General features: G+C 43.8%; 3 protein-coding genes and 1 pseudogene across 6 annotated transcripts in view; 1 reads left to right on the top strand and 3 right to left on the bottom strand.

Moving 5' to 3' along the window:
* The window catches only part of LOC112250467 (breast cancer metastasis-suppressor 1-like protein-A), a 10,809-nt gene extending 5,033 nt beyond the window's left edge, over positions 1 to 5,776 (top strand). For all 4 annotated transcript variants that reach the window (XM_024420647.2, XM_024420646.2, XM_024420649.2 and 1 more), the window contains 3 exons: positions 1 to 14; positions 3,710 to 3,836; positions 4,029 to 5,776. The exon at positions 1 to 14 is cut by the window's left edge. In XM_024420647.2, the coding sequence (XP_024276415.1) occupies positions 1 to 14; positions 3,710 to 3,836; positions 4,029 to 4,146 (259 nt within the window). In that variant the 3' untranslated portion in view covers positions 4,147 to 5,776. The remainder of the gene's footprint in view (positions 15 to 3,709; positions 3,837 to 4,028) is intronic.
* A 29,458-nt stretch (positions 5,777 to 35,234) lies between these two features.
* LOC112250465 (calmodulin-1) lies at positions 35,235 to 51,485 on the bottom strand. Its single transcript, XM_024420643.2, has 6 exons — positions 51,337 to 51,485; positions 45,849 to 45,879; positions 44,936 to 45,079; positions 39,700 to 39,806; positions 39,008 to 39,143; positions 35,235 to 36,272 (listed from the first exon to the last, which is right to left on the bottom strand). Exons 1-6 carry the CDS (start codon positions 51,337 to 51,339, stop codon positions 36,244 to 36,246), a joined length of 450 nt encoding a protein of 149 aa, XP_024276411.1. The 5' UTR covers positions 51,340 to 51,485; the 3' UTR covers positions 35,235 to 36,243.
* Positions 51,486 to 53,903: 2,418 nt separating this feature from the next.
* LOC112251510 lies at positions 53,904 to 59,439 on the bottom strand (annotated as a pseudogene).
* A 9,824-nt stretch (positions 59,440 to 69,263) lies between these two features.
* Positions 69,264 to 72,089, bottom strand: part of LOC112250464 (potassium channel subfamily K member 13) — an 8,394-nt gene continuing 5,568 nt past the window's right edge. The window contains exon 4 of the mRNA XM_024420642.2: positions 69,264 to 72,089. This exon is cut by the window's right edge and continues 1,178 nt beyond it. The gene's annotated coding sequence lies outside the window, so the exon portion shown is untranslated.

Genomic DNA, 72,089 nt, shown 5'->3' with positions numbered 1-72,089 from the left:
GGTCAAGGTTGACGGTAAGAATCTCTCATATCATTGTGTCACTGTAAAGCCCAGGGGCCTCATTTATTACCGTTGCGTAATTTTCCCCTTACATTTCTGTGTGCGCCATTTCTGAAAAATCTGCCCACAAAGAAAAATATAGAGATTTATAAACTTGGCGCATGTTTCCCGTTATAAATCGGTCCTGTCGTAAAACTGTGCGCGAGCGAGAATTAAAACTCTGTCTGGAAAACACCTCCATTCACCTTGTATTGGTACGCCACATCATGCAAAATACGAATTGTTGCTCAATATTTTGTTTATCAATTGGTTATTGGGTTTATACAGTGCATTTGGAAAGTTTTCAGACCGCAATCATTTTTCCACATTTTGTTACGTTACAGCCTTATTCTGAAATTGATTCAATTGTTTTTTTCCCTCATCAATCTATAAACAATACTCCATAAGGACAAAGCAAAAACAGGTTTTTAGAAATGTTTGCAAATGTATTAAAAATAAATTAAAAACTATCACATTTATGTAAGTATTCAGAGCATTTACTCAGTACTTTGTTGAAGCACCTTTGGCAGCGATTACAGCCTCGAGTTTTCGGTATGATGCTACAAGCTTGGCACACCTGTATTTGGGGAGTTTCTCCCAATATTATCTGCAGATCCTCTCAAGCGGTGTCAGGTTGGATGGGGAGTGTCGCTGCACAGCTATTTTCAGGTCTCTCCAGAGATGTTAGATCGGGTTCAAGTCCGGGCTCTGGCCGGACCACTCAAGGACATTCAGAGACTTGTCCCAAAGCCACTCCTGTGTTCTTAGGGTCGTTGTCCTGTTGGAACGTGAGCCTTCACCCCAGTGTGAGATCCTGAGCACTCTCTCTGTACTTTGCTCTGTTCATCCTTCCCCCAATCCTGACTAGTCTTCCAGTCCCTGCTGCTGAAAAACATCCCGCAGCATGATTCTGCCACCACCATGCTTTACTGTAGGGATGGTGCTAGGTTTCCTCCAGATGTGACGCTTGGCTTTCAGGCAAAATAGTTTAATCATCAGACCAGCGTGTCTTGATTCTCATGATCTGAGAGTTCTTTAGGTGCCTTTTGGCAAAGTCCAAGCGGGCTCTCGTGCCTTTTACTGATTAGTGGCTTCCGTCTGGCCACGCTACCATAAAGGCCTGATTGCTGGATTTCTGCAGTCGACTCTAAGGACATAGGCAGGACAAGGCAGGAGTGGCTTCGGGCACAAGTCTCTGAATGTCCTTGAGTGGCCCGGCCAGAACCTGGACTTGAACCCGATCTAACTTCTCTGGAGAGACCTGAAAATAGTTGTGCAGTGACGCGCCTCATCCAACCTGACACCGCTTGAGAGGATTTGCAGAAAATATTGGGAGAAACTCCCCAAATACAGGTGTGCCAAGCTTGTAGCTTCATACCCAAGAATACTCGAGGATGTAATCACTGTCAAAGGTGCTTCAACAAAGTACTGAGTAAAGGGTCTGATTACTTATGTAAATGTGATATTTCAGTTCCGGAAAAAAATATTTAAAAAAACAGTTTTTGCTTTGTCATTATGGGGTACAATGCCCTCAAATAGGGAATGGATGATGCTTTTCCTATGGTTCATTTTCATGCCAGCCAGGTAGGCTATACTCCTGTTATAAAACAAAGTAATGTGCTTAATGTTAGGTAAGTTCGTAAATAATTATAGTAGGCCTAGCCTATAGAAAGCTGATGGGGCCCCCTCCTTTCTAATAAGAGGTCATCAAATTTGTTTTCTCATGCAATTGCTTAGCCTGATTCAGAGGGGTTGGGTTAAATTCGGAGGACACATTTCAGTTGAATACATTCTGTTAAAAGGGGGCTAGGTATCCGCCTTTCCGTTTAGAAATTGCGCACCATGAGCTCATGGGCACTCATGAAGTGTTTGATTTTCGATTATATTTGCATTGATGTCAGAGTGATTTAAAGGGACAATAGTGTTGAGTACCAGGCAGTTAGCACGTTTGGTAGGCCACTAATGACCATCGGCAGCATCAGAGCTCGGAGGAGCCTCATTTGGAATTTGACTGCCGTCGTGACTCGTGACCACCGGTGTGGCGGTAATGCGGTCACCGTAACAGTCCTAAGCCTACCCATACTGTCAAGTATTTTACATAAACCACCGGCCTATTTACACTGTTGGCCGGATGTTTTAGTCTTCAGCAGTGATTTATGCTGTGTCTGGAAAAGTACTGTCAGTTACTGAAAGAGAAAACAATGCTAAATTGTTGACCTGTCAGCAGAACGTTTTGAATTCAACAGTGTTCTGCATTGACTTTCCCCCCCCAACCTAAATATGATGGACTGCGTGTGAATTCTGAAACATTGTAGGGCAGACAAGAAAGAAAGTTACAGTTCTATTTCTTTTGTGTTTTTGTTCTACCTGACTACTAAAAAAACTTTAAAAAATTATAGTGCTACTGATATTCACTACTGTTTTGTTGGGAAAGAGCAAGAAAAGTATTTCACTGTACTTGTGCATGTGACAATAAAAACGTATCTTGATGCAGAGTCCTACTTCAATGTAAAAGATCAGCTGTTAAATGCAACTCTATACCGGTATTATTAACCACATTGCCTATGATATCGCAAGACTTGACGTAAACAGCCTATCTATTTACTATACTACTAGGGCCCATTTAAATGAGAGATGTGCACGGTCATTTCCTCTGTCTCCTTTGGGAAAATGAACCAGTCATGGCTAGAGAAGGTGAGGAATATATTCTGCAAGGGTTAGGAAAAAAAGTATGAAAAAGATTCCTGTCTAATTATTTTACTTTCTAAAAACAAAACGTTGATTTTCGCTCTTATCACTAGTGGCAAATGGTTTCATGCTTGTTTTTAGTTGTTCATGATTAAGCTTCTCAGATCACCCATTTGCACAAAATATACTTGCCAGCTTGCAGTACAATATTTCAACCACTAGCAGATGTGCGTACGCATGGTCTAAAATTTGCGAGGAGGTGAGCACATTCTCACGTCAAGTACATTTTGTATAAATGTCCATTTTTGCGTGAACTAGTGCGCACACATTTTGGGGTATATTTTGTGCCTACGCATGGTTTCTAAATGATCTATTAGTGTCTATCCCAGATGATATTAAGTGTCTCTAATATCTAAATACATAGGTTCAATTATATATACCTAGAGTGTACGAAATATTAAGAAACATTTCCTTTTGCCTCTCAGAACATCCTCAATTCGACAAGATGCCGAAAGCATTCAACGGGTTTGCTGGCCCATGTTGACTTCAATGCTTCCCACGTTTGAGTCAAGTGGACTGGATTTCCTTGGGGGGGACTGTTGAGTGTGAAACACCCAAACTGCCACCTAGTACCATACCTACCCTCTGAATGGCACACGTATACAATCCATCTCAATTGTTTCAAGGCTTAAACCTTCTTTAACCTGTCTCCTCCCCTTCATCTACACTGATTGAAGTGGATTTAACACGTGACATCAATAAGGGATCAAAGCTTCCACCTGGATTCACCTGTTCATTCTGTCATGGAAATACCAGGTTTCTTAATGTTTTGTACACTCAATGTAGACTGGTACAGTGCAACTGCGGTGCAGCTATTGATACATAGTAACGTTAGTAGTTTAAACTGTTGGACCTACCCTTGTGACCAATGTTTTGCTGTGTGTGTGTGTGTGTGTGTGTGTGTGTGTGTGTGTGTGTGTAGTCCCTGCCAAGGCTGACAGACACCACCATGTGGTGAGGTCTGAGGAGGGCAGACTGTTCTATGACAGCCAGTGGTATTGCAGAGGACAGGCCATATGCATCAACAGGAAGGACCAATACCCCACCAGGTGTGAGTCTGTATGAAATGTATGTTTTTAAACGGTGTGTGCGCTGATGTTGGAGTACTTGAGGAAAGTGCGTGCGTGTATGCCGCTGTCGTTCATAGACTAGATCCAAGTGTCGCTGTGTGGTGAGGCGTGTGTATATAATGTACGTTCCTCTATTTTATTATCCAATCCTCTTCCACCTCTCCTCCACAGCGCCATGATAACCACCATTAACCATGACGAGGTGTGGTTCAAACGGCAGGACGGCAGCAAGTCCAAGTTGTACATCTCTCAGCTGCAGAAAGGCAAATACACCATCAAACACTCCTAATGTCCCTCACGGCTTGCCGTACTTCCTCTCCCTGGATAACAAATAGTGAACTTCGGTGCCACGATCCCGTCCCTTACTTTCATTGCCGTAGGGGGAAACTACATTATGTCAATGGTCTGGAGAGCTGTAGGTCAGGGTGGATAGGGGTTGTACAAGGTTGGTGACGAACTACTGCTTTCTCTAAATATGTATGTATGTTACAAATATCTGCAAGGCGTCCAAGTGTCGTTCCTCCTGGAAGAGAAAGAGGCAAATGCTGCTAAGAAGGGATGAGTTGCTGTTGAGAGTAGTGGTGGTGTTGTAGCATGCCTTTTTAAACAAGATGCCTACAGTCCTGAACTAACTCAGTGCAGTGAAGCCTTAATTCCTACAGCCTGTGAGAACAGTACTAGGATCAAGTCAAAGCGGGTCATTTTTTTTGAGCGGGTGAGTAAATGGAAACCTACAGTGTACCATCCAGGTTAAGAATGAACTATTCGAATTTCCTAAACATTGAGATCGTATCTTTTACGCCGGCAGACTGGCACAGCCAGTAGTATGTTTGCCCTCTGTACAGAACCCTTGTTGATTATGATGAGGGCCAGAAGATCTCTGAGGCCTGGTTAGAGACTAGGGCTTGAGAACTTTGTTGGAAACATTGTCAGGAAAAACTCCTGGCCCTAATTCTGTGTCATGTCTTAACTTCACTGTGAACTCAGTAGCCATCTGCCTCTTGTAGTGTACTTTTGGAGAATCTCAATTGCGTATTCCTTGCGTCCTTTCGCCTCACCTCCCCCTCAAAACCGATTGGAGGAGAAAGCCAGAGGTCCCTCCCCTCTGACCTTATCCTCCAACGGGTGTTGAGGAGTCGTTGGGGTGAGTGGACACGAGGAGTACGCAATTGAGATTCCCCCTGTGTTTTTCTGTGTCATCTTCCCTCCCCTGTGAAGAACTCCCTGCGTCTCTATGTTCGAACGATGCTCTACCTTTTTCTCCTGTAGTGCGCACTTGTGCACTCCTCCCTACCCATGCCAGAGGGATCTGATGACATTGAGAAGGGTCAAAGTGTCTGGTTGTCGTACAATCCCGTCCATGCAATCCCATCCACTCTTTTGCACATTATTGGATAGAGGGGAAACTGTGTGTGTGTGTGTGTGTGTGTGTGTGTGTGTGTGTGTGTGTGTGTGTGTGTGTATAGTAACGTACTGCTGGTTCAACCTCTGTGGTCATGTGGTGCTTTACATTCACAGCAGCATCACATCTGTATAAAAGTATCAACTGCCAACAGTATTGCATTGAGAAGATTCTCAACATGTTATGAATTATGTAGATATGTTACAAGCTGTAATGTCGGGAGTATTTGCAGTGTTGTGGTTTTGTTGTATTTTTTTGCAGCTCACAAAGGTCTGTCATAATACGATTAGGTCAAATGTTACAGTGCCATGAATTGAAACGTAGTATTGCTTTTCGTCCTCGAGTTTTATTTGTCAAATATGGATTTTTTTTTGTTTGGGGGTGGGGGGTTGTAGTAAGTCATAATGCTCCGCCGCTACACTACGTTATCTTTTCATATCATGCGGGAGGGAAATATGAATACAACTCTTGTCATAGTGCCAATGCATGTACAGCAAATTAAATGTTTAATTTTGTAGTAAACATGTCACTTGCCTTCATTTGTAACGATTGAAGTCCCATGAGGCATTCATAAAACTATAACTATATTTATAGCCTTTGATTGAAGCGAAATATGCTGGATGGGATGTTAGGGCCTATCCTAATTCATTTTTATATTGTCTGTCAGAAATATATCATGTATAATGTGCTTGTTTGAAGTTGGTGCTCGGGTGGAGCAGTATCTTGATTTTCATACTGTTTCTGTAGGGAGTATACGATATTACCAGAAGTGCACACAAAAGATGCTATTTAAAAAATAATAAAAAACATTTACAAAAATTTGTTGGGGCTCACAACAATTTAGGCAACATGGGGATCTTGATCCAGGAGGGTATTGGTTGTTTCTGCTGTAACCAGGAAGCTTGATCTAGCCACTTAGCAAGTTAGCTAACCAAATGCAAATCTGGAGCCCTGAGCTGCATATCATTTATTTAGGAAATCTTAGATAGTTAACAAGCAGTGGCGTATCCCCCCGCAAGGTGATGGGGCCCCCAACCCCAATTATGTTTATCTATGGTATTGACAATCACACCGTCAATATAAATACCCCGGTATACGGTATATCGCCCAAGCCTAGTTGACAGCATGTCTAGCTATAACTAAATCAACTTCACATGTAATGGGCAGTCTGCTGTGCTCAGCATAAGCCAATCTGTATTGCTCTCAGTCCATTCTGAAATGAGAAGCGTTAATTACCACAGACAAATCACTAGATATAATCTTAACAGAGCCAGTCTGGCTGACAATGCTGTCAATTCCATGGTTTATGCAACCTAACCCTCTTCATTTGAAAATGACTTGCTTTGAAAATAGTGAGCGTGGCTCGTTTGATAAGGGCTTAAATCCGCTGTGCTGTTCAACCTTTTAGCCAGTGTTGTGTGCCACTCACTAGATTAACGCACTATATTGGGATCGATTCAGGATCCACTTAAATATTTCACTCATCCCCTTCTCCACTCTCTACTTATCTCCCATGCTGAGCAGAATCTAATACACTAATTTACAAAGTAGCCTACTGAATAGGAGTTGACCTTAGACACAGATCTAGGATCAGTTCTCCCTGCCCCCAATCCTACCCACAACCATTAGAGGTATGAAAGATATCTGACCCTGTATCAGTGGTGAGAGGTGATTTTACTCCCAAAAGCACATGCAATATATAGTGCAGTACTACCAAAATCTAATTTCTCACTGCAGAGCTCCCATCTGACCAGGTAGTGTCAGTAGAGCTCCACTGTAGCGATGTTGCAGCACTGCACTCGATTGGAGAGGAGAGGAAAGTGGTCCCTGTAATTGAGGCACCCTTCTGGAGAGAAGCTTCCCAGCTGATGATGGTTGGGAGGGAGGGAGGGACGCAGGCGGGCGTCTGCTGTGGAGGGACACTTTCATCACATCACAGCTCGCTGGCCATGTCTGCTGCTGCCAAAGAAAGAGAGAGAGAGAGAACAAGAGAAGGAGGGTAATACAAAGAGCTGGAGAGAGAGAACTCGAGAATGAGAGAGGAAAATCCCCATCACAGCGTCGCAGGCAGGACTGGGCCCCGGCTGTCTGTCTCTACGCAATCACATCTCTCTAGAGCCTTCTCTCTGAGCCGGAATCTGTTCAAACATGCATAACAAGAGGACATTCTCACTGTCTTTTGCTCCCCCTCTCATGTTCTCTCTCTCTCCCTCACTCATGTCAGAAGGTCTGCATGGCTGTATTAGCTGGGTTATTTGGAGCTTTGCATGACAATAGGTCCTGTGACTGCAGAGGTCTTGAGGTGTTGCTGGATGAGAGCGAGGCAGAGGCTAGTTTCGGTCCCATCCGTAGTTGATGAGCCACCAGACTGTGAGGGTCATTTGGATGTGTTTAAAGCAACATATGGGGCTGATTATACCGTAAAGTGTGACACTCCGCTAAATAACGTATAGTCCTCTATCCCTGTGGGTTGCATGCGTGTGACGATGTAATTTTAATTATTTTTTTTAAATTTTACCTTCTATTTAACTAGGCAAGTCAGTTAAGAACAAATTCTTATTTTCAATGACAGCCTAGGAACAGTGGGTTAACTGCCTGTTCAGGGGCAGAACGACAGATTTGTACCTTGTCAGCTCGGGGATTCGAACTTGCAACCTTTCGGTTACTAGTCCAACGCTCTAACCACTAGGGTAGCCTAGTGAGTGAATATGCACACTTAGGCTGGACAGGCAACTTCTCAGCAGCGGAAGCGGTCACCACGATGACTGCGCCCTCGAGGGCAATTTATTTTCAGCATGGCAAGAAAGGCATTCTCTCAGGTATCTGTCTCACTGTGTGAGATACAGAAACCAGGCATGCCTCGCCTGCCCAGTGCAGCCAAGTGTCACCATCACACTTCAGCTGTCACCTGGCTTGTGTGCACTAGGCCACACAACAGAAAACGTTTTAAAATGTTGTGCAACGGAAAACAAAAATGAGCGTTTCTTATTGGAGTCAGGTAGTCCCTCCCTGCTTCAGTCTGTTTTCTTACGTTTGGTGCCTAAAGAATACAACCCTGACTGTGCAAATAAGGTTCCTCGTCACTGTCTTTCCTTAGACTCGTATCTCATAAAAGAAGTGAAGCGCATGCTTGTACTGTAAGTCATTTTGGATAAAAGGAGTGTTCAAAGTGGCTTAATATAATGTCAAATGTATGATATGGAAAGCAGCAGCTGTAACTTCCCCATGAAGGTGGGCAGGGCTGTAGGGTGGCAGTGGTGTGGGCACAAGCACAGAGCTGGGCTGATATGGAAACGTAGTCAAATTTTCAGCTGGTGTTGATCTTCATTAGGAGAATGCAGAACACCATGCTGGAGTAGCCGGTGCTGGAGTAGTCGTGAATTCAACTGTTTTTGGCTTTTATTTACAGAAGTGTGTGCACGGCGGTGCATGCATACGTGTGTTTGTGTGCGCATGCATGCAAGTGCGTGTGTAGTACTGTCAGTGTGTGCAGACTGGTCACAGAGTAAATGTAAATCTGGGACACTCAAATTCGTAACATATACTAAATGGAGGATGGACATCCACAAATTAATACATACCGTACTAAACGTAACATATCATACCAAATGGAGAATCTCCGATTTCCGTACAAAATAATATGAAATGCTCTTCAGTCCAGGTTGGCGAGTGTATGTATTTTTGTGGCGGCGTATGTATCTGTATGTGCGCGCGTGTGCGTACTGGACACCGAAACTCAGACTCCTGGGGTGAGGAGAAAGCTCAGCCAGCCATTTGGCTCTGGTCCTAATTGGTTGAGTTGAAAGGATGCTGACAGTGCATCTCAGACAGGTAGCTACTTAACTGTGTGTGTGTGTGTGTGTGTTCCTCCACCCTCCACCCAGGAATCCCCTGCTGTCCTAATTTTCACCAAAGAACACAGCAGTAGCCCTTCCTGTCTTTTGAGCCTTTGAAGAGTACTACTTTGTTTTTTCTGAGCTTTCGCTACAGAAGAAAAGAGGAACAGGCTGGAGTGGAGCCAAGCCTAAGAAGATTTTTCTCAGCTCATCAGCCAGTTTGTTCTACTGCATGGTGACCCAGCCCAGCCTGGATATACACACACGCGCACACACACACACACACACACACACACCAATTATCTCGGTACTTCAGACAAATTGAGCCAGACATCCTGGGCATAGATAATCAAACTCCCACACGTACAGTTTGCACACTTGACTCTATGGGACAACACACACACTTGCTGGCCGTGGAGGGCAGAAGGGTGTGTCTAGTAGGAAGACTGCAATTTAAACCCAACATTATGTAAATGTTCAGGTGACATCCAAACATACAAACTAGGAGTTCCCCTTTGGTCAGTTCACCTGAAATAGACTGCATCATGTGTTCCACTTGTGGACTACGGAGTTTACATTCATCCGCAATATCGCCCAAGTCTATTTTGTGGCAATTTTGTTGTTGTTGACACACACATAAACAACTACTTAGAGATTAAAGCCCAGGCTCAGCCTCAGTTCAGTACCCCCAGAGAAGGTTTTAAAGTAGCCTGAGTAGACCCTGGTTACATATCTTTCTAGGAACCTTCCAGAAATGAGGGAGAGTAAAATAGTCTGACCTCAGAGCAAGCAACATTGAGAAGAAGTGAAATGTGGTTAATTCCTTCAACAGAGAGGCAGAGTTAAGAGGAGGGAGAGTTGTAGTCGGCGTGCCGAATGCCACTCTATTCCATAGTGCACTACCTTTGACCTGGGCCCATAGGACTATATAGGGAGTAGGGTGCCATTTGGAATGCAACTGTAGTGTTGAGTGTCCAGGGGTCTCAGAGCCTACTGTCAGGGGACGACTGCAGTGGAGGCATGGTTAACTAGCTTATACTCACTCCTCACGGCCTCTCAATATCCCTACTCTCTCTCTCTAACACTCACTTTCCCAGCACCCCTCCCCCTCAACAGTCCTGCAGCACACGTTCGCTTCATAATAGAACAGCTTTATGACACAAAACATGTGAGGTTGCCAACGGCCACAAGTGTAACTGATTTACACACGTCTTTATAGTAAGATCTGTTAGGTCTTACTCCTATAGGTCTCCGTCTTTTTAGGAATTCAAAAATCTGGCTTGATAAAGATCATTGAGGTTTGGGAAAAGAAGGAGAACTTGCACGCTTGTACATTTGACCCCTGTCCAGGCTATTCAGGGTTGTCTTCGCTTCTGCTTTTTAACGAGAAGCCGACGCGCAGATTGAGAGAAACAGTCTCTAAAAGTTCTTGTTTTGAGCTTTGTTCTCTGTAGGCTGGAGACGCTACTCCGCTGTGTGTGTGAATATTCCACCGCATGTGAAAGTGTGCTCTGTTTTACTGTTCCCCCCCTAGCTGCTTCCTTCTCCATTTATGACGTTCTGATGTCGATTCATTCTGTTTCATGTCCATATTATCATCCCTGAGTCACAGCCAATCTCTGATTGATGTTGTACAAATTTCCAATGAACAAGAGAAACCTTTCAGCTGTGCTACAGAGATCTCCAGGGCATTGCGGAGGAGTTACAGTGAACCTGTTCCACTTATCGGGAAGCTGGTTTAGTGCTTAACCCTTAACATTGGTTCATCTATCATGATAAGCCAACATTGCCTGCCACATACTGTATGAGACACACTGTGTATTGCCACCCAAGGAAGGAACCGGACATAAGAGGCAGACCTGGGTTAAAATACATTTTAGTATCTGATATTTAACAGCGTTTTTCCCCCCCGTGTATTTGATTAATTAACACAGCCCAAATCAAGTACTTTTAATGCTAATGACAATCAGTGTGACCCGAAATGAATGATCCCATTTGGGATTTATTTTCTTTGATAAGACATATATGCATGTCATCACACACATGTTGCACACGTGTACACAACCCCCCCCCCACACACACACACACGCACAATCACATTCATTGTGAATACTCTTATGCCCCCACCCCGAGCTCTTTAAAAAATAAAAAATAAGTTAACAGAATAGCTCACTCTGACCGACCAACCGACCGACCATTTCTCTCTTCTCTGTGCTGCTGTGCTGTTCATTCATTCATTCATATGGCTATGTCTTCCTACTGGGCTGTAACACAACACAGCTCTCACACCCCTTCAGCTTGACAGCCCTGCTTTCACCTCCAGGCTCTTTCAGCCATGCCTGGGCTCTCTGCATCTGAGATTTACCTTTACCTCTTTTGTAACAACGAAGAAGAGAGTGAGAGAGAGAAAAGAGGCACTTCTTTCCTTCTCCTTTCTTCTTCACTATCTTCGTTGAGCTTTAGTGTTGCCGCAGGATGTGTTTTAGCCTATAGACTGTGCACTGGAACATACTATATAAAGAGAGCACACACAGAGAGAGAGGGTGGGTGGGTGGGTGGGAGAGAGAGAGAGGGTGGGTGGGAGAGAGAGGGTGGGTAGAGAGAGAGAGGGTGGGTAGAGAGAGAGGGGGTAGAGAGAGGGGGAGAGAGGGAGGGAGAGAGAGAGGGGGGTAGAGAGAGGGGGTAGAGAGAGAGAGGGGATAGAGAGAGAGAGAGAGGGGGGAGAGGGAGGGAGAGAGAGAGAGGAGGGATAGGGTGGTGGGGATGTTTTGTAATAGTGGTTGGATAGAGGGAAGTAGTCCACTTGGCTTTACAGGGAGACATTGGGTTCCCTTTATTCTGTCAGAGACCTAATGCACAGGGCCACGGTGTTACAGTATGTCTGTGGTGAAAGGGCTTTTGTTGTGAAAGCGTTATCGCGAAATGGACAATGATGCAATGGATTTGGATCTATGGTTTGGGTACAGACAAAGGCAGACGGGCCACAGCCAGCAGACAGAACAACAACCACTAATGGAGTGAGTCCCTGAAGGTCTAATCATTTCCTGGTCAGACCAACCCAATGGGCTTTTATATTGAACCGCTAGTATTTTCCTTGCTTGTTCGAATTAACCAAGAATGAGTGAGCCTCATAGTAAATGTTGAAGCCTCACCGTTGCGCTTTGTTCGCTAGATAGACTGTGGTTGTCTAGAATCTGTCCCAATATCCATACTTGCACACAGTGTCTTTTTATACTATGTAGTATGACAAGACATTTTATGGACTTTAGGACACTGCTCTGTTTTACTGACCTAAGCCCTAGGTAGTGCCACTTGCAGGACTGGGCGTGATGCCCAAAGGCCTTTCTCTGCTCCCTCCATGGTCTGTTCCCCTCTCCCCAACCCCCTCCCGGCCAGGCCTTCCTGGTGGTGCTCCAGCAGGACTGAACTCTGACCCCAGGCAACTGGCCATAAACCTCCATTATTAAAGAGGTACCGCTGATAAACACTCTGTCCTCATGTGGGATCCAGTGTCTCGTTAATACACTGGGGTTAAGGAGTTATTACCTCCATGACTTCAGCTCAGCCGCAGTCTGTCAACCAGCCAGCACAGTTTGGAATCAGAATACCTGGGTTGAAGTACTATTTGAAATCATTTCAAATACTTTATCTAGGCTTGATTGAGCTTGCCTGGCGCAATAGAACAAATTTGGTGGCTAAATGGGCAAACCTCACCCATTTGGCTCCCCAGGCAGGATAAAGCAAACACTTAAAAGTATTTGAAAGATTTCAAATAGTATTTGAACCCAGTTTTACTAGCCAGCCCGTTTGTCGTCCAGTCTTAGGGAGCCAACTGATTGGGCCCAGGCAGGGAGAGCAATCTGACAAGCTCCACTCCAGGGTAAATTAAAGCCGGGTTGGTTAGGTGGTGGTGAGTTTCAATACAGCGCTTCACCGTGCTGTGTCCCTGCACTTCTCAGGTTCTTCATCCATGTGGAGTCCTCGCTGCGTCCCCGTAGCAACTCTGGATGGACCCTCTAATTTATCTATCCACTTTAGTGCTCGTTCAGCGACAGAGAAAATAAGCAAAGCTGTGTGTGGGTGTGTGTGTGTGTGTGTGTGTGTGTATGCATGTGTGTTGAAGTGAAAGAAAGAGGTGTACTCAGACAGACAAAGGAGCACTCCATCGCCAAGAGATGTGGTACGGGGAATGTCTTTCTCTCCTCGTCTGGCACTCCATACATTTCTCACACTACAGCTTCGTTGTTCACCCCCCCACTTCACTTAATCGGTTTCTGAAGCTCTGCATCAGCTAGGCCCTAGAAGTTAACATTGGCCTGTATGACCCCTGTATTTTCCACAAAGACCTATTAGAAAAGTCTGAGGGTATAATGCTTTATAACTTGTTATATCATGTACAGTTGAAGTCGGAAGTTTACATACACTTAGGTTGGAGTCATGAAAACTCGTTTTTCAACCACTCCACAAATTTCTTGTTAACAAACTATAGTTTTGGCAAGTTGGTTAGGACATCTACTTTGTGCATGACACAAGTCATTTTTACAACAATTATGAAATAATCTGTCTGTAAACATATAATTCATTGTATCACAATTCCAGTGGGTCAGAAGTTTACATACACTAAGTTGACTGTGCCTTTAAACAGCTTGGAAAATTCCAGAAAATTATTTCATGGCTTTAGAAGCTTCTGATAGGCTAATTGACATCATTTGAGTCAATTGGAGGTGTACATGTGGATGTATTTCAAGGCCTACCTTCAAACTCAGTGCCTCTGCTTGACATCATGGGAAAATCAAAAGACATCAGCCAAGACCTCAGAAAAACATTGTAGACCTCCACAAGTCTGGTTCATCCTTGTGAGCAATTTCCAAATGCCTGAAGGTACCACATTCATCTGTACAAACAATAGTACGCAAGTATAAACACCATGGGACCACGCAGCCGTCATACCGCTCAGGAAGGAGACGCGTTCTGTCTCCTAGAGATGAACGTACTTTGGTTGCGAAAAGTGCAAATCAATCCCAGAACAACAGCAAAGGACCTTGTGAAGATGCTGGAGGAAACAGGTACAAAAGTATCTATATCCACAGTAAAACGAGTCCTATATCGACATGACCTGAAAGGCCGCTCAGCAAGGAAGAAGCCACTACTGCAAAACCGCCATCAACTAGTCAGACTATGGGGACAAAGATCAGTCAAAGACATCAGTCAGGAAGTTAAAGCTTGGTCGCAAATGAGTCTTCCAAATGGACAATGAACCCAAGCATACTTCCAAAGATGTGGTAGAATGGATTAAGGACAACAAAGTCAAGGTTTTGGAGTGGCCATCACAAAGTCCTGACCTCAATCCCATAGAAAATTTGTGGGCAAAAGTGAAAAAGTGTGTGCAAGCAATGAGGCCTACAAACCTGACTCAGTTACACCAGCTCTGTAAGGAGGAATGGGCCATAATTCACACAATTTATTGTGGGAAGCTTGTGGAAGGCTTCCCGAAACGTTTGACCCAAGTTAAACAATTTAAAGGCAATGCTACCAAATACTAATTGAGTGCATGTAAACTTCTGACCCACTGGGAACGTGATGAAAGAAATAAAAGCTGAAATAAATCATTCTCTCTGCCATTATTCTGACTTTTAACATTCTTAAAATAAAGTGGTAATCCTAAATGACCTAAAACAGGGAATCTTTACTAGGATTAAATGTCAGGAATTGTGAAAAACTGAGTTTAAATGTATTTGGCCAAGGTGTATGTAAACTCCCACTTCAACTGTATGAGCCTTTATCATGTCTTATAATATGGGTTTAGATGCTGGCTCTTTTCTCTGTATTTCTTTTTTAAACAATTAAACGTTTGTTAATTAAAGGCCAGGCAGGCATTTGATTCCCCCTCATGAGATAAAGTCAGCAGTTAGAAAACAAGACCCTTAATCTAATCCTGACTCTTACACTATCTTACGAATTTGCAAAACTTATGATATGTTACAAATTCCAATTTGTTGTAGCTAACTTTAGCTAGGTGGCTAACGTTAGTTTGGTTAGGAGATGGGATAGCTAACATGCTAAGTAGTTGCAAAGTTGCTAGAAAGTAGTAAGTTGTTCCAAAGTCTCTAATTAGCTAAAATGATCTGTAATGAGATTCAAACACGCAACCTTTTGGTTGCTAGGCGTTCACATTGTACCCATCCACCCCGACCACCCACCCTACTTAATTTTTGCCTTAAGTGAACTTCTGTCTTATTTAACCATACCAAACGTAACATATCTTACTATTTAGACTGTTTTACGTGTACTGTTACATTTATTCTATGAGACCAGGTTGGTTTAACACCCATGGCTACTTTATAATGATTATGATGATAATAATATGGTATTTATACATTTAACAGATGCTTTAGTACATTATGCATTTATCCAAATTGAGTCATGCATCTATCCAAACTTGAGTATAGGTGACCCATCGGGAATCCAACCCACAACTCATAACCACAACTCTTGGTTTTGTACACACCATGCTTCGTCATCGATCTGAGTCATCTGACATGTTATCTGTTCCTAATAATACATTTTCTCATATTGGAAAGGTTGAATTGCTCATCCTTTGTTAGTCACTGCAAAAATTATTCTAAAAACCTTATGAAAGTCCTGTGTAGGTAAATGTTCATCCTGAAACAGCCCTACACATCTCTGCAACGTGTGTGCGCGCTACATGCATGTGTGTATGTGTGCGCGCGTTCATCATAGATGGAAACTATTTTTCTTTGGCTCAGGAAAGCGATCTTATTTGCGTTTCCGTCGCTGTGAGCCTAGATCTATTCAACTGAGTCCAACCTGGTGTGTGTGTGTGTGTGTGTGTGTGTGTGGTAGGACGTGGCACTCTGGACGCTCAGTGCTCAAAACCATCAGCCTCTCTTTGATCAGAAAGGCTGTAGTCTGATGACATAACTAGCAACACATCCATTCTCTAGTCTACCAGATCATCTTTTTATTAAATGGGCGAATCTACGACAGCAACAACATTTGATTTGTTATTTATTTGGTACTGACACTTGTTGCCTGTCCCTACTGTATCAGATTCATTTGTTAGATAATGCTATGTATCTTTACAAGATATATTCTGTAGTCAGCTACTGTAGTGTATTGCCTGTATGAGATTTGCCCTGGTCTACTTGGTGCCATTGTCTATTTGAACAGTTACGTCCCACTTGCTTAAATATGCATTATAAAGGTTTTGTATAATTCCAGCCAGTAGTTTTGAAAGTAAGTGCTCACGAGCAGAGGTGAAAGTAGATGATGATTCTCAGTACCGCACCTCCTATCTGTGCACGCAAATATTTTTGATGGTCCCAATTCATATAGATCAGTCTTCTTTTCACTTTAAAAATGTCTTACCTTTTATACCGGTTAGCACAACCAGTCATAGCGTTTTCATCTGATTGTCAAAACAAATCACTTCAAAGGCACCGTAGGCTACCTGCGCACGTTGATCCACTCTATCCAATCCCAGGAACCAACAGCGAACCAGCCATCATCTCTGCCTTGGCAAAGTTTCTGTGTGCTCCTCACACACACACACACACACACACACACACACACACAATAAGCCAATGGAAAATGAATACAGAAAATGAAGACTGTAATAGACTTTATCAAACAAAGGTTTAATGACATAACTCAAGTCCTGTCAACATAACAAATAGGCCAAATAGTCATCGTTACTAATGATGCAAACAAAGTTGATTAACAGAAGCTGTTGCCTATAGAAATGTGTCTGTGGGCGGCGGCTTGGCGACTTGGCGAGAGAAAAGAGGTGGACAGCGCCCTGTTGCTGAACATTAGATCAGATTCAAAATGAATCATTGTGAACATTAGAAACATTCAATATATCATATTTCCATACATAAGCTTTCAAATTAAATCAAAATAGCTAAGTTAATCACATAACTTATCATTAGTTCCATCCCACTTCACGTAGCCATTAATGACATTAAAACATAGCCTATCAAACAGACAAAATATTAAATTAGGCTGACTTTTTTAAAACACGAGACATCAGAAATCAGTCATCTTCCTGAATGGAGACTGGTCTGTCAGATTCAGAGATTAATTGCAATCAGGATGGCAATATAAAAAGTTGACCAACAAATAGGATTGTGCGGCCTGCCGTGCTGTAGCGAGAGAGAAAATAGATGGACAGCACAGTGGTGCTGAAATGATGTATTCCTGATCCGAGTCATCACACACACAGTATGTGACATACCTGTTTCTCCCATCTAAAAACAACATCTTGAACATAATACAAAATTCAATACATCTACTTTCCATATAATGTCGTGGAGAATCATTTCAGAATATATAACACTTACAAGAACTTGTGAATTCAATATAGGCTTTTAATACAAGCATATCAGAAGCCTAGATGGTCTGAGGAACACACCCTTTTCCAGAGAACTGGCTCTGTATTTATACACATACAACATATGAGTCCATCCCACATGCAAATGAAGTTACAGTACCTTTTGCTCCCACAATAACCGTTGAGACTAAAATCAAAACAAATAACTTATTGCATCCACTTTATCAATAGCCTATAATGACACCAAGACATCATTCCAAATCATTGTGGGGTTTTATTTCAAAGGCACTTACAGAGATGCATTGACTCACAAGCCAAAACAGGTCCTCGAAAATTTTGCACAATTGTGTACTTAATCTATTTTGTATGTTTTGTCCTGCAAAATAAAATACAAAATCGTGCAATTTGTATGATATGCTGCAAATTCCAATTGCTAGAATATGTTAGGAATTTGTAAGTGCTAACAAGATCCTATTAAATTCTTTATGAGACCCCTAGAGTTGGTTGACACACCTGTGCATCACATGGTGACATCATGTTCAATATTGAATACCTCACAGTGTGTTTATGCTATTTATGCTGCAACTCAATCCACTCTTTCCACCAATATAAAGTTTGCGCCTGTTTAACCCAAACCGTGTGAGTTACAAACAAAGAGTTGATCAGGCTGTTGATTGTGGCGTGTTGAATGTTGTCCCACTCCTCTTCAAAAGCTGTGTGAAGTTGCTGGATATTATACGACGCTGTCGTACACGTCGATCCAGCGCATCCCAAACACGCTCAATGGGTGACATGTCTGGTGAGTATGCAGGCCAAGGAAGAACTGGGACATTTTCAGCTTCCAGGAATTGTGTACAGATCCTTGCGACATGGGGCCGTGCATTATCATGCTGAAACACGAGGTGATGGTGGCGGATGAAAGGCACGACAATGGGCCTCAGGATCTCCTCATAGTATTGAAATTGCCATCGATAAAATGCAATTGTGCTTGTTGACTGTAGCTTATGACTGCTCATACCTTAACCCCACTACCACCATGGGGCACTCTGTTCACAACGTTGACATCAACAAGCTGCTCGCCCACACGACGCCATACATGCTGTCTGCCATTTGCCCAGTACAGTTGAAACCTGGATTCATCTGTGAAGAGCACACGTCTCCAGCGTGCCAGTGGCCATCGAAGGTGAGTATTTGCACACGGAAGTCAGTTACGATGCCGAACTGCAGTCAGGTTAAGACCCCGGTGAGGACGACGGGCATGCAGATGAGCTTCTCTGACACGGTTTCTGACAGTTTGTCAAAATCAAATGGCTAAATTATCCATTTTATGACCATCTTAAAACAATTCCATATGTTTGCTTCGTAGATATTGATATCTAAGGGCTTAGACCTACAGGGTTTTTTAAGAGAGAAGAGAGCTCTGACTGTTCACTGTCTGTTATTCAACTGTAGCTTTGCCTTCACTGGTGCTTGACCTATCCTGGGAGGGAGCAGGGAGGGAATATGCTGCCTACTGCCTGTCCTTTTAACACCACTGTCTGTCTGTCAGCATCTTTCACAGAATACACCAGGCAGTCTGTCCAAACCACTCTCTGATCTCACCCATCACATCCTTCTCATCTCTCTTCTGATAGGGTGTGTTCGTGTGTGTGCGTGTGTAGCTTTCTTCTCCGACAGAGCTTTTCCCACAGCAGAAAGAATGTGACTGGACCTCAGCCTGTTCATCTCTATAAAAACCTCTGAGTCGACAGGTTGTTGTTGCCACTAGAGTCGACACTCAACAATAGTGAGGGAAACAAAACATAAATTAGAATAACGAAGCATGCATAAACAACACTGTCACAATACATTGTGTAGCTAACTCAATAAACAACACTGTCACAACACATTGTGTAGCTAACTCAATAAACAACACTGTCACAACACATTGTGTAGCTAACTCAATAAACAACACTGTCACAACACATTGTGTAGCAAACTCAATAAACAACACTGTCACAATACATTGTGTAGCTAACTCAATAAACAACACTGTCACAATACATTGTGTAGCTAACTCAATAAACAACACTGTCACAATACATTGTGTAGCTAACTCAATAAACAACACTGTCACAATACATTGTGTAGCTAACTCAATAAACAACACTAACAATACATTGTGTAGCTAACTCAATAAACACTGTCACAATACATTGTGTAGCTAACTCAATAAACAACACTAACAATACATTGTGTAGCTAACTCAATAAACAACACTAACAATACATTGTGTAGCTAACTCAATAAACAACACTGTCACAACACATTGTGTAGCTAACTCAATAAACAACACTGTCACAACACATTGTGTAGCAAACTAGATAAACAACACTGTCACAACACATTGTGTAGCAAACTCAATAAACACTGTCACAACAAATTGTGTAGCAAACTCAATAAACAACACTGTCACAACACATTGTGTAGCTAACTCAATAAACAAATGTCACAATACATTGTGTAGCTAACTCAATAAACAACACTAACAATACATTGTGTAGCTAACTCAATAAACAACACTGTCACAACACATTGTGTAGCTAACTCAATAAACAACACTGTCACAACACATTGTGTAGCAAACTCAATAAACAACACTGTCACAACACATTGTGTAGCAAACTCAATAAAACACTGTAACAATACATTGTGTAGCTAACTCAATAAACAACACTAACAATACATTGTGTAGCTAACTCAATAAACAACAGTCACAACACATTGTGTAGCAAACTCAATAAACAAATGTCACAACACATTGTGTAGCTAACTCAATAAACAACACTGTCACAACACATTGTGTAGCAAACTCAATAAACAACACTAACAATACATTGTGTAGCTAACTCAATAAACAACACTAACAATACATTGTGTAGCTAACTCAATAAACAACACTAACAATACATTGTGTAGCTAACTCAATAAACAACACTGTCACAACACATTGTGTAGCAAACTCAATAAACCAATGTCACAACACATTGTGTAGCTAACTCAATAAACAAATGTCACAAAACATTGTGTAGTTAACTCAATAAACAACACTGTCACAACACATTGTGTAGCAAACTCAATAAACACGTCACAACAATGCATTGTGTAGCTAACTCAATAAACAACACGGTCTCACAATACGTTGTGCAGCTAACTCAATAAACAACACTCACAACAATGCATTGTGTAGTTAACTCAATAAACAACACTGTCACAACACATTGTGTAGCAAACTCAATAAACACGTCACAACAATGCATTGTGTAGCTAACTCAATAAACAACACGGTCTCACAATACGTTGTGCAGCTAACTTAATAAACAACACTGTCACAGCTCATTGTGTAGCTAACTCAATAAACAACACTGTCTCAACAATACATTGTGCAGCTAACTCAATAAACAACACTGTCACAACAATACATTGTGCAGCTAACTCAATAAACAACACTGTCTCAACAATACATTGTGTAGCTAACTCAATAAACAACACTGTCACGGCACATTGTGTAGCTAACTCAATAAACAACAGTCATAACAACACATTGTGTAGCTAACTCAATAAACAGTCATAACAACACATTATATAGCTAACTCAATAAACACTGTAACAACACATTGTGTAGCTAACTTAATAAAAAACAGTCATAGCAACACATTATGTAGCCAACTCAATAAACAACACTGTAACAATACATTGTGCAGCTAACTCAATAAAAAACAGTCATAGCAACACATTATGTAGCTAACTCAATAAAAAACAGTCATATTAACACATTATGTAGCTAACTCAATAAACAACACTGTCACAATACATTGTGTATGTAAGGATCTGGGTGTAGCTGGTGCAGAGGAGTCAGGCGCAGGACAACAGAGATGAGTAACACAAGGAACTTTACTCAAAATGTCCAAATACATGAAGTAATACCAAGCCCACAAACATCGGACCGAACTTACAATAAACAAACACGCACAAAAACCATGGGGAAAACAGAGGGTTAAATAATGAACATGTAATTTGGGAATTGAAACCAGGTGTGTAAAACAAAGACATAACAAATGGAAAATGAAAAGTGGATCGGCGATGGCTAGAAGGCCTGTGACGTCGACCACCGAACGCCGCCCGAACAAGAAGAGGGACCGACATCGGCAGAAGTCATGACAGTGTAGCTAACTCAATAAACAACACTGTAACAACACATTGTGTAGCTAACTCAATAAACAACACTGTCACAATACATTGTGTAGCTAACTCAATAAACAACACTGTCATAACAATACATTGTGCAGCTAACTCAATAAACAACACTGTCACAATACATTGTGTAGCTAACTCAATAAACAACACTGTCATAACAATACATTGTGCAGCTAACTCAATAAACAACACTGTCATAACAATACATTGTGTAGCTAACTCAATAAACAACACTGTCATAACAATACATTGTGCAGCTAACTCAATAAACAACACTGTCACAATACATTGTGTAGCTAACTCAATAAACAACACTGTCATAACAACACATTGTGTAGCTAACTCAATAAACAACACTGTCACAACACATTGTGTAGCTAACTCAATAAACAACACTGTCATAACACATTGTGTAGCTAACTCAATAAACAACACTGTCAAAACAATACATTGTGTAGCTAACTCAATAAACAACACTGTCACAACACATTGTGTAGCTAACTCAATAAACAACACTGTAACAATACATTATGTAGCTAACTCAATAAACAACACTGTCATAACAATACATTGTGCAGCTAACTCAATAAACAACACTGTCATAACAATACATTGTGTAGCTAACTCAATAAACAACACTGTCACAATACATTATGTAGCTAACTCAATAAACAACACTGTCATAACAATACATTGTGTAGCTAACTCAATAAACAACACATTGTGTAGCTAACTCAATAAACAACACTGTAACAATACATTGTGTAGCTAACTCAATAAACAACACTGTAACAACACATTGTGTAGCTAACTCAATAAACAACAGTCATAACACATTATGTAGCTAACTCAATAAACAACACTGTCAACACATTGTGTAGCTAACTCAATAAACAACAGTCATATCAACACATTGTGTAGCACATCCTGGCATGCGACGGAAGACGACAATGTAGCCTACATTCATACAAACCTCATACAAATCAATTAGTCCTGTGAAAATAAGGGGCTTCAAGGCCTGACCAGCCGCGGAGAACTGCAAAATCAGCCAGAGATGGAGAGAGCAGGGATGTAGCTAACTCAATAAACAACAGTTACACCTCATTGTGTAGCTAACTCAATAAACAACGCTGTCATGACACATTGTGTAGCTAACTCAATAAACAACAGTCATAACAACACATTATGTAGCTAACTCAATAAACAACAGTCATAACACATTATGTAGCTAACTCAATAAACAACACTGTCACAATACATTATGTAGCTAACTCAATAAACAACAGTCGTAACAACACATTGTGTAGCTAACTCAATAAACAACAGTCGTAACAACAAATTATGTAGCTAACTCAATAAACAACAGTCATAACACATTATGTAGCTAACTCAATAAACAACACAGTCACTACATTGTGTAGCTAACTCAATAAACAACAGTCATAACACATTATGTAGCTAACTCAATAAACAACAGTCATAACAACAAATTATGTAGCTAACTCAATAAACAACAGTCGTAACAACACATTATGTAGCTAACTCAATAAACAACAGTCGTAACAACACATTGTGTAGCTAACTCAATAAACAACAGTCGTAACAACACATTATGTAGCTAACTCAATAAACAACACTGTCACAATACATTATGTAGCTAACTCAATAAACAACACTGTCACAATACATTATGTAGCTAACTCAATAAACAACACAGTCACTACATTGTGTAGCTAACTCAATAAACAACAGTCGTAACAACACATTGTGTAGCTAACTCAATAAACAACAGTCGTAACAACACATTGTGTAGCTAACTCAATAAACAGTTATAAAAACACATTGTGTAGCTAACTCAATAAACAACACTGTCACAGCAATACATTGTGCAGCTAACTCAATAAAAAAGCACTGTCATAATACATTGTGTAGCAAACTAACTCAATAAACAACACTGTCACAACAATACATTGTGTAGCTAACTCAATAAAAACAGTCGTAACAACACATTGTGTAGCTAACTCAATAAACAACAGTCGTAACAACACATTGTGTAGCTAACTCAATAAACAGTTATAAAAACACATTGTGTAGCTAACTCAATAAACAACACTGTCACAGCAATACATTGTGCAGCTAACTCAATAAAAAGCACTGTCATAATACATTGTGTAGCTAACTCAATAAACAACACTGTCACAACAATACATTGTGTAGCTAACTCAATAAACAACGCTGTCATGACACATTGTGTAGCTAACTCAATAAACAACAGTCATAACAACACATTATTGTGTAGCTAACTCAATAAACAACACTGTCACAACACATTGTGTAGCTAACTCAATAAACAACTCTGTCATAACAACACATTATGTAGCTAACTCAATAAACAACACTGTCACAGCACATTGTGTAGCTAACTCAATAAACAACAGTCATAACAACACATTATGTAGCTAACTCAATAAGCAACACTGTCATAACAACACATTATGTAGCTAACTCAATAAGCAACACTAAACAACACATTGTCATAACAACACATTATGTAGCTAACTCAATAAACAACAGTCATAACACATTATGTAGCTAACTCAATAAACAACACTGTCACAATACATTATGTAGCTAACTCAATAAACAACAGTCGTAACAACACATTGTGTAGCTAACTCAATAAACAACAGTCGTAACAACAAATTATGTAGCTAACTCAATAAACAACACTGTCACAATACATTATGTAGCTAACTCAATAAACAACACTGTCACAATACATTATGTAGCTAACTCAATAAACAACACTGTCACAATACATTATGTAGCTAACTCAATAAACAACACTGTCACAATACATTATGTAGCTAACTCAATAAACAACACAGTCACTACATTGTGTAGCTAACTCAATAAACAACACTGTAACAATACATTATGTAGCTAACTCAATAAACAACACTGTCATAACAATACATTGTGCAGCTAACTCAATAAACAACACTGTCATAACAATACATTGTGTAGCTAACTCAATAAACAACACTGTCACAATACATTATGTAGCTAACTCAATAAACAACACTGTCATAACAATACATTGTGTAGCTAACTCAATAAACAACACATTGTGTAGCTAACTCAATAAACAACACTGTAACAATACATTGTGTAGCTAACTCAATAAACAACAGTCGTAACAACACATTGTGTAGCTAACTCAATAAACAACAGTCATAACAACACATTGTGTAGCTAACTCAATAAACAACAGTCATATCAACACATTGTGTAGCACATCCTGGCATGCGACGGAAGACGACAATGTAGCCTACATTCATACAAGCCTCATACAAATCAATTAGTCCTGTGAAAATAAGGGGGCTTCAAGGCGCTGACCAGCCGCGGAGAACTGCAAAATCAGCCAGAGATGGAGAGAGCAGGGATGTAGCTAACTCAATAAACAACAGTTACACCTCATTGTGTAGCTAACTCAATAAACAACGCTGTCATGACACATTGTGTAGCTAACTCAATAAACAACAGTCATAACAACACATTATGTAGCTAACTCAATAAACAACAGTCATAACACATTATGTAGCTAACTCAATAAACAACACTGTCACAATACATTATGTAGCTAACTCAATAAACAACAGTCGTAACAACACATTGTGTAGCTAACTCAATAAACAACAGTCGTAACAACAAATTATGTAGCTAACTCAATAAACAACAGTCATAACACATTATGTAGCTAACTCAATAAACAACACAGTCACTACATTGTGTAGCTAACTCAATAAACAACAGTCATAACAACAAATTATGTAGCTAACTCAATAAACAACAGTCGTAACAACACATTATGTAGCTAACTCAATAAACAACAGTCGTAACAACACATTGTGTAGCTAACTCAATAAACAACAGTCGTAACAACACATTATGTAGCTAACTCAATAAACAACACATTGTGTAGCTAACTCAATAAACAACACTGTAACAATACATTGTGTAGCTAACTCAATAAACAACAGTCGTAACAACACATTGTGTAGCTAACTCAATAAACAACAGTCATAACAACACATTGTGTAGCTAACTCAATAAGCAACAGTCGTAACAACACATTGTGTAGTTAATTCAATAAGCAACAGTCATAACAACACATTGTGTAGCTAACTCAATAAACAACAGTTATAAAAACACATTGTGTAGCTAACTCAATAAACAACACTGTCACAGCAATACATTGTGCAGCTAACTCAATAAAAAGCACTGTCATAATACATTGTGTAGCTAACTCAATAAACAACACTGTCACAACAATACATTGTGTAGCTAACTCAATAAACAACGCTGTCATGACACATTGTGTAGCTAACTCAATAAACAACAGTCATAACAACACATTATGTAGCTAACTCAATAAACAACACTGTCACAGCACATTGTGTAGCTAACTCAATAAACAACAGTCATAACAACACATTATGTAGCTAACTCAATAAACAACACTGTCACAGCACATTGTGTAGCTAACTCAATAAACAACAGTCATAACAACACATTATGTAGCTAACTCAATAAGCAACACTGTCATAACAACACATTATGTAGCTAACTCAATAAGCAACACTGTCATAACAACACATTATGTAGCTAACTCAATAAGCAACAGTCATAACACATTATGTAGCTAACTCAATAAACAACACTGTCACAATACATTATGTAGCTAACTCAATAAACAACAGTCGTAACAACAAATTATGTAGCTAACTCAATAAACAACACTGTCACAATACATTATGTAGCTAACTCAATAAACAACACTGTCACAATACATTATGTAGCTAACTCAATAAACAACACTGTCACTACATTGTGTAGCTAACTCAATAAACAACAGTCGTAACAACACATTGTGTAGCTAACTCAATAAACAACAGTCGTAACAACACATTATGTAGCTAACTCAATAAACAACAGTCGTAACAACACATTGTGTAGCTAACTCAATAAACAACACTGTCACAATACATTATGTAGCTAACTCAATAAACAACACTGTCACAATACATTATGTAGCTAACTCAATAAACAACACTGTCACAGCACATTGTGTAGCTAACTCAATAAACAACACTGTAACAACACATTATGTAGCTAACTCTCAACACTGTCATAAACAACACATGTGTAGCTAACTCAATAAACAACAGTCATAACAACACATTATGTAGCTAACTCAATAAGCAACACTGTCATAACAACACATTATGTAGCTAACTCAATAAGCAACACTGTCATAACAACACATTATGTAGCTAACTCAATAAGCAACACTGTCATAACAACACATTATGTAGCTAACTCAATAAGCAACACTGTCATAACACATTATGTAGCTAACTCAATAAGCAACACTGTCATAACACATTATGTAGCTAACTCAATCTCCCTTGACAGCCCAGAGAGAGCACAGACCATTTGAAGACGAGTTTTATCCCATTTTTTTTAAATCAGAAGAGAACATCAACATTTAATAAGAACATGTCCAGAAGGAAAAGGGGAACCGTGTTGAATCTTGCCATACACATACTTACAAGACTAAAATAAGATTTGTTTTGAAAATTGTATGAGATGCCCACATTGTTGTTTTGCTGTACTATGTCGAGATGACCGAAATCTAGGTTATGGTAGTAAACAGCTGCTCTGTATGGGTAGAGCTGGGGATTTTTTTTTTCTGATAGTGAAAATGCTAGATTTGACTAATTCACCTGTAGGGTTCCTGGATGGGTGTAGCAGTGTATAGGAAGGGGTGAATATTCAGTAAAAATGTCCCCTCAAATTGACTCAACATATCTGGTAATGTCAGCGGATGGGGTTCCAAATACAATTCACATCAAGTCAGTGTGCTATTGTTGTCATGAAGAGCAGATATTCTAGTTGGTCGTTTGATTTAGTTACACAGCTCTGCATAGACCCTTGACACTGGTTCAGAAAGGCATCGGTTCTAATCATCATCATGGTGGAAATCAGATATTCCCAGAACATCCTCGATGCGAATCACGTCTGCAATGCTGCTCCTCTCCTGCCTTCTACTGCATTATGTTGGCATTAACATTCTATTACCTCTGCAAGACTGGCCCCTTTCCCTCAACCCCTTCTCCATCCCCTGCCCCTTCTCCTTCTCCATCCCCTGCCCCTTCTCCTTCTCCATCCCCTGCCCCTTCTCCTTCTCCATCCCCTGCCCCTTCTCCATCCCCTGCCCCTTCTCCTTCTCTATCCCCTGCCCCTTCTCCTTCTCCATCCCCTGCCCCTTCTCCATCCCTGCCCCTGCCCCTGCTCCATCCCCTGCCCCTGCCCCTTCTCCATCCCCTGCCCCTTCTCCATCCCCTTCTCCATCCCCTTCTCCATCCCTGCCCCTTCTCCATCCCTGCCCCTGCCCCATCCCTGCCCCTGCCCCATCCCTGCCCCTGCCCCATCCCTGCCCCTGCCCCTTCTCCATCCCCTGCCCCTTCTCCATCCCCTGCCCCTTCTCCATCCCCTGCCCCTTCTCCATCCCCTGCCCCTTCTCCATCCCCTGCCCCTTCTCCATCCCTGCCCCTTCTCCATCCCCTTCTCCATCCCTGCCCCTTCTCCTTCTCCATCCCTGCCCCTTCTCCTTCTCCATCCCTGCCCCTGCCCCTTCTCCATCCCCTGCCCCTTCTCCATCCCCTGCCCCTTCTCCATCCCCTGCCCCTTCTCCATCCCCTGCCCCTTCTCCATCCCCTGCCCCTTCTCCATCCCCTTCTTCATCCCTGCCCCTTCTCCTTCTCCATCCCTGCCCCTTCTCCTTCTCCATCCCTGCCCCTGCCCCTTCTCCATCCCTGCCCCTTCTCCATCCCTGCCCCTGCCCCTTCTCCATCCCTGCCCCTTCTCCATCCCTGCCCCTGCCCCTTCTCCATCCCTGCCCCTTCTCCATCCCTGCCCCTGCCCCTTCTCCATCCCTGCCCCTTCTCCATCCCCTGCCCCTTCTCCATTCCCTGCCCCTTCTCCATCCCCTGCCCCTTCTCCATTCCCTGCCCCTTCTCCATCCCCTGCCCCTTCTCCATCCCCTGCCCCTTCTCCATCCCCTGCCCCTTCTCCATCCCCTTCTCCATCCCTGCCCCTTCTCCATCCCCCTACTCCATCCCTGCCCCTGCCCCTGCCCCTTCTCCATCCCTGCCCCTGCCCCTTCTCCATCCCTGCCCCTGCCCCTTCTCCATCCCTGCCCCTGCTCCATCCCCTGCCCCTGCCCCTTCTCCATCCCCTGCCCCTTCTCCATACCCTGCCCCTTCTCCATCCCCTTCTCCATCCCTGCCCCTTCTCCATCCCTGCCCCTTCTCCATCCCTGCCCCTGCCCCTTCTCCATCCCCTGCCCCTTCTCCATCCCCTGCCCCTTCTCCATCCCCTGCCCCTTCTCCATCCCCTGCCCCTTCTCCATCCCCTGCCCCCCCTTCTCCATCCCTGCCCCTGCCCCTTCTCCATCCCCTGCCCCTTCTCCATCCCCTGCCCCTTCTCCATCCCCCTGCCCCTGCCCCTTCTCCATCCCCTTCTCCTTCTCCGCCCCTTCTCCTTCTCCGCCCCTGCTCCATCCCTGCCCCTTCTCCACCCCCTGCCCCTTCTCCATCCCCTTCTCCATCCCTTCTCCATCCCTTCTCCATCCCCTGCCCCTTCTCCATCCCTGCCCCTTCTCCATCCCTGCCCCTTCTCCATCCCTGCTCCATCCCTGCCCCTTCTCCATCCCTGCCCCTTCTCCATCCCTGCCCCTTCTCCATCCCTGCATCCCTGCCCCTTCTCCCCCTTCTCCATCCCTGCCCCTGCCCCTTCTCCATCCCTGCCCCTTCTCCATCCCTGCCCCTTCCCATCCCTGCCATCCCTGCCCCTTCTCCATCCCTGCCCCTGCCCCTTCTCCATCCCTGCCCCTTCTCCATCCCCTTCTCCATCCCTGCCCCTTCTCCATCCCCTTCTCCCTTCTCCATCCCTGCCCCTTCTCCATCCCTGCCCCTGCCCCTTCTCCATCCCCTTCTCCATCCCCTGCCCCTTCTCCATCCCTGCCCCTTCTCCATCCCTGCCCCTTCTCCATCCCTGCCCCTTCTCCATCCCCTGCCCCTTCTCCATCCCCTGCCCATCCCCTCTCCATCCCCCCTGCCCCGCCCCTGCCCCATCCCTGCTCCATCCCTGCCCCTGCCCCATCCCTGCCCCTCCATCCCTGCCCCATCCCTGCCCCTTCTCCGCCCCTGCCCCATCCCTGCCCCTTCTCCTTCTCCCCTTCTCCTGCCCTCCATCCCTGCCCCTTCTCCTTCTCCATCCCCTGCCCCTTCTCCATTCCCTGCCCTTCTCCATTCCCTGCCCCCTTCTCTCCTGCCCCTGCCCCATCCCTGCCCCTTCTCCGCCCCTTCTCCTTCTCCATCCCTGCCCCTTCTCCTTCTCCATCCCCTGCCCCTTCTCCATTCCCTGCCCCTTCTCCATTCCCTGCCCCTTCTCCATTCCCTGCCCCTTCTCCATTCCCTGCCCCTTCTCCATCCCCTGCCCCTTCTCCATCCCCCCTGCCCCTCCATCCCTGCCCCTTCTCCATCCCCTGCCCCTTCTCCATCCCTGCCCCTTCTCCATCCCTGCCCCTTCTCCATCCCTGCCCCTTCTCCTTCTCCATCCCTGCCCCTTCTCCTTCTCCATCCCTGCCCCTTCTCCTTCTCCATCCCTGCCCCTTCTCCATCCCCTGCCCCTTCTCCATCCCCTCCCCCTTCTCCATCCCCTGCCCCTTCTCCATCCCCTGCCCCTTCTCCATCCCCTGCCCCCTTCTCCATCCCCTGCCCCTTCTCCATCCCTGCCCCTTCTCCATCCCTGCCCCTTCTCCATCCCTGCCCCTTCTCCTTCTCCATCCCTGCCCCTTCTCCATCCCTGCCCCTTCTCCATCCCCTGCCCCTTCTCCATCCCCTGCCCCTTCTCCATCCCCTGCCCCTTCTCCATCCCTGCCCCTTCTCCATCCCTGCCCCTTCTCCATCCCTGCCCCTTCTCCTTCTCCATCCCTGCCCCTTCTCCTTCTCCATCCCTGCCCCTTCTCCATCCCCTGCCCCTTCTCCATCCCCTGCCCCTTCTCCATCCCCTGCCCCTTCTCCATCCCCTGCCCCTTCTCCATCCCCTGCCCCTTCTCCATCCCCTGCCCCTTCTCCATCCCCTGCCCCTTCTCCATCCCTGCCCCTTCTCCATCCCTGCCCCTTCTCCATCCCTGCCCCTTCTCCTTCTCCATCCCTGCCCCTTCTCCTTCTCCATCCCTGCCCCTTCTCCTTCTCCATCCCTGCCCCTTCTCCATCCCCTGCCCCTTCTCCATCCCCTGCCTCTTCTCCATCCCTGCCCCTTCTCCATCCCTGCCCCTTCTCCATCCCTGCCCCTTCTCCATCCCCTGCCCCTGCCCCATCCCCTGCCCCATCCCCTGCCCATCCCCTGCCCCTGCCCCATCCCCTGCCCATCCCTGCCCCATCCCCTGCCCATCCCTGCCCCATCCCTGCTCCATCCCTGCCCCTGCCCCATCCCTGCTCCATCCCTGCATCCATCCCTGCCCCATCCCCTGCCCATCCCTGCCCCATCCCCTGCCCATCCCTGCCCCATCCCCTGCCCATCCCTGCCCCATCCCTGCTCCATCCCTGCCCCTGCCCCATCCCTGCTCCATCCCTGCCCCATCTCCTTCTCCATCCCTGCCCCTGCCCCTTCTCCATCCCCTGCCCCTTCTCCATCCCTGCCCCATCCCTGCCCCTTCTCCATCCCTGCCCCTGCCCCTTCTCCATCCCTGCCCCATCCCTGCCCCTTCTCCATCCCTGCCCCTTCTCCTTCTCCATCCCCTGCCCCTTCTCCATCCCCTGCCCCTTCTCCATCCCTGCCCCATCCCTGCCCCTGCCCCTTCTCCATCCCTGCCCCTGCCCCTTCTCCATCCCTGCCCCTTCTCTATCCCCTGCCCCTTCTCTATCCCCTGCCCCTTCTCCATCCCCTGCCCCTTCTCCATCCCCTGCCCCTTCTCCATCCCCTGCCCCTTCTCCATCCCCTGCCCCTTCTCCATCCCCTGCCCCTTCCCATCCCCTGCCCCTTCTCCATCCCCTGCCCCTTCTCCATCCCCTGCCCCTTCTCCATCCCTGCCCCATCCCTGCCCCTGCCCCTTCTCCATCCCTGCCCCTGCCCCTTCTCCATCCCTGCCCCTTCTCTATCCCCTGCCCCTTCTCTATCCCCTGCCCCTTCTCCATCGCCTGCCCCTTCTCCATCGCCTGCCCCTTCTCCATCGCCTGCCCCTGCCTCTCTGCCAGGTCTTCCCCGGACTGTGATGGGTAACAGCCGGTGCACTCTGGTCTTGTGTGTGTGTATGTTTGGGTACTGTGCAGGAAAAAAGGGGAATACATTAGAGGGTGGAAATTCCTGTCACGAGTATCCCAGTTCAGCACTTTCTCCCTCTGCACACACCCACTGGCAGTACGACACACACATACACACACACACTGACAGTACTGCACACGCACTTGCATGCATGCGCACACAACTGCTGACACTGCCACAATCCTCTGCCACTAAGTCATCCCCCCTCTGTGTGTGTGTGTGTGCGTGTTCAGTCAACTGTATTATGTAAGGGGAATAGGGAGTGTGTGAGGGGGAGGGGGGAGGCTTTTCCCCACACAGCTGTGTAGGTGCACTTCAGACTGTGTTAATGTTATTACCGTAACTCCATGATATACATAAGCTATCAAAGTGAGGGAAGGCCCCATTGTGCAGATATGCACCCAGTGATGGTAGGCCCCATTCTGTAGGTGGGCCCCATGGTGCAGGTAATCCGTGTGCTGCAGATAAGCCCTGTGGCGCTGTTGGACCCCACGGTGCAGGTTATCCTCACCGTTTCAGGGTTCTTAACAATGTTTGGGCTCTACAATGCAGGTGGGCCCCACAGGACTGAGACTCTACGCCACTAGCAGCCATAGATGGCCGGGCTGATCTACGCCTGCACTCTTGCACGTACACACGCACATTCACACGTACGTACTATAGACGTACACACACACACACCGTTAGAAGGGAGCAAACTGTTCCTGTTCTGCCAGTCCATCCATTATTAAAGGTTATTTGTAATGCCTGGCGAGGGAATCGTATATTATCGCCTGTGAATATTGAGTTCAGAGGCCCTGTTGTCGTGACACTGTAGTAATATTGCCCAACAATCAAAGATGGATCAGAGTGTTGTCTCATAGGTACATGGAGGGAGCGAGAATAATGAAACGAGGAAAACCCACAAAGACGAAACCAGACTGAAGAAATCAAGTTGAAATGAAAAGAGATGACTGATGGGGTAGAGTAAAAATGAAATATGCTGTAAACAGAACGGGTAGGGAGACAGGTAGGGGGGGAGCAATAGAGAGATGGAGAGAGAGAAATAGAGAGAGGAAGATATATGGAGAAATAGAGAGATGGAGAGAGAAGGGGGCCCTAGTGATGAAGGGTGCTCCTTGTGGTACTAACTCCAGCTCTGCAGAGAGAGAGAAAGAGCGAGAGATGGAGAAAGACAGACCCAAGCTGAAAAGACACACAGGTTGATTCAGTAGGCTATAGGTTGGGACGACTAGGAAATAAAAGGGGCTGTACAGCGAGGTGATAGATTACTAGAGAACCCTGTGGCTCAGCACTGTAAGACTTCACCAATACCGCAGTCATCATTATAGGCCAGGAGATGTTCAGTTTATGGCCAGTTCATGCTGTCAGGAAAAACTCCTGGCAGGATCCTATGAGTCGCCCCCCCCCCCAATATACACACTTGCAGGCCTGTCTCATCAGTGTGCCTAGTTCTTTCCCGCAGTAGCAGCTGTGATATGTGATCTCTCCCCTGCTCCGTCTCTCCCTCCCTGGCCAGTGCTTCTCCCCTTACTACCACTGCCACCGCAAAGTGCTGCTTCATCTACACCTAAAATATTGACGTTCTTAATTTAACCCCTGGGGGGCTCCAGTGTTACTACAGAGAATAGGGGAGATCCTACTGGTATGCAGTGTGTGTGTGTGTGTGTACGTACGATTGTAACCCACCAGTGTCACACAAGAATAGAGGGGAAGTCTGGTCTCTCTCTTCTCCTCCGCACTCCACTTCAACCATGTACGCCTGTGGAGTCTGGTTATTGGCTGACGCTGTGCTCCGGCTCATTGGCCGGTTGTCAGTAGTCGGGTATTGTTCATTGTCACGCCCACTGGTTTTGTTCACGGAACACCCATACGTAAAAATGGACGCACGTATGACTGTAAGCCGCTTTATATAAAAGCATCTGCTAAATGGCGTGTATTGTCAGTACCCCACCTGTCCACAATCAGTATTGGACTTTAGAGTAGCGTGACAGTCCTGTGTGTTATAGGTATCCCCACTAGCATCAAGCGAACCACGAGCGTGAGTGGCTGACAGGTTGCAAAACACGACCCTGAAATGGAGCCTTTGGTTAACTGGTCCCTATGGGCTAAAGGTGGGTTGTCAACCTCAATCGATTTTACGGCTGGTTGTCCCTGTGGCGTTCCATGTCAGCGAGAGTGAGTGCTTCTGTGGTGAGAGTACCACCACAGGGTAAAGGGTTCCCGCTGCACGTTTTCATCACGAGATATGACTGCGCATATGAAAGGTGTTTACAATGCCTGGAGATGCGATTTATCGATCACAGAACCACATAAACATTATGCAACGACCCTATATAGATATGACATTAATAGTAAATAAAGGATGACGTGTGCATTTTAGCCGATTCGCTGACCGAAAGCAGAGCCAGAAGCATGTGCTTCTGGCTCTCCTATCAGTACTGAGGAAAACGCTAAAACATAAGGTCAGAATGGAGCTGGGCTAGCCAAGGGTGGACACTGTACAGACAGCCAAAACTCTACTCCTCACCAAATACGGTCAAACCGTGACCCAAATATAGTCAGACAATGTGGTTCCGTCTTCATGGACTTGTAGGTAAACACCATAGAGTGGTGAACCACGTTCCCATACTGGTGTGTTTGAAACATGACGACCGGTTTTAGCCTGGCCTTACTAGGACACGGCTACATCATGGAAGCTTCTCTCTCCAGCTGAGGCCTATTAAAACACCCTCCTGCCTTTTTCAAACCCCCAGCAGCCTAGTAACAGCATGCCGCTGTTGCCTAGCAACAGAGAGCCGAAGCACAGCCATAGATGTTTATCTATGGCTGAGTGAGAACGCAAACAGTGGTGTCTTTTTCCCTTTCCCCCCCCAAACCAGAGCAGGAGCAGATATTCAAATGTTGCCGCAACTGGTTGGGCTATGGTTTGGCTAAATTGAACGACGTCGATATAGTGTACAACATGGTGATCTTGAGTAATTGCATAAGCTAAAACTATAATTCAGTCTTCCATGTCAGAGACATGCATACTTTGTCCTTATTTTTGATGTAGTATCATCACAGTTGATATTTGACAATGGATTCGAAATCACTGTCACATGACATCAAAATGACATCTCAGCAGCATCCTATAAACACAACAACAACAACGATTAAGTTCATGGTCTTTTTTTTTTATTTGAAAAAAAAAAAAAATGAAAGACTAGCATTTACAACTTGGAATGAATGTAAACTGAACTCAGATGAACAGTTGAAAAGACTCGTGTGCTGCAACTCTTACCTACAGAATGCATACTGCATATACAAAGTACACAACAACTCCACCACACTCTTGTCCGAGTCGAGGAAACGGAAGAAAGAAAAAAACGTGAAGGCCAGTGAATCTCCCTTAATGTCAGAAAGAGGAACACTCCATCTCAGCAAACAAAACAAAGCTCCACCGTAAGACTTTTTATATCCCTCCTCTTCAGGGCAGGGACACACAAATACCTAAGATGGCCGTCCAAATAACGTAAAAAACAAACAAACAAAAAAACATGCCAAACATTTTGAAAATGTACTTTATCTAACATACAAGTAAGTTCCATTCCACTTTCAGCTTGAATTATAAACCTATCCTTTCATATACCATATCACTAGGGTTCCTCTCCAAATACAAAAAAAACTGTACCAAACCAACGACACCATACCAACGACACCCCCTGTGGAATCAGCACGCTCGGATTGGCTGGAGGGAGTGCTCCAGTCACAAGCTGCATGCATGAAGAACAGGAAAGAGAGAGAGAGAGAGAGACAGATAAAGAGAGATGGCCAGCCCAAACATCACCAGCAAATGGATGGAACTTGGAAGGGGTTCCAAATGCCTTGCTTCAGTTTGAAGGTAATTACTACAAGGTTGTTATATGCGTCTTTGAAGTACTGATGCTAAACTCATCTTATTTGGGGGGGAGGGTCACTAACCATATCATGCAGATATTTTTTGTAGATTTTTGTTTTCTCTGTGTAGATGGACAGAGGGATATTTTATTTTAACATTCAATTATTTTCTATACAGAAACAGTATGGATAAATGAACATTTTTTTTTCCCAAGAGGTAAGTAAAACTTTTGTGATCTTTTTTTTATCGTCTTCTACAAGGGGACAAGGCAGGTTGGCCGAGCTTCACTTTGCAGTCATCATCTGTACAAACTCTGTTGAAAGGAGAGAGAGACAGAGAGAACACAAAGACAAAGATAAGTAACGCACTGTAGCTCATTAAGGCCCATTGGCAAAGCGCCAGGCGAGGCAGTCACCTGCTAAATTGTGAAACTGTTTATAATTTTTTTTTTTTATCAAGCAGTGGAGGAACAGAATGCAAATCATTCTAATTAGTGTCCCGTTTCCAAACGGCTTTCATGTTCATCTCATTAAGCTTATTTGATTAAAAAAGTCACTGCACTGTGAAAACACAATGACGTCCAACCAAAATAAAGAGAAGGCTTTCAAATGCTTAGACTACATATGCTTTTTATGGCACAATGAGAGAGTGAGGAAGTAGGGCGCTTTCCAGCCAAGACATATGGACTGTTTATTGTGTCAACAGCACATTCTAAAAGAATGAGCGCAGTGTCTTGTGGGGAATAGGAGGGACAGTGGGTGGAGGGGAAGAGGGTAGAAAACTGAAAATGATCGACGTCGACCATACCGGTCACTTATCGCAGGCATTTTGCTGATATCGTGATGTTTAAATTAAATGCATTTTCTAATGTGGGTGATTGTTAATGGGACAATTGATGGATACAACCACCAAACCAGTAGTAGAAGTTTAAAGGATCATTTAAAAAAAAAAAAATGTGGTGCACATTAATGTTAGAAACATTACAGGGCTGCTACAGGGCAGCTACAGGGCTGCTACAGGGCAGCTACAGGGCAGCTACAGGGCTGCTACAAGCCTTCTACAGGGCTGCTACAAGCCTTCTACAGGGCTGCTACAAGCCTGCTACAGGGCTGCTACAGGGCTGGCACTACACATGGTATATGTAGCTGGTTCAGCCTGCTGTACAGTGCTGGAAAGGCTGCATAACCAGTAGTAACCACTACTACTATATGTAGCTGGCTATACCTCTTACATGTCTGTTACATGCCGATTACAGGGATAAGACTGACTGATGCATGTACAGTGCCTTCAGAAAGTATTCATAGCCCTTGACTTATTCCACATTTTGTTCTGTAACAGCCGGAATAAATAAAAAAGCTAAGTCATATATAAAAAAAATTTTTTTTACCCATTTACACACAATACCCCATAATGACAAAGTGAAATCATGTTTTTAGACATTTTTGAAAATGAAACAAAAATCTCAATTACATAAGTAGTCAATACTTTTGTAGAAGCACATTTGGCGGCGATTACAGCCTTGCAGATCTGGATTTTCTCTCATTCTTCCTTGCAGATTTTCTCAAGCTCTGTTAAGTTAGATGGGGAGCGGAGTTGAACAGCAATCTTCAAGTCATTCCACAGATTCTCAATGGGATTTAAGTCTGGGCTTTGGCTGGGCCACTCAAGGGCTTTCACATTCTTGTTCTGAAGCCTTTCCAGCGTTGCTTTGGCTGTATGCTTGGGGTCATTGTCCTGTTGGAATGTAAATCTTTACCCCAGTCTAAGGTCATTTGCACTCTGAAGCAGGATCTCATCAAGGATTTGCCTGCATTTGGCTCCATTTATTGTTCCCTCTATCCTTACCAGTCTCCCAGTCCCGACTGCTGAAAAGCATCCTCATAGCATGACGCTGCCACCACCATGCTTCACGGTAGGGATGGTGTTAGACGAGTGATGAGCTGTGCCTGGTTCTCTCCAGACATAGGGCTTTGCATTCAGGCCAGAGTTACATTTTTGTCTCATCAGACCACAGAATATTGTGCCTTATGATCTCAGTCTTTCACGTGCCTTCTTGCAAACTCCAGGCATGCTGCCATGTGCCTTTTTCTCAGGAGTAGCATCCGTCTGGCCACTCTCCGATAAAGCCCAGATTGGTGAAGTTCTGTAGAGACTGTTGTCCTTCTGGCAGGTTCTCCAATCTCAGGCAAGGAACTCTGTAGTTTTGTCAGTGGTCATTGGGCTCTTGGTCACCTCCCTGACTAAGATCCTTCTAGGCAGGTTGCTCAGTTTGTTTGGACGGCCAACTCTAGGCAGAGTCTGGGAAGTTCCATATTTTTTCAATTTCCCAATGTTGAAGACCACTGTGCTCTTGGAAACTTTCAACACAAAAAAATGTTTTATACCCTTCCTCAGATAGAATTGTGATGATGCATATATCTTGGAGATCTACGGACAGTTCTTTGGACTTCAGGGTATAGTTTCTACTCTGACATGTCAACTGTGAGACCTTAAATAGACAGGTGCGTTTCTTTCTAAATCATGTCCAAACAATTGAATGAGCCACAAGTGGACTCCAATCAAGCTGTAGTGACGTCTCAAGGATGATCAAAGGAAATTGGATGCACCTGAGCTCAATTTGGAGTGTCACAGCAAAGTGGTGTAAATACTTATGTAAATTTGATATATTTCCATATCAATACATTTGCCCCCCAAAACTTCAGGCTGTAACACAACAAAATAAGGAATAAATCAAGTGGTATGAGTACTTTCTAAAAGGCACTGTAGCTGGTTATGCCTGCTGTACAGGGTCATGTTCATTAGGTACCAAATGGAAGAAAACGTACTGAAACAGAGGGACTTCCTAGACTAATAAGAAACCAATTTCTGTTTTCCATGCAAAATGTTTTGAAACATTTTCCGTTTTGTGACCCAATGAACACTACCCAGAGCTAACCTGGAACAACTACTGTCCTCCTCTTACCTTCATAGTTCATCTCTGTTATATTAACCAATAATATCCACATGTGGCTGGTTAAGCATACAGGGCTAGGTGGTCTGTCCTCTTACCTTCATAGTTGACCTGTCCGTCTCCGTCAATGTCTGCTTCTCTGATCATCTCGTCTACCTCCTCGTCTGTTAACTTCTCCCCCAGGTTTGTCATGACGTGACGGAGTTCTGCTGCGCTGATGTAGCCGTTTCCGTCCTGGAGACACAAGGGAAGAAATTCCATTGGGTGAGAATAGACGGAAAGGCATTCCCATTGGGGAGCAATCAGGACAAAAAAAAAGAGACGCTAATCCCAATTGGGCAATGATGAGTGGAGAGGTGAATCCCCATTAGGCAATGAACAGAGAATCAAATCCCCATTGGATGGTTAATGATATATATATATATATATATATATATATATATACACACACACACACTCTTAGAAGAAAAGGGTTATTTGGCTGTCCCCATAGGAGAACTCTTTTTGGTTCCAAGTAGAACCCTCTAGGGAAAGGGTTCTACCTGGAACCAAAAAGGGTTCTTCAAAGGGTTCTCCTATGGGGACAGCCGGAAACCCAGTTTAGGTTCTAGACAGCGCCTTTCTTTCTAAGAGTGCAGCATCACCTTAACTGGAAGTTGAGACGGTGTGTTTATCAGAGGTGGATAGAGCTTATGAAAGACGACTGTTTGCTAGTTCATTACAAAGCTAAATTGTCATTTGAGGATTACTCGCCGAGGATGTGTTAGATAGTAAACATGCAGTACTTTACCTTGTCGAATACCCTGAAGGCTTCACGGATCTCCTCCTCACTGTCTGTGTCCTTCATTTTTCTGGCCATCATGGTCAGGAACTCCGGGAAGTCAATGGTGCCATTGCCTGGATTGGAGATAGGAAACACCCGGTTTAGTTCATTGCAATAAGATGCTGATAACAGTAAATATATATATTGAACTGTGTGTAAATTATAAAAAGGCTTGTTTGTTGACCAGCAATTCTTCATCATTCTATGATGAAAGACCCTGAAAAGCCTTTGTGAAATCACCTGTTATGTCCTTGCATACAACTCAATTCACTTCTATAAAAAGCCATACACACTGGACAGTGTCCTAGTACTAGACTGTGTGTCTGTCCTCTATACCTCAGGGTAGCCCTGGGAGGAGGTTGTAGATGTCCAGCTAGAGACCAGAGGGAGAATCCATCCTCAGACATCTCCTACTGTATGCTGGACAGGAGTCTGGACCAGGCCCCATCATTTTTTATTTTTTTTAAATCACCTCTCATCTGCCCTTGACAGAGTGCCTCGCTCTGCCTGGGGAGTCAGGGACCAGGGAGCCTGCCGCCTCCTCCACCTTGACATAGCCTCTAACCATCTCTAATCCTTCTCTCTAACCAGGCCTCACAGGATGTCTGGGTCACAGGGGGCTGCTGGGGGGGGGAGGACGGCTCATAATAATGGCTGGAACGGAGTAAATGGAACGGCATCAAACACATGGAAACCACGCGGTTAATGTGTTTGATACCGTTCCATTTATTCCAGCCATTACCATGAGCCCGTCCACCCTAATTCAGGTGCCACCAGCCTCCTGTGGTGTGGGTTCATCTGTGGTGGATGAATGGACGTTGGTGGCAGCTTTGGAATCTCTCCCACACAGCCTCTGACCAACTCAGGATGTGTGAGTTTACAGTGAAATGGGTGGAGGATGGTCGGATGTTGGTGGCAGCGGTGAGATCCCAGCCCTTTCCCCGACATAGGCTCTAACCAGCCTATTCTATAGATGGACATACAGTACGTTGGTGTCAATGGTGGGATCTGGGATCAGATCCAGAACATGTAGCCTTTTAGGTTGGGATTACCCAGGGATTATAATGGTTCTTTACGGGGAGGGGGAAAGGCTCTGAGATATACTACTGTACGAGGATTGTGTGTGTGTGTGTGTGTGTGTGGGGGGGGTTAGAAAAATAGGATTTTAATGGAAAACAATTTTAGGTCCCCACAAGGATAGTAAAACATATGCTGTATGTGTGTGTGTGAATGTGTGTGTGAGTGCCTTTCAGCAAGAGAGGGCGCTGGGATGTGCGGGGGTGGCGGAGAGAGGGGGAAGGTCAGAGGAGAGGTCAGAGTACCTGCTGGATTAACCTCGCATGGAGTAGTGTGTGTGTGTGCACTGTGGAGCGGAGGATGGGTGGGGCTGGTGGTACTGGGATTAACCAGGGAAGAGCAGATCTCCCTGTAAGCAGGGCTGTAACAACAGCAGAGTAGAGAGCATAATGCGATAAGGCAGATGGTGATCTAATGGCCGCGGGCTAGGGATCTCAGGACCTAACACACAGAGACACAAACAAACATGGAGACACACACACAGAGACAGACAGAAAGACGAGATACAGAGAGACGCATACAAACACAGACACACACACACTGTTGGCCGGACCAGCAACACAAGCACAGCAGCCATCAAAAGGAACACATGCCACTGGGGAGCCCCAATCAGAGAGCAGACAGCCTTTGTGTGTGTGTGTGTGTGATGAGCCCATTTGCAGCCAGGCAGGGCCTGAAAACATACCACTGGAAGAACAATCAAGAGGAAGAGGAGGCCTGGAGTAATAAAGCAGCCTGATCACTAGCAACAGACAGCAGTTTCGGACGTTTGACAAGGTCCTGAGAACGTCGATATGCTTTCCTCAGCGCTCACAAAATAAATACAAAAGTGTATTTTGTACTGGGCTCGATCACGTGATGCTCGGAGCCGAAGCGTGCTGCTTAGGCTACTGGACAAACCGCAGTCTAAATGCTCTAGCAAGCCGTGAGAATAGTTGGTCTTTGTTTTAAGCCTTCCCCGAAACATAGAGACCTAACCTTAAGCACTCGGGAATGAATACCTAAACTTAACCCTTTGAGTTGTTTCTGTTTTAACCCTGGAAGCAGGCGGAATTAACCCTGGAAGCAGGCGGAATTAACCCTGGAAGCAGGCAGAATTAACCCTGGAAGCAGGCGGAATTAACCCTGTAACCCCTCTGAAATACACGTTCATCCATAACAAATGTGAATTTCAAAGGGAAACTATGGCTGTTTCACAAAATGCATACTACCGTGCTCTGAGCACGCAAATTAGAGCACGGAAGGGTCGGAGTAGGAGTCCAAATCAAAGTATGCGAAACGGAGCACAGATCTCGAATACGTGCTCTTTTTGTACATATTTTTAAGCAAGCGTCGGCAGAAAGTATGCACAGAAATATGACGCAACCTCGTAAACAAGCATTCTCTACAGGCTTCCTTCTTTTCACTCTCTCATTTAGGTTAGTATTGTGGAGTAATGTTATGATCCATCCTCAGTTCTCAGCCATTAAACTCCGTAACTGTTTTAAAGTCACCATTGGCCTCATGGAAAGCTGCTTGCATTATGTAGTGACTGGGAGTATTGATACACCATCCAAAGTGTACGTAATAACTTCACCATGCTCAAAGGGATATTCAATGTCTGTTTAGTTGTTGTTTTTTTAACCCATCTATCAATAGATACCCTTCTTTCCGAGGCATTGGAAAACCTCCCTGGTCTTTGTGGTTGAATCTGTGTTGAAATTCACTGCTCCACTGAGGGACCTTACAGATAATTGTATGTGTGAGCTACAGAGATGAGTTTGTCATTTAAAAATAATGTTGAACACTATTATTGCACACAGAGTGAGTCCATGCAACTTATTATGTGACTTGTTAAGCACACGTTTACTCCTGAACTTATTTAGACTTGCCAGAACAAAGGGGTTGAATACTTATTGACTCAAGACATTTCAGCTTTTCATTTCTAATTCATTCGTAAATATGTCAAAAACATAATTCCACTTTGACATTAGGGGGTATTGTGTGTAACACAACATTTGGAAGAAGTCAAGGGGTGTGAATACTTTCTGAAGGCCCTGTATGAAGTGAAATGTTTGCTCTGTGTATATCTTGTTTCGTGTCCTTTGCCACTGGTTCTGACTGTAAGAAGGTTCCATGAATGGCTAAGTCCGATTCACATAGCTGGCTGATAATAATTAAAGTCAATTGTTTGCTTTGCGTGTACCTGGTTTTGTCTCTATTCTTGCCATTGTCCTGGCTGGAAGAACGTTCAGTGGATGCGGAGGTGCAGCGTGAGGCAGCAGGGGGAATGCGAGTGCTTCTGAAATCTAATATTTTAAGCGTTCTCCACACTCTTGTCCTCACACGGATGAACTCAAGAGAACGTCCTCGGAGAATGCACTCGGAGCATGAGAGTGTGGAGTCCTGTAGTATGCATATTGAGAACCACCCGGTGAGATCTTTCTGCAGTGAGAGCTGGCTGTGACTCCAGGGCCCGACTCTGTCGGTCTTGAAGTACAAGAAGGAGCGAAGGAGTGGGTGGGAGAGATGGAGATGAGGAGGAGAGGGAACGAGTGGGAGATGGTACGATTATACTGTATATAAGAGCCACTGCTGACGCAAACTATAAGAGGAAGACTCATTCTACGGTCATGAGGACATTCATTCCTTATGCTAGTACTATTTCCCCATAGCTTTTCCTAGGCAAGGCGGACCAGCCCCTAAGACAACATGCAAAATGTTCCATTGAAACCAATGAAGTCCAAATATTTTTCACACGGGGACAACAGAGATTGGTGGAGAGGGATCAAACCAGGAGAACCAATGATAGGGCAACACAAAACCCCACTTCAGAGCCTAAACAAGAGACCTCCTCCTCTCAGAGACCAACAGCACACCTCTCTGGGGTAAAGCGAACCTCATTCTCTCCCTCGGGCATCCATTCTGCTTGTTTAGTAAATTTTTATTTTATTTTAAATTTTACCTTTATTTTACTAAGCAAGTCAGTTAAAACAAATTCTTATTTTCAATGACGGCCTAGGAACAGTGGGTTAACTGCCTGTTCAGGGGCAGAACGACAGATTTGTACCTTGGCAGCTTGGGATTTGAACTTGCAACCTTCCGGTTGCTAGTCCAACTCTCTAACCACTAGGCTACCCTGCCGCCCGAAAGAAGCTGTGGCCCTGCTGTTGACATCACTATGAGGGTATTGAATGTACAAAGGGGAGAGGAGAGAAGAGATACTGAATGTACAGCGCGAAACACAGATCAGAGTTTATGTAATTAGTTTTATTTTCCATTACTAGCTTCAACGCTGTCTGACCCAGATTGCCTAAACCAGAGCGAAAACGCCGTACAGATAACTAGACAGGACAGAGAGAGAGGCGGGGACTTTGGATAGATACAGCGAGCCGAGCCAAACAGTGGTGAGATCGAGCAATATGTCTGCAATTGATAAGGCCCCATTTACCAAAACCCTTTACGCGGACAGGGCATCATCTTGGTATAGGTGGCCTTGCCTGGTCGCCTAGACGACTGACGGGTTTAATTTCCAATGTCGTTAAGAGTCAAGGACACTTCCTCCTACCATGATCACTCTCATTCTCACTGACTCAATGTGTGTCCCAAATGGCACCCCCTATGGGCCCTGGACAAATGTAGTGCACTGGAAAGGGAACAGAGTGTAATTTGGGATTAAACCTCAAGAGTCGCAGTTGATTCAGCCATATCTATTTAATCAGGAGACAGTTGTGTTGATAAGTTGACAGGGGTCTTGAAGACTTGTCACTCACCATAGTGCTCTTAGTGCGAAAGCTGACACTGTGACAGTAATCTGCCTGGCCTTCAGGCAGGTAACAGTGAAGTCATAAGACACCGAGGGACTGTTTGACAGGCAGTGAGTGACTGAACTGCTGAAGGCACATTCCCAAACAATTGTATAGGCTAAACTCTAAAGGGGACAGACCGTGCTAAACCAATACGTGGAGATGAAAGCAGAATGCACTTGCACGGTCAGTTTATGATGTGGAACTCACAATGACTACAGGTTTCGTCGCCTTTTGATGACGCACGTGTTTGCCCAAGTTTCCCCCGTCTGAACGTCACTTCCCCATTTTTGTTTTTACCAATCGGGTGTGCCTAACCCAGCTTCGGGTGTTTCACTCACCGTCGGCGTCGACCTCATTGATCATGTCCTGCAGCTCCGCCTCTGTGGGGTTCTGTCCCAGCGACCTCATCACGGTGCCCAGCTCTTTGGTCGTGATGGTGCCGTCGCCATCCTTGTCGAATAAGGAGAACGCCTCCTTGAACTCTGCGAGGACGGGGGAAGGAGAATGAAAGGTGGGGTTACGTAAAGTCTCGATGGTGAAGTCAGTGTTTCCTACTGGTGGGTGGGTCACAGACTCAGTCAGGGCTTCTTGGGCTGTGGCTCAAGCTTTGGCTGTGGGATGGGTAACACTTTACATTAGGATAGACTTAAGGGAGGTTGTAAAGGGTTTATATAGACAGATAATTAGTAGTTTGTAAGACGTAGTTCAAGAGAGGCCTACAGCCAAAAGGTCTGTGTTTTAGGAAGTTCAGTGTAGACGTGATGGTGTTTGATAACTTGTTCAAATCAATATACAGGCAGATCTAAGGGATTTTAATATTGACGGGCCATAAGAAACACCCCCAGAGTAAGATGTTTGAAGTATACCGCTGAAGACAAGACCGAATTAGCCTGGGACCCAGTAGCATTGGCTAATTAGCCACCCAGGGGTTTATAGATCTAACTGAGGAGAATAACAGAGTGTACTAGCTAGTTAGCACTGGCCCAAATCACACACACATCAAATGAGAAGATGATATTTCATTCCACTTATTTCAGACAAGAACATGGCTGAGGTCAATGGACAGTGAAAAATAAACCCCTGTATTTTTTCCCTTGCAGTATGTTATATGTCGTCCTCGTTTGGCCGGGGTAGGCCGTCGTTGACGGACTTGCCTAGTTATATATATATATATATATAATGTGTGTGTGTGTGTACTGTTCACGAATTAGTCAAACATGCTAGAGAGCGGGATTACTCAGTCGTTCCTACCTGCAATCTGTTCTTCTGTTAGTTGATCGGCCTGAGGGTAAAACAGTGAGGGAGAAAAACAAACAAACAGTCATTCACTCAGTCGCTAAATCCCAAATACCAAACGACTTAGTCATGCTCTCCAGGCTGTCGCCTGCCTCCATGATTTCCCAACACCCCACAGTGAGGACGTTGTTCAGGGAAGAGACACCCCCCCCCACCTTGTTCCAGAGACTACCTTGGGTCATTTTCAGTGGCCACAAACATGTTTTTGAATCAGAAAAAGAGTGCTCTCTCTTATTGGCCCACGGTCATGTACCATGTCTGTTTCTAAACATTTTTCTTCCGACTGAACACTACCCAGGTAGAAGAACCTGTTCTGTGCCTACTGGCCCTGGACTGCTGTTAGCTGAAAATGCTAAAACGGCTGTAGTGGTGTGTTCAGTTGATCTGGTCTCCCTGACTCCCTCCCAGCATGTTCCCTGTTCTCTGTTAGCCCTATTTAATGACTCCGGTGAGTCAGAGGCGCTTTAATGAGTGTGTATGTAATGACTTGGCAGCACTCCTACAATGGGCCCACAGATGGATGAAGTCTTGACACACACACACACACACACACACACACACACACAAAGGCCTCAGGTTTCAAACAAACATTCACACACAGCAACAGCACCGTAGGTCTTACAACATTGGTGTGTGTGTGTGTGTAAATGGTAAATCCCGCGGTACCCTCCCAGATTGGCAAAACATGCTTATGATTACGGCAACAAACCACTGACGTAATGCTGAGTGCCTGCTGCTGGCAGGGGGGAAAACAGGAACACACACTAATTGGCATTTCCCTCTATGCCATTTGTTTCCATCACCAGGTTTCCTGTGAATTAGTCACATAGCAACCAGTTCAGTTCTGTCCCAAAGCAGACCAGATATCCTACAGTACAGTAGATATGTGTAGGCTTTATAGACATCTGTGTAACTACAACACCAAACATAGACCACTATAGTGTTGATTCTGTCTCAGTCAACCATAAGAAATGGACATGTGCAAAGGCCACTCCTTATACCATAGTGTGTATGATGGGTGAGGTTCTTTCCTAGCGATAAGGTCTGTCGGTTAGGATATATCAGACGCAAAGTAATGGAGACGACCGGGGGAAGGCCTAGACCTCAAATGACATGATTTCATTTTTTAGATGCTCTTTAAACAGGCTGATAGCAAAATAGTCTCTACATGGCTCCGGGGCTACATCTGTGGCCTTGGTTGATACGTCCAGTGCGATGGTTAACTTCACCAGGCTAAATTAAATTAGCTGACGGGATTCAATAAGCATCAGACAATAGCCTTTTCTCCCCTCTCCTCCTTCTGGGCTCCCCGTTCCCTCAATCTGCAAGATTTGTGAAATGTCTGAGATAAGTGATTTTACACTGACGGGTGGGGTTAATGAACAAAAGGACAACAGCCACGGCCTCTCTTCCCGCCCTACAACTCATGTTTCTCTCGTCCCTCACTCCTGTTATCCTTCTTGCTCCTATTCCTCTCTCTCTGTCATCGGTCTCTTCTTCCCTCTTAGAAGGGCGGGGCATCAGGTAGGTACAGTGGAAGAACTCCTGTGGCTGTTTCCCAGACAGCTGGGCCTCACCGTGCTGCTGCGCGACTAGGCCTTCTCCAGCCCTTCCGTTCCCTTTGCATGACTGAGCCTCACAGTGCTGCTGCGCGACCAGGCCTTCTCCGGTCCTTCCTTTCCCTTGGCATCACTGGGGCTGCCTGGAACCAGGCCCACGCTCCTAATACAGGCCTTTCCCCTCTGGGGCACCCTCTCACTCTTGGCCAGTCTAGCTAGAAGGCAACAGGGGCTTGGTGGATGTAGCAACCTGCTGGTAGGCAGCAAAGTACTGCTGAATTAGGTAGTGAGGTCTATGAGGTAGTGAGGTCTGAGTGTGGTAGTAGTGAGGTCTGGTAGTGAGGTCTGCACAACGCATCACCGGGGGCAAACTACCTGCCCTCCAGGACACCTACACCACCCGATGCTACAGGAAGGCCATAAAGATTATCAAGGACATCAACCACCCGAGCCACTGCCTGTTCACCCCGCTGTCATCCAGAAGGCGAGGTCAGTACAGGTGCATCAAAGCTGGGACCGAGAGACTGAAAAACAGCTTCTATCTCAAGGCCATCAGACTGTTAAACAGCCACCACTAACATTGAGTGGCTACTGCCAACACACTGTCAATGACACTGACTCTACTCCAGCCACTTTAATCATGGGAATTGATGGGAAATGATGTAAATATATCACTAGCCACTTTAAACAATGCTACCTTATATAATGTTACTTACCCTACATTATTCATCTCATATGCATACGTAGATACTGTACTCTATATCATCGACTGCATCCTTATGTAATACATGTATCACTAGCCACTTTAACTATGCCACTTGGTTTACATACTCATCTCATATGTATATACTGTACTCGATATCATCTACTGTATCTTGCCTATGCTGCTCTGTACCATCACTCATTCATATATCCTTATGTACATATTCTTTATCCCATTAAACCGTGTATAAGACAGTAGTTTTTTTTTGAATTGTTAGTTAGATTACTTGTTCGTTATTACTGCATTGTCAGAACTAGAAGCACAAGCATTTCGCTACACTCGCATTAACATCTGCTAACCATGTGTATGTGACAAATAAAATTTGATTTGATTTGAATTAACACAACACAGAACCACTCCACCCGCCACACACCCACACGTCTGTGCCCAGGAAACTCCCTCTGAGTCACCATTTCCTATGGTAGTGAGGGTGTTGTTGGGCAAGCATTCAGGCCAGCTTGAGAGAGAAGGGTGTGGGTGGAGGGATCCTGTCTGTTACAGGTTCTCTGGAATGAGTGGGACAACCACTCCCACTGACCAACCACGGCATGGGACGAGAGACAGGACTCGTTAGTTCACTAGACAAATGACATTCTTTCTCTTCTCAAACATCACCAGGTAGCCTATTGTTCTGATGTTTGTTTTTAGGCTACACAACCGCAGTAGCTTACAGAAGAAACTAGTTTGGCTGGTCTCTGCTATGCAGTCCATCACTCTTCTTAAACATCCTTTACAAGGCAGGCAGGTATTATCCGAGCATCTCTAGTCTACATTTTTACAGTGTAGCCTACAATAGAGAGTAGGTGGCATCAGTAAGACCCCTTATATGGACCTGCTTCCCCTAAAGTGTATGAATATGACTCATAACAAAGGAAACTCTTACTCCCCAGGGACACACTATATGTATGAGCACACAGACACATTTGTACTGGGAAGCTTTTGAGCTCATATGTGTTGAATCCCTCTTCTCTTTCAGTCTGGACAAAAGATGAGGGGGGTGGGGGGGCATGTCACCATCAACACCAGTCTAGGGCACCATACGGGCATGATTGGTGGGTTGAGTTTTGGGTTGTGTTCATTAGGACCCACAGTAAAATAAAATAAAACATTTTGCAACAGAAAACAAAAATGTGCATTTCTTAATGGATGAGCCCAGGTAGTTCCTCCTAGTTTTCCCACTCTGTTTGTTGCCTAATGAACACAACCCTGATAGCAGTTCACAGGTCGACTCATCCAGGCCAGGACCACCTGCCAAGCAGATAAATGATTCAATGCTCTGGATCAGATGTCCTCTAAGTTACCAAACATGCGCCAGCAAACAAGGCTGGAACAGGATAGGGACAGGATGACTTACTTCCCATCTGAATAGAGATACACGGTTTCCACTTCAACAGTTGTATTATGTCGGTGTGTATGGTAGGCCTACACAGGGGCTTACTCACGGATTCAACTTTTCAAAGGGGTGCAACGTATACTCCAACTACTACACTGGTGTGCAACATGAAACCTACCGCATGCAGCAGTTCAATACCATATGGGATAGATGTGTGATCGCACAGAGAAACAGTTCTATTGACTCCCCTAGTGCTATGAATGAGCCATAGGGCTGGGAATCAATAGATCATCAATATATTGATTGGGAGAGACGTTTCCCTTCAACACACCCAGCCTCATGACTTCCACTGGATGACTTTCTGTGACACCTGAGAGATGCTTTTTATATGAGTCAGAGGGGTTGGGTTAAATGTCGGGTTGGAATACTTCAGTTGTGCAGCTGACTAGGTATCGCCCTTTCCCTTTCTATGCAATCGAATGAACTCAATTTTCGACAGATGGAAATTGTGTGTGAGCTGTTTGACCGTTGACAGTTACACAGTGTAAAGTTTGAAACACATTTGTGATTTAGCCTAACAATAATTCCCATGAAATATAACTTTGTTGCTGCTAAATGATGTAATAAGAATGACATTAAACATCAATCAAATACTTTATTCTGCATTTGAAGGAATAAAAAAAAATAAAAAAAACAGCAGACCCAAGGCTGAACAGCTGTTGATGTTCTCGTCTAGGCTACCGAGTAGGTTTTTCTGTGACAGAGAGCTTCTGCGACTCGATGAAACGACAATCATCGCATTTGCATACCATTAAGAACGCAAAAGGCAACCTAAACAGGCGGCGTTACAGCGAGGTAAACGGCGCTTGAAGGCGAAACTTTGTAACTACTATACTGTAGAACACCAGAGGGCGGAATTGTATAAAATGTTTCAATTTTTCAGATTCCCCCATTTGAGGGAGACGGGCGATTTCAGTTGCGGATCACAGGCGATTTATTGCTGCAATTCGCATTATGGTTGGTCCATCAGACAGAGCGCGATGCAACATGGAAAAATGCAGCTAATAGCGATCCATGGAATGGGTTCATTTTCCTCCAAATGGGATGAATCCTTTTCGGTAGCATATAGGAGTTGATATAACTAGATTGCCCAGTAATAAAACGTGTTGAGACATGAAGCAGCATCATAGGTAAAAGGGCTTGTCAACTCTTTACGAGTGCAGCGTTACACTATAATTTGCCAGTGCGCTTTCCTATTCCAGCCAACACACTATATACTCTGAAATGTAATCACTTTAGCTACAGAATTATGCTGTAATCGTCTAGCAACTTGCTAGTTATCCCAAAGCTATTAATCTGATTGAATGAATTGAATCTGCAGCGTCGAGCCAGCAACATGCCCCGATATAGCCATCGAGCCAACTACTATGCCGTAAGAATTGCGCAGTTATCGCGGAATCCCGCTCCATTTTGTGTTACATCCTGTTCATATACAACTCAGCGGTTATATCGCCCTAGAAAATGTTCCTCCAAATAGAATCAACTCGCCCTCGTAAGACTAAAGATGACATATCCCGTGCAATTATAGAACAGTTGCAAAACAGCAAGCTTTTTGAGCACCCTAACTTAATTCCCGGCAAGATAAAATGCTGTACACCTATATGAATGAAAAGCAAAATTGTGGATTTCCCCATATCTTGACCTTCTTCCATTTCCCATTACATCGTGGCATTAAATGCATTGACAAATTATCTAAAAATGAATACAAAAAATATATATAATACATACCATGTTCGATGGATCTGGGCTGATTGTCTATGAACTAGAGAACGAGTGTGCTCGTTCCTTAGATGGAGTTTCCAGCGGGATGGAGGTGTGTCGCCGTGGTGGTGAGAATGGGGACTATGTATCCCTCCGCGACACTAGCCCAGCCTGCTCACTCACTTCCTTATTTCTTCAACTGGAGATATTGGCTAACCTTAAGCCCCTCCCGCTACAGGACGGAGACACGCCAATCACAGCACAGCTTGCCTCTACTGTAGCATACTGTAGTGCAGCAGGCATCGGGTGTATTCATTCCGCAGATTCTGTTGCAAAACGTTTCTTTAACGTAAGCAAACGCAACGGAGAGGAACCTACCTTTTATCCAATAAAAACTCGAATTTAGCTGTTTGCGTCCGTTAGGAATCAGTTTCAGTAATGAATACACCCCTGCTGTGCACATACCCCAATTCAATGATGATTTGCGCCATTGGCACAGGAGGCTGCTGAGGTGGAGGACGTTACTATGAGCCTGTCCTCCCCAATTAAGGTGCCACCAGCCTCCGGTGTAGCATGGACAGATAGACAGTTCTCTCTGCTACCGCTCAGCAAGCCATACCGATGCACCAACTCAGACTATCTGCAACATTGCCCCTTTTAGCACTAACTCTATTGACTCAACACATACGCTGCTGCTACTGTTTATTATCTAGTCACTTTATCCCTACCTACAGACAGTATATGTACATACAGTATCTACCTCAATTACCTCGTACCCCTGCTCATCGACTCTGTACTGGTACCCCGTGTATATATAGCCAAGTTATCGTTACTCATTGTGTACTTATTCCTCGTGTTATTATTTTTCAATTATTGAAAATGTTTTCTCTCTGCATTGTTGGGAAGGGCCCGTAAGGAAGCGTTTCGCTGTTAGTCTACACCTGTTGTTTACGAAGCATATGACACCTACATTTGATCTGTTAGCAGGTGCAACTCTCCATACACCGGGGGCAACAACAGCCAAGAACATTCTAAACACCATCAGGGTCATTGTAGATAGGCTCCTTTGTGTTATTTTTACTATAGGCTATAAATTATAGGCACATCTCATCCAAGTTTAAATAACCATTTAGCTATAAATGTTTTCCTTCAGTAATAGATACCTGTGCCCATATTGGTTGACGAACACTCAAGCATGAGGATAGATGATAGTCGAACCTCCAAACACCAATTAATGTTATTTTGCTGCTAAATCATAATTTATCACCCTACAGTAAATATGTCAGTGAATAATAGAGACCTTCTTTCCGCATTAATATAATTTATGACCATCTATGATACTGTAGGGCCATAAAATCGAAGGGCCATAAAATCTAACTAAACTTAGATCTCTACTCTGGCAGCACGGAACTTGGACATTGAACTATTTCACTGCAGCGGAAGGATACTACTGGTGTATGAAGACGCTACCTGGTTGACGCTGGAGAATTTTGCAACGCTGTTATGTGACGCTGCCTCTGATTGGTTAGAGCAGACCCGCAATATTACACTCTATGTATGGGCCACAATTATTGGCTAGGTCGGATCTGCATTGCACCAGGCAGTAGTGCTTGATGGAAATCCCATAAATATAACAAAGTTAAAACAAATGCGATTTAGGGCCGTCGCTTGTCCAAATGGCACATTTTAATCCTGTAGATTTTGTTCTAGATGGGTATGTAATTATGGTTTACTGAAAGCTTTGGAAATGTTCGTATTTTGTGACAGAAGAGAGGATCTATCGGTCTGACATGCTGCTGAGACTCGATGCTGGGAGGTGCAAGTATTTTCATTGGATGATAATGCCACCTACTAGAAAGTATTTCTGAATGTACGCGAAATTTAAGAGTGGAGCATGGTTGCGGTGGTGTAAACAAATATAATTGGGCTAAAGCTGCAACACTGCTCTCTAAATTTTATTTGAACAGTTTTGCCTTCATAACATTATGTTGTATTTGTTGCTTTGATAAAGAGTTGATAAGGCTAAATATAAAAATGTTTTCAAGGAAAGCCATTTCAGGATTTAGCATAGGTTACAGTAGTTTTTAATTGAGTAAATGATTGGGTTCGATTGATGAAAACAAATATCAGATTTTATGCGATATTCGTTGTCCAAGAACTGTGACCGGCCTAATTCTCACCGTCCAATTTATTTTGTCAGTGCGATTATTATAAAAACACGCACTGTTGGCTCCACTTAGTGGTAAATGATGAGAATTGCTTCTCCCTCTGGCCACAGAGAAATCCAGTTGCAAACCCAATCAGTTTCTGTCTGTCAGAACATTAAAGTATTTGAATAATCTATGAAGTCTTTAAGAAGTCTCTGCCTGCAACGGAGGTTGTTAAAGTCACCCTCAACACATTAGAAGTCAATGACAATGAAGAGAAGTCCTCAGATATGTCCAGGATCTTTGCCTCCTCAGTTGACTGAGAAATCACTGAAAGGTCAACAGTGGGCCTGTCAATCAAATCTCAGTTCAATGGTAAAATTTGAATAAATATGTACCAGAATATGGAAACAAGGTTAGACTTTATTATTATATGACAGTCCCACATTACATATGTTTTATTACACAGTAATAACCAGTAGTTATAACTACCAACAGTCTCTAATGCCGGCATACATGGTGTGGCTCAGACATCCTCAACAGATATTATCCTTGGCAGGCCAAATGGCTCATTACAATTCGCCCCTCCTTCCTCTCCTCTCCTTCCGATCCTGTCTCTCTGGCCCTACTATACGCTACGCTGAATTTCAAGGTTTCTTCGGGTTTGCTGAATGTGCTGCAATGTGCGCTGCGTTGCAGTTGAACTGCGTGACCGAGTTAATAAGGGGGATGACATGGAGAGTGATCAGGGCTGCGTGTGGCATTTTCACTAAATCCCACAACGAAACTGTATGGGCTAGCGAGCGTTCTGCTGAATACAAAGTTATACATGACCCCACATCAAGAGGTTTAAATCGATGCTGCGTCTCTGCGTCTCACGTGTCAAATGAACTGCAGCTGCGCAACCGCACACAAAAAGCAGATTAATTTGTGCTCTTAAACTCAGTGTACTGGAAAAGGGGTGAACATAGGGGAGGATCACTGAAATGGGGATTGGAAATGAGTAGCTTCTGAGAGGCCCGGAAGGATTCGGAGGAGCTGATTTGTTCCAGTGTGTGCACGCACGTGTATAACATGTCTTTTTTCATATCAAAGCGATACACTACACTTCCTATTAAAACAGACAGAAGTGATGTGAGGGACTATTTAGATGTGTGTCCGGGTGACTGCTTCTGGGGTGGCTCCTAAACGACGTCGTGTGCGGGAGATACTGGAACATTCCTGTTATTAATGGAGGTCTTCTTTTAAGCAAAGAGAAAGAGGGGAGCGAGATAGTAAAGAGAGATACAATAGTTTCAGCGTCAGGACATGAGTTGCATCCTCCTCCTTAGTTCCGTTATTCTGTCTTGGGAATCAGACAGACCCCTGCAACCAAGAGGAATAGAGTGATATCCTTTAAGTGTGACTATGAAGAAACAGGGCATCTGTATAAACAGTATGTACAAGTGTTGTCTGAAGTCTAAATACTACTGGAAGATGGTGATTGAGCGGAATAAATCAAATGGGATTCATTTTCCGCAAAATAAACAGAGAAAGATTGTTACTGGGGCTGATGAACCAGTTATGGAACCCAGACGTGGGTATGATGCAGACTGTATACTATTGAACAGTACTTCTACTCTAGCCTAGATTTGCAGGCTTCTCCAATGAAGACCAAACTTCAGGACAACTGACTACGTGACACTACCTATACTAAACGGAGCACGGAGGGAAATGAGAGTAATCATACATGGAACGAGGAATAAGAACACTTCTCTCCCATTCAAATTCTTGTATTTATCGTCAGAGTTCATGACGTTAAAGTAGACAACTGGAAAGGAAGCCAAACGTAACATGCAACGAAATACATCAAAGCTCTCTCACACCGCGGACAGGGTACAGGTCAGGGGTTAAACGTCCGAGGTCCGGGGTTAGCGGTACAGGCCCTCCGGCGTACCCTCCGGCGTACCCTCCTGAAGTCCAAACAGGACTTCTTGCAGTCTTCATCGGTGACCTTCATTCTGCGCTCTCTCAGGGCCATGAGGCCTTCCTCGGTGCAGATCGCCTGGAGGAGGGGGAGAAAGAGAGGAGAAAGGTCAACTCAGGTCAGCCTCAAAAGATCAGGGCCTGTATTCACAAATAGTCTTGGGAGTAGGAGTACTGATCTAGCATCAGTTTTGTCTTTTATGTCATAATGAATAAGAATATATGGACACGGAAGACCTGATCCTAGACTTAACTCTCTCAGATCCATGACTTCAAGGAAGGAGGGAGGCATTCTGAAAGTAGCCGAAAAAGGCCCAGCATTGCTGGGAAGTAGGAGAATCCTTTCAGGATTTACCTTAAAAGAACTGCCACTAGAGGGCAGCACAGTCAAGTCAAATATACTAAATCTGGTTTAGCTCGAGGCCGTTTGAGAATCATGTTTTCCCTAGAGTGGCTGCAAACATTCCTAAAGCCACACACCTAAAGCAGTTGAAACCCATGGAGGCCAACTCTTTGTTGGCAGGCAAGGGGCAACAGTGCTAGATAGGGGGACTACCCCACCTTAGCAGTGGTAATGCAGTGTTTTTTAAAACACTTTTTTGGGGTAACTGTATCGCCATGGCCTATGCTCTTATGAGTCTTCCCAATGACCATGCAGATAGACCAGGTACCCAGGTTGAGGACCACTGTGGTAGAGGAAACCCTGGACATCCATATCTTGATGTCAGCAACTGACAGGTCATCCTTGGCCAGGATCAGGTCGTCCAGGGGGACGTCGTCGGCTACAGTCATCCTGCTGGCGTGGATGTTGAAGATCCTCCTCTTGGTCTTCTCATCAGGCAGAGGGAACTCTATCTTTCTGTCAATACGACCTGGAAAAAAACATAGGGAAGGGGGTGAGGGGCATGGAATATCAAAGCGAGGGAATGGCCGTTCGCTTCTACTCATTCTGATTCTAGAACAGAATACTTATTGACATTGACTCAACACTGTGGGAAGAAAAGAAAGGCGCCTTGCTCAAATGGCTTCAGTGAATGTTGTTTCCTTGAAATCGGAGTCTTGTAAAGTGCTCTGAGAGCTCCATCCGTTGTTCGCTCAAGGTCAAGAGGTCAGTTCCACAGATGGAGCTCAGAAGGAGGAAATTAATCTGCATTCCTTTTATAGGAGAATCTCGATCCTCAATATACACTTCAACTGAGGTCGTTTTATCCCTGTCTAATAGTCCCGCTCTACCGGTCGATTTTAATATGATACACGATACAAAAATAGGCTCTATCTTTCAGATACTCATGAGAGAGAGCGTCTTACCAGGTCTGATGAATGCAGGGTCTAGGGTCTCTATCCTGTCGGGGGCCATGATCACCTTGACATCTCCTCTGGAGTCAAAACCGTCCAGCTGGTTGAGAAACTCCAACATGGTCCTCTGGATCTCCCTCTCTCCTCCAGAGTCAGACTCATATCTACACATGGAGAGATAAACAACGTTTAGTCACACCTAAAGGGAAGAGAAACAGTAGTTGGCACATTCCCAAATCAACAAGTCAGATCCAGTAATTGTCAATATCTAAGAGGATTTGGTTGGTATAAGCAAAATGGTTCAACTTTCACCAAGCCTATCAGAGGGCAAGGTGGAGCTATTAAACAACCTTGCTATGCCTATTCCTATCATTTAAAGCTACAATATGTAACTTTTGGGGCGGCCTGACCAAATTCACATAGAAACGTGTATTATAGAGAAGGACTATTACACTAAGGTACTTAATTGTTAAACAGAAATTATTTGATATAAAAACTACTGCATTGGGCCTTTAAATTACATATTTTAAGAACGTGGTTGTAGTAAGTACCGTTTAGTGCCGATGGCGTCTATCTCGTCGATAAAGACGATAGATGGTGCGTGTTCCTCGGCCCACTCTGAACAGCTCTCGGACCAGCTTGGGCCTGTCTCCCTGGTACTTCTGGATCAGCTCTGAGCCAACCACACGCAGGAATGTAGCTGATGTCTGGTTGGCCACCGCCTTGGCCAGCAGGATCTTACCTAACACACAGAGAGAAGCACAGGCACACAAACATATTGGCAGAGACGCACAAACAGGCACAGGTATGCACGTACTCAGGGTGGGTGAGGGGCAGCTCCACGGACTCCTACAGAACAACAGCGTCACAGTCAGAAGCAGACTGAATTATTTTTAGGAAAACAGTCCTAATGTTGGAAAGAAAACAGCCGTACGTTGTCCCCCAGAGTCACGTTTGTTTATTTTGCAAGCTATAGCACACATTATTTGACATAAAGTAGGTTTTTAAAAATGGACCATAGAGTTCTGTATGCTTCTGTGTTTTCTTTTTTGCCAAGGAAAATCTGGAATCGCGATACCGGTATCCTAACAAACAGTGAATGACTACAGGCTGTCCAGAGAGTGTCCAGAGAGTCTAGTATAGGCTATTTACATAACGTGGTACTCATCTCATTTCGCATAAAATGCTTAAAATACTTACTAAGCAGTTACAAGGTATGACGTTTAGTGGAGTCCTCTTCTCCTACCTTGATCTCCTGGATCTGGCTGTCCTGTCCTCTGATGTCAGCGCAGGTCTCCTGAGGGGCCTTCTCCACCTTCCTCACCTTGACCAGGGGATCAGTGTCATCCATCAGGACACCAATCATGGCATGGACCTAGAGGACAGACACGGATCAGAGAATAGGGACAGAGTCAGTCAACATCACTCACAACTCAACCCAAACATAATAGTAAATACTTTTCCCATCAAACTAATGAAATTTGCCTTGGACACATTGTTGTCATTTAGCAGACGCTCGTATCCACAGTTAGTGCTTAAAACCTATACCCTTTTCACACTATTGTTCTGACCGAACCGAACTATTGCCGATTCAGATATTTTTCCCCACATTGTCCTTTTCAGTACGTTTCCAGCACCTATGCTGGATGCATAACCATGCCAGCCCAGTACAGCTCGGTTTGACTCGGCTCAGTAGTGCAAAAAGCCCTATAAAATATGTATTGTGTAGCTTGTGGTTGAGTAGTATAGAGCACATAAAGGTAACTGTCAAAATAAAAGGAAACACTTGAGTAAATGAAGGATACAAATATATTGAAAGCAGATGCTTCCACACAGGTGTGGTTCCTTAGTTAATTAAGAAATTAACATCCCATCATGCTTAGGGTCATGTATAAAAATGCCCAGTTGCCCATTATTTTGTCTGCAATGGCTAGAAGAGATCTCAGTGACTTTGAAAGGGGGCCTCAAAGGAGCCTCGTGGGTTTAAAGGGTGTGTGTGTCTCAGTCACCAGATCTCAACCCAATTGAACACTTATGGGAGATTATGGAGTAGCGCCTGAGACACTGTTTTCTACCACCATCAACAAAACACCAAATGATGTAATTTCTCATGGAAGAAAGGTGTCAGATCCCTCCGGTAGAGTTCCAGACACTTGTAGAATCTATGCCAAGGTGCATTGAAGCTGTTCTGGCTCGTGGCGGCCCAACGCCCTATTAAGAGACTCTATGTTGGTGTTTCCTTTATTTTGGCAGTTACGTGTATATATTTCAGTACCTTGTGGTTGAGTAGTACGTAACAGCTATATGTCAGTACCTTGGGGTTGAGTAGTACATAGTTCTGAGCGATTAACCAACATTTCAGTTATTTTTTAAATCTATACATTTTTAACTAATTGACTGAAGTCGGCTCAATTATTTGAATTCCATTTCGTTCCTTTTTTTTCTGGGAACTTAATGCGCACAATGTGCAGTTTCTCTAGAGATAAATCAGATCAAGCCCGAACTGTGCGATGTAGTAAGGAGTTACCAACAGGCCAATATTCTACATAGTTTAGCGCAGAAAACTTGGTAAATGACAACAACCATAATGTATCGCACACCTACTGGTCCGGCCTGTGTGTTTCTTTGAAGTCCGCTACGTTAGCTTAGTGTGGGACAGAGAGAGAAGACAAGAGGGATAGAGAGCAGTTGCTTCCCAAGGTATCTCTACTTGAAAATACATGCTCTAAGTGGTCGATAGTTGGCATTCAGCAGTCATTAAAAAAAGCCTTATTTACTTTAAAGAACTACTAAAATAGTGATTTTGTCAGACAGCACTGGCACCAGCACTATGAAGAATAGATGACTTGGAATGAAATAATACAGTCATCAAATAAAAACAAATGCAACATACACAGCAACTGATATATACAGTGCCTTGCGAAAGTATTCGGCCCCCTTGAACTTTGCGACCTTTTGCCACATTTCAGGCTTCAAACATAAAGATATAAAACTGTATTTTTTTGTGAAGAATCAACAACAAGTGAGACACAATCATGAAGTGGAACGACATTTATTGGATATTTCAAACTTTTTTAACAAATCAAAAACTGAAAATTGGGCGTGCAAAATTATTCAACCCCTTTACTTTCAGTGCAGCAAACTCTCTCCAGAAGTTCAGTGAGGATCTCTGAATGATCCAATGTTGACCTAAATGACTAATGATGATAAATACAATCCACCTGTGTGTAATCAAGTCTCCGTATAAATGCACCTGCACTGTGATAGTCCCAGAGGTCCGTTAAAAGCGCAGAGAGCATCATGAAGAACAAGGAACACACCAGGCAGGTCCGAGATACTGTTGTGAAGAAGTTTAAAGCCGGATTTGGATACAAAAAGATTTCCCAAGCTTTAAACATCCCAAGGAGCACTGTGCAAGCGATAATATTGAAATGGAAGGAGTATCAGACCACTGCAAATCTACCAAGACCTGGCCGTCCCTCTAAACTTTCAGCTCATGCAAGGAGAAGACTGATCAGAAATGCAGCCAAGAAGCCAATGATCACTCTGGATGAACTGCAGAGATCTACAGCTGAGGTGGGAGACTCTGTCCATAGGACAACAATCAGTCGTATATTGCACAAATCTGGCCTTCATGGAAGAGTGGCAAGAAGATATCCATAAAAAGTGTCGTTTAAAGTTTGCCACAAGCCACCTGGGAGACACACCAAACATGTGGAAGAAGGTGCTCTGGTCAGATGAAACCAAAATTGAACTTTTTGGCAACAATGCAAAACATTATGTTTGGCGTAAAAGCAACACAGCTCATCACCCTGAACACACCATCCCCACTGTCAAACATGGTGGTGGCAGCATCATGGTTTGGGCCTGCTTTTCTTCAGCAGGGACAGGGAAGATGGTTAAAATTGATGGGAAGATGGATGGAGCCAAATACAGGACCATTCTGGAAGAAAACCTGATGGAGTCTGCAAAAGACCTGAGACTGCGACGGAGATTTGTCTTCCAACAAGACAATGATCCAAAACATAAAGCAAAATCTACAATGGAATGGTTCAAAATAAACATATCCAGGTGTTAGAATGGCCAAGTCAAAGTCCAGACCTGAATCCAATCGAGAATCTTTGGAAAGAACTGAAAACTGCTGTTCACAAATGCTCTCCATCCAACCTCACTGAGCTCGAGCTGTTTTGCAAGGAGGAATGGGAAAAAATTTCAGTCTCTCGATGTGCAAAACTGATAGAGACATACCCCAAGCGACTTACAGCTGTAATCACAGCAAAAGGTGGCGCTACAAAGTATTAACTTAAGGGGGCTGAATAATTTTGCACGCCCAATTTTTCAGTTTTTGATTTGTTAAAAAAGTTTGAAATATCCAATAAATGTTGTTCCACTTGTTGTTGATTCTTCACAAAAAAATACAGTTTTATATCTTTATGTTTGAAGCCTGAAATGTGGCAAAAGGTCGCAAAGTTCAAGGGGGCCGAATACTTTCGCAAGGCACTGTATATATATATTTTAAAGTAATGTGAATAAATGGTTAATGAGTGAAAAGCAGTAATGTCACTGCCATCATGGGACTTGTATTAATTGTTTTATTCTGTGTTGTTACAGAATTCAACCCACATAATGCATATAATGTCAAAAATGATTGAACCAACCTAGTAGGACAGAGCAGATATGTCAGTACCTTGTGGTTGAGTAGTACTGATCAGATAAACACCTTCCTAATATTGACTTGCGCCCCCCCACAGGGAAACTGGCCCACCTTGACTCCAATGCTACCCACAGTTGTGCCAAGTTAGCTGGATGTCCTTTGGGTGGTGGACCATTCATGGGAAGTTGCTGTGTGGGTGCGGAGCTGTTGGCCGGGGTTGGGGTAGCCAGGAGGAAAGCATAGCTAGCCGTAGAGAAATGCTTATTGAAATTCTCGATTATCGTGGATTAATCAGTGGTGACAGTGTTACCTAGCCTCAGTGCAGTTGGCAGCTGGGAGGAAGTGCACTTATTCTCCATGGACTTTACAGTGTCCCAAAACTTTTTGCCGTTACAGCTACAGGATGCAAATTTCTGTTTGAAAAAGCTAGCCTTTGCTTTCCTGACTGACTGCGTGTATTGGTTCCTGACTTCCTTGAAAAGTTGAATATCGCGGGGACTATTCGATGCTAGTGCAGTCTGCCACAGGGTGTTTTTGTGCTGGTCGAGGGCAGTTAGGTCTGGAGTGAACCAAGGGCTATAACTGTTCTTAGTTCTAAATGTTTTGAAAGGGGCATGCTTATTTAAGATGGTGAGGAAATTACTTTTAAAAAACGACCAGGCATCCTCGACTGACGGGATGAGGTCAATAGCCTTCCAGGATACCCGGGCCAGGTCGATTAGAAAGGCCTGCTCGCAGAAGTGTTTTAGGGAGCTTTTGACAGTGATGAGGGGTGGTGGTTTGACCGCGGACCCACAGCAGATGCAGGCGATGAGGCAGTGGGTTCCTTAATAATTTGTGTGAGATTGAGGGCATCTAGCTTAGATTGTAGGATTGCCGGGGTGTTAAGCATATCCCAGTTTAGGTCACCTAACAGAACAAAATCTGAAGATAGATGGGGGGCAATCAATTCACATTTTGTGTCCAAGGCACAGCTGAGAGCTGAGGGGGTCTATACCAGCTGGCAACAGTTTGAGACTTATTTCTGGAGAGATTCATTTTTAAAATTAGAAGCTCGAACTGTTTGGGCATTGACCTGGAAAGAATGACAGAACTTTGAAGGCTATATATGCAGTAGATTGAAAGTCCTCCCCCTTTGGCAGTTCTATCTTGACGGAAAATGTTGTAGTTGGGGATGGAAATCTCTGAATGTTTGGTGGCCTTCTTAAGCCAGGATTCAGACACGGCAAGGACATTAGGGTTGGCGGAATATGCTAAAGCAGTGAGTAAAACTAACTTAGGGAGGAGGCTTCTGATGTTAACATGCATGAAACCAAGGCTTTTTCGGTTACAGAAGTCAACAAATGAGAGTGCCTGGGGACACACATGGCCTGGGTTAACCTCCTCATCACCCGAGGAACAGAGGAGGAGTAGGATGAGGGTACGGCTAAAGGCTATCAAAACTGGTCGTCTAGTGCGTTGGGGACAGAGAACAAAAGGAGCAGATTTCTGGGCATGGTAGGATAGGTTCAGGGCATAATGTACAGACAGGGGTATGGTAGGGTGCAGGTACAGTGGAGGTAAACCCAGGCAGTGAGTGACGATAAGAGAGGTTGCATCTCTGGACGCAGTTATGTGTGGGAGGTGGGACAAAGGAGGCTCCGCAGTAAACTAAAACAATGACAACTATCCTAAACAACAGTATACAAGGCATATTAACATTTGAGTGAGACATAAAGCGAGGCATAACGCAATCACAGGTGTTGATTGGGAGAGGTAGCTAAGAGAACAACGGGTAAGACAGCAACAGAGAATCAGCTAAGACAACAACAACAGGTAAAATGGAGATGAATGGGCAAAGAGGGTCAGTTAACTACCCACAGGGCCTGAATTCGAGGCTGGGGCCGACAGATAAACAAAAAATATGGAGTACTGTGATTAATGAACAGTCCAGCAGGCATCAGCTATGTAGCCAAGTGATCATAGGGTCCAGTGAACAGCAATAGATGAAACAGGGAAGCCACTGGGTAGTCGTTGCTACGCTAGCAAGCGGGAGACACAGCATTCAAAGTTAGCAGGCCGGGGCTAGTAGAAGCATTGGAATTGGAAGCTAATGTTAAATCCTTGTACTACTTAATCAAAACATGAGCCATAAATACATTTGCTTGTTCACTTACGCATTTAATTATTTTTTTAATAAAAAAAGATAAGGCCTCGTTGACCTACAAGTCTCCCCTCATAAGGTACATTTGTCACAAAAATATAAAATATGAGCAATTCATTTGTCATACAATAGCATGACTCATACAACTAAATAGATGGTAATTTAGTGGATGGGCCATAATAGCATTGCTTTGGTAAAGCAAATTTACAAGGTTAGCTAGGAAACTAGCTTTACTTTGTTACATTGAATTGCAATTATCATCATTAGTATAAATATTACAGAGTAGGAACCTAAGTTTCCATCAGTGTTTCCCTGTGCCCTAATTACGGAGGGGCAAGTCAGAAAGTATAAAAGCACCCCTTAGCAGTTGAGGGTTGGACAACTCAATGCATAGCAGATGGTGGTGGGCTTGGAAAGGAGTTTCATAGAGTTTGAATAGCTAAAAGGACCTGGGGATAGTGGGTGACTGTAGGTTGAGTACAGGGCGTTGTGTACAGGTTGAGTACATGTCTCTTGAGGAGGCAAGAAAGAGATTTAGACTTGGAAAAGTGGAATATTCTCAGAGTTGGTAATTGGTTAAGGAAGAATGATTGGGAGATGAGGTGAGGTTGAAAAGACTGAGGGAGACAGAGGATGGGTGGGAATCTATTGAAGCCAGTAATAACAAGACAGAGGGTATGTCAAGGAAGATTGGTGTCAAGTTTAGAGTGATCTGGATGCCAGTTCGAGTTCTGGAGGTGAAATGGAAGAGGTGGAAGGTGTGGTGAGGAGCTCGGAGCCCGAGCTTTGCATCGATGGATATCGTTATGATAGAGATACATTTGGTCCAGTGGGAGCGATATTTTTTTTTTAAGAGGGTGGATCCATGCTTTTTGGCTGATCCATGTGTGGACTCAGGTTTTGTGGAAAATATGGTGGGTTCTGTTGAGTCAGTGAAGGTAACCTGAAGTGGACTTGTGATGTTTCTTCAGATCAGGGAGAGCAGGCGCTCCGTGTGACGCAACTTGGGGAAGACCTGTATCTTGCTTTACGCTTAGGTATAGGGCACCATTGAAGGGAGTGATTTCTGGGGTAGTGTTAAGTGTGGAGGTGGAGCAATTGCAGTTGAAGATTTCATGTGTTTGTGACACCCCCTACGTTTGGTGCGACACAGATCTGGTGGAGAGTGTGGTGAAACAGATATTTTGAGCTGTGAATGAGTCTTTAGCTGATAAAGTAATGTTAGGATATGAGTTAGGATGTTAGAGCTTTTGTACTGGATCCACTGCCTAGAAGGCCAGCATCCCGGAGTCGCCTATTCATTGTTGATATTGAGACTGGTGTTTTGCTGGTACTATTTAATGAAGCTGCCAGTTGAGGACTTGTGAGGCGTCTGTTTCTCAAACTAGACACTCTAATGTACTTGTCCTCAGTTGTGCCCCTGGGCCTCCCACTCCTCTTATTCTGGTTAGCGACAGTTTGCCCTGTTCTGTGATGGGAGTAGTACACAGCGTTGTACGAGATCTTCAGTTTCTTGGCAATTTTTCACATGGAATAGCCTTCGTTTCTCAGAACAAGAATAAACTGACAAGTTTCAGAAGAAAGGTCTTTGTTTCTGGCCATTTTGAGCCTGTAATTGAACACACAAATGCTGATGCTCCAGATACTCAACTAGTGTCAAGACCCGGTTACGTACTCGGGTCTCCGGTGTGAGAAACAGTCACTTAGCAAACTGAGCCACTAATAGTCGGCAGAACCCAGAAGATGAGGCAGACACAGCAGTACTTGGGACGGTGTTTTAATAAAGTAAAAAGGAAAGTTCTTCAGGCAAAAATATAAATCCACAACATCAAAAGTAATTCCAAGAGAAAAAGGTAATCCTCCAGGTCAAAAGGTAAATCCACAAGGTGGTAGGTACAGCAGGAAAAAGCCTCAAAAGATAATCAAAAATAAATAAACGAGAACAAAAACAGAGTACCACGAGAGTCCAACTGGAGCAACAAATGTTCACAGCATCGCTGGGGGTGGGTGCTGACATTCAAACACAGAGCAAAGAACTGAGGAATACATTCAAGGGAAACGAGGCACAGGTGCAAATAATAACTGGAAACAAGGGAAAACAAAAGGGTCAAAAAGCACAATGGGGGCATCTAGAGGCCAAAACCGGAACAATACTGGCCAAATCCTGACAACTAGTCTAAAGAAGGCCAGTTTTATTGCTTCTTTAATTAGAAGTTTCCAGCTAACATAATTGCAAAAGGGTTTTCTAATGATTAATTAGCCTTTTAAAATGATAAACTTGGATTAGCTAACACAACGTGCCATTGGAACACAGGAGTGATGGTTGCTGATAATGGGCCTCTGTACGCCTATGTAGATATTACATAAAAAAATCTGCAGTTTTCAGCTACAATTGTCATTTACAACATGAACAATGTATCACTGTATCTCTGATCAATTTGATGTTATTTTAATGGACAAAAAAATGTGATTTTCTTTCAAAAACAAGGTCATTTCTAAGTGACCCCGAACTTTTGAACGGTAGTGTATGTTTCAGTAAGCTTGGCTTAGCGTTCAGAGCAATGGTTATCAACTGTACTGCAGAGATGGAACGTAAGTCACAGAAAATAGATGTGGTGGCAGCTGCAGAGACTTCAGAAGTTTTCACAGGGTGTGTTGAGTGGTAGTGTCCCGTCCTCTAATGTCGTTGACCTAGGGTAGGATCAGATAGGGTTAAAGTAGTGGAATAATATGGTGGGTTTTAAAGAGTGTAGGGTAATACATTTTTTTACATAATGTTTTATTTTTCCCAGATCCCCATTTTGTATCACACAGTGTAATGGCTTTATTCTATAGTTCAGTTCGGGGCGGTAATGCAACATGTTGGATGCCAACCGCCGTTAAACCCCACCGAAGAAGTTAGCAGTTGAAGGCAGGTGGAGAAAATGGCAGAAGCAGGTGTATAGTAGAGCTTGAATCTAATGGCGGTGGAATCGAGGGAGATTTGACTTTTGTCCAAAAGAATGGAAAACTGAGCAAAGTTCTGGTGGAAAACAGAACTTAGAGTTCTGCTCATATCCCCTCTTATCTTGTATGTTTTTAAAAAAGATGAACAGCGCTCAATAGCAAACTTCACGAATTAATTTGGGATATCCAAAGTGGCGGATTAAGTGAAAGCTGTGAGGATCAAAAAGAGTGGGCTTGTTCAGATTTTTTGTATTTCAGCAGAACAGAAAAGGCATGTTGCTTTTAATATGCCGTGTCTTGCGTAGCTCTTCGGAGTAGGGCACCTCTCAATGGGTTAATATCTGCCGTCTCGTGGGAAGTCGATGTTGCTCTAATGAAGAATATCCCAGGTGTGGTCAACGCAAGTCGGATGAATCGTGTGGTGAATGGAAACAAGGAAAAGAGGCTGTGAAAAGGGTTGAGGGAGCGAGTTGTTCAGAAGGTTCATTGGTGGTAGAGTTTGCCTCTCACCAGCAAGACCCAGAAACTTTACATGCAAAAAAAAAGTGGACTTTGTGGCCAAAGTGGAAAATAAGTCCAGAAAGATTGACGTCATCGTGTCTACGGCAGAGCGGTTCCTGGAATTACAAGAATTCTCAGCGGAGGAGTTACTTAGAGAATTGTCTCAGGCAGTACCACCCTCAGGCCCCAGAACCTGAGTAGAGAATTATGTTGTTGTTTTTTTTGACTGTGGGATGATATTTGTTACACTCTTTATTTTTAGTGTGGATTAATGACTCACACCTGTCCAGTTGGTGGTGGCAATGCACTTCATAGGTTGTAGTCTGCCAATCAACCTTGAAGAAGAAGAGAACATTTGTACCTGGAATTTAGCAGAGTGTGCTGTCTCGAACCATGCTGTTTTGAAGAACTGTTTGTGTGTGGAAAAAGTTATAGGTAGTGAGCTAAAGCATTGTATCTGCTTTAGTTTTCGAGATGATCAGTTTTTACATAGTGTATATTTATTTATTCGGAACACATTTCCACTGTTGGCAATGTCAATTCTTGCCCTTTTTTATAAATACTTTTATGTTTGTTAGCTGGACAGGCAAACACTGCCAAGTACTAAGCAGCAAACCAATCAACACAGTGAGTCACCTACTATCCAGGTACCAAGTCTTTTTTAATATTTGTATTCTATTTAGTTATAGAAAAATAACTGCCAACTTTACATAAAACGCCGCTATAGATTCTAAAACTAACCTGGTATTGGCAATACTTTCATCGTTCTCAAGTCTGGAAAACAGTTACCTAATAAAGGCCTGTGTCCAGTTGCAGGTATTTCTACAAACACCAGAGAAAATCCATGTTTTGTATTGAGTGAGCTATATGCCTCTTGTATGTGTGTGGGGATCTTTGTTTTGGAAGCACTGTGGGCACGCTGTCATTAACTTCTACATGTGACTGAGGCTGCATCGCATAGAAAGGACTAGTTCCGGCAATGATGCTGGGGAATTCTAGATGTGCGGCAGCTAAGATGGCGAGGAACCCATACACATGGATTTACTATCTCTCCTCTCTTGTGTCCTGCTCCCAGAGATCAACCAAGTACTATTTACCAAGCATTGGTTCAACTGATTCACTCACCTGTGAGGAGAACCATCCTAATTTAATTTGAACTAGCCCTCCTGTCACTATTAGACATCGCGACCACATGCATTTGCCTGTTGTCTTTTCTTTGGAGATTTTGTCTTACAAATTCTACACAGTCTAGTGCATTTTGGAGTAGAAGAACACCCACTACAGATACACGTGCTTGTTAGAGCATCTCGAAGACCAGGTTAGAAACAGATTATGTTTTACCATTGTAACATGAAGTGACGAGAATCCTATTGTCGATGGCAGGAGCTCAGGCTTTTGCCGTAGATGGTGGAGTTCTCGGTCTCCGGACCACACCATTTTTAAGATTGCATTCCACTACGGCACTTCTTTCTTTATATCGGTTGGCTACATTGGTGACCAGGGTGGGATCCTTTCGATACACCTATGGGGCCTGGGCACACTCCTAGAGAGGAGGAATAATGAAGCATGCATTGATGACAGTTCTACAGTCTCCATCAGAGGTCAGAGGTCCAGCCTTTTGGCGTAGATGGTAACGCTCTCATTTCTGGACTGCAACGTCATAACATTGTACCCCCCATGGCATGAATCTCTCTCTCTCTCTATAAATTGATTGGTAGGCTACACTATATTTAGAAACCTTTGCTATTTGTCTCCGTACTCATTAAATGGTGAAACACTATTTGTGACGGTGTTCTTTGTTGGAATGTATATGCATGAGACGTACAATATGGAAAACATGTCTCACACTCAGTCACAGTCAGTAGAATAATGAATGGATGGACCAGAATTTGGGGACATCAACTTTTTGTAAAGTTAGTTAGGCTAGTAATGTAAACCACCTAAATCTATTCTCATTCTGAACATTTAGTATTTGAAACATAAACATTCATTTCCCAGCTGTTGTTTCGATAATCCTGCAGGCTCTTCATCATTCTCCATACCTTATATTCCAATGGATCCAACATTATTCATGCCCACCATGGTATTGGGCAGCTGCTGATATTTGAGAACTCATCTGGTTTAGAAATCAAACTGTGGTCATCTTGCACATAGTATACAGTACATTGTGCCTAGCTGTTTTTAAGAGAACATTGTATTGCAAGCTATACTATAGGTGTAGGATATGCTGTGTTGGCTAATATTCATGTGCGGCTGTCATTTTTAAACCTCCATTCTAGCATACATGACACACACATCTATCTACGTACATGCTTTTATTTGGGTTTGCAAGGTATATGATTTAATGTTTCTTTAAGCCTGCAGCTATTTACTTGAAATGAAACAAATAATCATGACAAAACATGGTTTGAAAAATGTAATTCACTGACAGAGACAGCTAATGAAACACTAGCCTCCTGAGCAGGCACATTGACGTTTACAGTAGCTGGCTAGGCTAGTCAAACTAACATTGGATAACTTTCAATAAATTGGTAAAATGGTCAACGGAGTTGCATCTTCGTACGATCAAGACAATTCGTATTGCATGCTGCATATTTCAAGTGCACTCGAAAACATATGTATCTTATTTCAGTCTTTGGGAGCTCATCACACACAGACAGACAGCAGCTTGAGTTTTCACCAGGCTCTGTTTACATATTAGGAGCAGGCCATTGGCTGCATTGATCACAAGGGGTATGTACAGGAGTTCTGATTAGTTCCAAGTTTAGCAGTTCGGTGTTGAAATATACATTTTTATGATAAAATGTGCAAGAATTGAAGGCGCTAACAAATGTTATAGCCATAAGAATGTTTTACTGTCATAAACAAAAGAATCCGCTCCTCTCTCGATTGGGATTGATCAACTTCATGTTCTTTGGCTTTGACCCCCAATCTATTATAACGATTTATGACTTCCTCTTGGCAAATACTGCAACAAAAAAAGTGGATGAAATGTTTAGCAGCGGAATATCTGATTATTCTTTTGCTTCTTTGCCAGGCCTTGATTTGGAGTGAAAGCCTGATGTGACTTTATTTACTCGACTAGGCCTATGCATTGAATTGAGATGATGACTCACAGATACCGTATGTTAATCATACTGTATCCTAATTCACTTCTACCCAATAGGAGCTCTCATAAGCCATTGAGATAATGCACAACTCCCACCTTTTCTCTCAGTTCTCTGCGCTCACCCTCATTCACACATGCTTCATAATGGGATTGTGATTGATATACTTATTGTTGCAGCAATTTACTTCTATTCACATAATGACCGAGGTTTTACTAATCGAATAACTAAGCCAGTCTTTGTACGCCAGTCATCACCTCATGTGCATCTGTCTGGTCTAATTCAAGAGCCTTTGTAAGACTGTTTACCCTGGACAAGCATTAACCACACCAGACTCAAAATAGCCCATCTAGCTCTAGCAGCTCTTTTAACATTATTGTTGTTATATGTGCAGGGACATTAGTTTCACAACCCCATGGCCCCAATAGGAAGAAAATCTCCAGTCTCTAGCTTTTCAACACCTCATCTCTATTTCGTCATATCTCAAGTCATCTGTATTTATGTTAGCTATATGTGTTTATCCAGTGTGGCGGCAGTGTTCTTGGGAATGGGCATAAAGGGAATAGTGAGTGGGCAGCCACTTAACTACAGCTAGGAACTCCACAAAGAGCCATTGTGACTACATGTGATTTGACAGGAGCTTTGAATAACGCAGTGAGTCACCTTCTCTTCTCACACCTCCTGTTTGCTAGGCAGCGGTGAAGAGGCTCCCTCACCCTCTCTCTGCCTCCCTCCTGAGGGACAATAGCCAACTACTAGCCTCGGCTCCCAGGTCTCGCTCATGTTGGTGAAAGCCTGGTAGAGGCTAGCCAACTACTGTTCTCTCTGTGATAAAGTTAGTCCCAACGGGACAACATACAAACAAAACCACCAGACAAGATAATTTCAGGCGTATCCATATTTTCTCTGTCACATTCTTGTCAGTACTCTACAGTTAGTTGTAATTTCTTTGTCAACAGTATAGTCACCCAATGATACATTGGTTGTTTCAAAATGGATGAAATTACAAAGTAGCAAAAACAATCTGCTAGTGACAATAAGTAGCAGAGTTGTATCATTTTCTCAATAATATACTGTACCACCGTTTCAAATCGTGACATGAAATTAGATCACCATTTGGTACAAAAATATCAGGTCACATTAATTTGCTGACTCATACTGTGGGCTATGCTGTATTCAGAACGCCACATCTGTTATACTACTTCTCTACTGTAGTGTGTTATTAGAGGTAACAGGGAAGACATGATAAATGGGCTTTTTCTTTTCTCTACGGCTTTTCGGAATAACTAGCTGGGTATTGAGACATTCAGCATGAAAGCTCGCTGTGACGTAAATCTGTAGGAGTCTGTCTCACTAGCACCATGTATAATTTGAGCATCTTCTTCGGGGGGTTCAACAAGGCGTGTGAAGAGGCGTATGTCGCCCCTGCTCCAACCCAATCCATAATGTAGACTGTGATCTGAACAGTTCTGCTCTTCTCCCTCTCTCTCTCTCTCTCTCTCTCTCTCTCTCTGCTCATTACTGCTTTCTTTCCCCCAAACTGGCTCTCCTTTTCACAGATCTGTCCATTTCTACTTCTCCGTTTTCTCTTTCACCCAACCGGCCATTTTGTTTTCTCACAGATCCCTTTCTCACTTGTCTCTCTCTTTCTCTCGTTCCAGTTTCAGAATAGAACGAGAACATAACACCTCTGTCTTGGAAAGAATGAGAAAAAAGGCCCTGAAATAACCTTAGAGAGAGACTTGTTTTTCATAGCATTAATATGAGCATGCTGGCCAGGTCCAGATAGATATGGACAAAAGAGTGATACTTCATTGTTAGAGTCCGTATGCTGCTGCCTTATGGTGCTTCCACATAGTATGGTGAAACAGCAAGATAACAGCCCTCTGATAATACGCTCTAAATTGGAATCTCTAAAGAATAGAATTCTGTTTTTCATTTTGGATAGAATAAATAGATATCCATTAGTTTGTAATGGTGCAGTGCTGTGCTGGGTGTTATTGTCCATAGCACTATGTCTC

Source organism: Oncorhynchus tshawytscha, linkage group LG05 (genome assembly GCF_018296145.1).
Source record: "Oncorhynchus tshawytscha isolate Ot180627B linkage group LG05, Otsh_v2.0, whole genome shotgun sequence".
NCBI lineage: Eukaryota > Metazoa > Chordata > Actinopteri > Salmoniformes > Salmonidae > Oncorhynchus > Oncorhynchus tshawytscha.
Note: the sequence above shows the minus strand (reverse complement) of the source record. Positions and strands in the feature narration are given on the sequence as shown.

Excerpts from the sequence above, each read along its gene's own strand:
- LOC112250465 (XM_024420643.2), bottom strand. Across the intron at positions 45,080-45,848 it reads AACAGAAGAACAGATTGCAG|AGTTCAAGGAGGCGTTCTCC; the intron begins GTAGGAACGACT and ends CCGTCCTCGCAG. Across the intron at positions 39,144-39,699 it reads CCTTCAGGGTATTCGACAAG|GACGGAAACGGCTACATCAG; the intron begins GTAAAGTACTGC and ends TTGTGTCTCCAG.